Below are 72,089 nucleotides of genomic sequence, written 5' to 3' on the forward strand. Positions count from 1 at the left end.
CATCGTATTATCACATGAATAATATCATCAGTGATGTGATCAGTAATGTCAAATGAGATGTCATCAGTGATGTCATCAGTGATGTCATTTGAGATGTCATCAGTGATGTCATCAGTGATGTCACTGACCATGTCATGAATGATGTAATATGTGACATCATCAGCAGTGGATTGCGGGTGCGCGATGTATAGTTAGTGCAACTAACTATATATGCGAATTTCAATGGTTTTGTGTGAGTAAAATAAGGTTTTGTAAATGCTAATTCCTAACTATATATGGTCTATAAACTATGTTTTTTTCAGTGAATATATATATACATATATATATATATGTCTGTATATACAAGCAATCAAGTGCAAAAAACGGAGGGTGCCCAGATTAGCTGGTGCTTGCGGCAAGGCAGAACAAGGCCTTGAATATATGTTATCCACCAAAGATATCACACAGCACTCTCCAAAGTGTTGTTTTCTTATTTGTTTACTAAGCCATCCTTACTCCACCTATGCTTTTAGACTGAACTGAACATAGGCACACAACAAATTAATATGATTAATAAATTTGACATTAATTCAAAGACAGTGACAACATTGTTATTTAATCACAACGTGTAAGGTACATGTTACCGCGAATAAATGCAAACAATATTGGATAAAATGAGTGCCCCAGAAGGAGAAGGGAGGGAAGTGGTGATGGGGAAGTGTAGGATATTTAGGGCAGTGACATGGCAATGGTCGAAGAGACCTTAATGAACAATCAAGTACATCTGATTTATAAACACCAATAGATACATTCACACATAAATCATGTACATCATGCTCCCAATGGAATAACAATCAATGATATATAGGGAAGGAAGCTGATCTATAGACTAAGAGATATCTGTCTATAGGATATATATATATATATATATATATATATATATATATATATATATATATATATATATATATATATATATATATAGATATATATATATATATAGATAGATAGATATAGATATAGATATAGATAGATAGATATAGATATAGATATAGATAGATAGATAGATAGATATTTATATATATATAGATAGATAGATATATTCAAATAGGATTATCCCTCTTGGCAAACAACCATCCGGCACTTCGAAAGATACTGGTCACTCGGTAAATGTATTCACTTGGCAAAATTACATTTACTTGTTTCAGCAGTCTCGCGCTGCCTTGTATATATATATATATATATATATATATATATATATATATATATATATATATATACTGAGAAAAAAAACAAAGGTTTCAGGGACGTTCTAGCAAGTATTTTTAAAACCTCTGACATTCACTGAAAAAAGCAAAGCATATAGGGGCATTATAGTTAGGTTCGGATTTTACACACAAAACCATAGAAATGTAGCAGTTATAGTTACCTGAGCTAACTATAACTTATGCCCCCCCCTGCAATGAACTGCTTACAACCTCCTATATTACATTACTCGTGACATGGTCAATGACATCACTGATTATAACTTTGTTTTATTCAGTGAATTCTACATTGTTAATGCTATTTCCTAAATAAAATATACATGTAACCTTTTTTTGTGAATTTCACCTTTTTAATGTATAAATTCTACACACTAATATACATTTCTACAAGTTTTCTAAATATATTTTATTCACATATTCCTTCTTATTTTATATTGGTAAACAAAAATGTAAAAAATTAAGGTAGGTTATGTAGTCTTTCTATAAATGCAGTGCCCCGAGTTTTTTTCTTCATTTTAGAGATACATTAATCCATTCCCAACCAAAAGCACACATTCCATACTAGAACAAGACATTGATTTAATACAAACATATGCTATTGCAATTTCTATAGGTGTATAACTGCCTGTGTGTCAGTGTGCGAGTGGATGTGTGTGTGACTGTGTTGCTCTGTTGGAAACTGTATGGGTGTGTGAGTGGGTGTGTGAATAGATGTGTGAGTGGATGTGTGTATGAAGTGGGTGAAGGAGTGGCTTTGTGGGTGTTTGAGTGGGTGTGTCGGTGGCTATGTGGGTATGTCAGTGGTTTTGTGGGTCTGTGAGTGGGTGTCTGAGTGGGTATGTGAGTGAATGCATGGGTGGGTGAGAAACTGTGTGGGTTCCTTGAGTGGGTGTGTGAATGATTTTGTGGGTCTATGAGTGGGTGTGTGAGTGGCTGGATGGGCCTGTGAATAGGTGTATGAATGGTTATGTGGGTCTGTGAGTGGGTGTGTTTGAGGCTGTTTTGGAGTGTGAATAGCTGTGTGGGTATGTAAATGAGTATGTGGGTAGGTGTTAGAGTGGCTGTGTGGGTCAGTGAGTGGGTGCCTGGGTGGTTTTGTAGGCATGGTAGTTGGTGTGTGATATGCTGTATGGTGTGTATGAGTGGGTGTGTGAGTGGTTGTGCAGATGTATAAGTGGGTGTGTGAGTGTATGACTGGGTGTTTGAGTGTCTGTTTGAGTGTGTGACTGGGTATATGACTGGCTGTGTGAATCTGTGAATAGGTGTGTGAGTGGTGCTATGGGTCTGTAAGTGGGTGTGTGATGGGCTATATGAGTGTGTGAGTGGTTGTTTGCAAGTGTAAGTAGGTTTGTGAGAGTGTGTGTGTGTGAGTGGCTGTGTGGGTCTGTGAGTGTTTGGCTGAGTGGTTTTGTGGGTCTGTGAGTGGATCTGAGAGTGGTTATAGGGGTGTGTGAGTGCTTGTGTGGATATGTAGGTGGGTGGATGAGTGTGTGAGTGGGTATGTCAGTAGCTGTGTGGGTCTGTGAGTGGATATGTGAGTAGAAGATGTTGTATCGGGTTCCCAAGGCCTACATGTTCCGAAGATAACCCACATACATTGGAAGAACTGTTGGCACGGAAACTGTAAAAGTCAAAGAACAAGTTTATTAAGACCCCATGGGGTGGTGGTACACTCATACAGCACCCTTCGGTAATGCAAGAGGTATCACACCGACATCGGTGTGACCCCCTCTTTTTTATACAATTCTACAGGTAATATAACGAACACGCGGCACAAAGTTACAGAACATTATGTACATATAAGGGCATGTTTTGGAATACTGCCAGCTAATTGGAGGGTTTCAAACCCACTGGTCAGTTTGCGGCACATTCCTAAGGAGTGACTGGTCAGTGTGAACTGCGCATGTGTGAGCTTGACCAATACTAAAAATAGCCTGTTGCTGGGCAGACTCGAGTGGTCAGTGGAACGGACAAAGGACTAAAGGGCACGCTGGCCACGAGGCCGCTCATGATCTAAGATGGCCGCCACTACATACAAAATGGCGTTTCTATGTATAGCTAATTTAAGCGGGAAACGTGTAGCAAAGCTAAGCGCTAACCCAGCCATCGTCAAAATACGACAGACGACCCTTTTAGCGTTTAGCTGAAGCTACCTCATAGTGGACATAGTCAGGGTGTTCATCTTCTATATCAATTAGCATTATTTGTGTTACTTCTTTATGAAGCATCATTTTGTCATGAGCAAGAGCTCGTCTCGATGGTACACAGACTGATAAGCACACAGAACATAAAGCTGGGCCACATTGGATACATAAGCACACAAAGAACAGAATCCCCACAATGATACATAGAATCGTTAACAGTTTCCATCCCCAGGTGGTGAGTATTGACCAGAACCATCCTGGCAGAGTCCAGGTACCATTATCCGGATGTATTTCAGCAGCTATCTTATGTAGCTTAGTGATAGCATCATATACAGATGGTGAATTGTCAGGTATATAGACACAACAGCTACTTCCGATGATTCTACATGCCCCCCACGGTCAGCTAACACTACATCTAGAACCATCCGCTTCTGAAGCGCAACAATTCTAGAAATCTGTACTTCTTCAGTGATATTTCCAAGTGCTATTGCAGTATCATTAGCCACAGCCTCAACAACACGTGTTAGTCGTCGGATCTTTCGACTGTTCAAAGCTGCCCCAACGAAGGAGAACAGACCCAAATTAAAGTCCACATACTGCTGCAAAGTAGTGTCCGTTTGATCTATATCATCCAAAACAACAGAGCGTTTGTCACGGTTTAAAACAAAGTCATGATATAAAATGTAGTTATTGTGATACATTGGTGGGGCATTGAATACAGGAGGTAATACAAAAGACACGTAGCAAGTGCCTGACCATCCCAAAGGAAGCTGGTGATAACCCTTCGTTCCACAGATGAAGTAAGTATTTCGGGATGTCACAAACGATATGCCAGTAGGACTATCAAACGTGAGTGTGGTGTTGCATTCACTTTTCCCAACAGAAATTACACCTTTATTACGTATACATAGGTCTGCTTTAGTAGCAATAACATTAATGACATGTGCAGTCGATACATTGACATTTCGTTGGTTGCTGTAAATTCGTGAAGCAGACACATTATCAGGGCGGTATTCCTCCCATTCAAATCGAGTACCCTCAGCTTGTGGATACCCATCCCGGTCATGATGACACAATTTATTCAAACGAAAAAGCACTCCCCCTTTCGTAGGCCATCTCAAAGTAAAGAGGAGAGTGTAAAATGCATTGCAGGATCCATTATGCGAAAACGGGAGAGGAATGAGTGGAGTACCCCCTTTCTTCTGATGCCCGGGCAACATCCCACACACCCAACAATTAGAGGTATTGGTCATATTGTGCGTATGGTGTAGGATCTGAATAAAGCTATTGTTCAGATAAGTCTGTCGGTGCCGTTCTTCGTGGTAAGGCAGGGTGAAATGAAAATGTTCAGATGGAGCCGGGGTAGTCGGCAGCAAATGTTCGCGTGCAGGTACCACAAGTTCAACTACCCAGGCTATTACAGCAATCACCACAATAGTCAAGACAAAGAGAATGGCACCCAAGAGTCGCTTATTTCGTGATGCTGATGATGCCATAGTTCAGAAAAGTTTTTGCAGAGTCTCAAATAGTTCGAATTGGTCACAAAGTCTCAAATACACATGCGTGTATACCTAAAAAAGAAAAATATGGTGCTGAACTCCGAGGCAGCCGTTGTTTTCTTCTCCGGGCCAAGACGGGTGTCGCTACACTGGCAGAACTGATCCCCCCCCCCTTGGAATTCCCGGTTTCCGTTTCACAAACCTGGAGCGGTAACCAACCAGTCATAATAAAAAAAAACAAAAAGAAACTCTTCTTTATCGTGGCCGTAGATTATAACGCTCTCGTCCAGAAGCAGTGTGGTCCGGGAAGGCTCCCTCAACTTCGGCCGACGTCACAGCTGGGCTCTTCTCTTTTTCCAAAATCTCTTTGTAATCGGTCAACACAACAGGATTTGCCAGATCAGGAGAAACACGACGGCAGTGGGTTGAATGTATCCACCGCTTCCTGTTGGTCACTCGTACAGCTGTCCGAGTGGCGAGAAGGACTTGCTCAGGGCCACGCCACCTCGGTTCCAAGCTATTCGTCCTCTCAAACGACCGAATCATCACAAAATCCCCAGGACGAAGATCATGGCCCTCTCCAGTAGAGTTATCAGGGAGCGCTTCTCGAACCTGTTGATGAATAGAAAGCAAATCATTTGTTAATCGTGCCAAATAGTCGTTCATCATTACACAAGGCACATCATGTATCAATCGCGGCTTAGGCACCCCCCAAATATTCATCGGCCTTCCGAACACCACTTCATATGGTGTGAGGCCCGTTCGAGAATGGGGTATTGATCTGAGGGAGAGTAATGCTAGCGGTAAGGCATCCGGCCATTTTAATGACGTGGACGCCACGATCTTGGCCAGTTTTAATTTCAACGTGGCATTGTACCGCTCAACAAGACCTGCCGCCTGAGGGTGGAACACAGCATGGAACTTCTGCTGAATCCCTAACCCCTTCAACACATATTCAACAATTTTCCCGACAAAATGAGGCCCATTGTCGCTCCACAGATATTTGCAAATTCCAAATCGAGGGAAGTACTCCTTGAGCAGAACCTTAGCTGTTGTCAAAGCAGTATTGTCTTTCGTGGGGAAAGCCTCAACCCATTTGCTAAAAGCACATACCACCACTAAAACATACTTCAGGTTATTACAACGCTCAAGCTGGATATAATCCATTTGGAGTACCTCGAATGGTGCAGAAGGTGGAACAAACCCTCCTTTCGGAGTATGGGTCCCCTTTCCAGGGTTGTGCTGCAAGCATATCAGACAGGTCTGCACTACTCTCTTAGCAGTATTGGCAATCTCGGGATGCTCCCAAACTCGTGTCAGCAGTCGAGTGATTGCAAGAGCCCCCACGTGTGCCAACCCATGTGCCATTTGGACCATCACCTGCAAGTAAGCTGCAGGCAATTTCCATTTCTCCATGTCTTTGCTTCTCCAACACCCTTCATCGTCTAGCGCCCCATCTACTGCCCATGCCGCAAGTTCAGCTTCAGTAGCTGATTTCTGAATATCTAATATCTCAGCTCTAGCATCATTCCATCGTTCAGCTTGAGACTTTGTCACGTACATGGGGGAGTCAGTTCGAAACATAGCCGTTTGTCTTGCTATACTATCCGCAAAGGCATTTCCCTGACCCACTTTATCAATGATCTTCTTGTGGGCACTACATTTTATGATCGCTACCTTCTTCGGACAAAGCAACGCATTTAGGAGATCACGCACCAGTTCTCCGTGCATAATGTGTTCTCCATGAGAAGTCAGAAACCCACGTTCTCTCCAGAGTAGCCCAAAGTCATGCGCTACTCCGAAGGCATACCGGCTGTCTGTGTATATGTTCACACATAAACCAGCGCTCAATTCGCAGGCTCTTGTTAAGGCTATGAGCTCTGCTGCCTGAGCCGATTTCTGTGGTATTCTAGCTGTTTCCACCACTGTCTTAAGTGTCGTAATCGCATAAGCTGCAGAAGTCGTGCCATCTGGCAGCCTCAAACACGATCCATCAACCCACAGTTCCCCATCCACATCTGGAAGTGGCATATCCTGTAAGTCAATACGACCCTTTGTCTGTTCCTCGGTCAGGAAAACACAGTCGTGATGTTTTTCTTCCTGACCCTCCTCGGCCGGATAGGGCAATAAAGTGGCAGGGTTCAAAGTAGCACATCTTTTCAGTGTAATATGTGGCGCCAACAGTGTAAGCTCATATCCTGTTAAACGTGCGCTCGTGAGATATTGGGTTTTCGTTTGGTTTAGCAGGGCATCTACTGCGTGAGGAACTAACACCAACAGTTTATGTGATAACACTATTCCCTCACTCTGCCGTATGGCTACTGCTGTAGCTGCTACCGCTCGGAAACACCCAGGCAATCCTTGCGCTACAGGATCAAGAATGGCAGAGAAATACGCACATGGTCTCTGCTTGTCCCCATGTACTTGCACTAACACTGACAACGCGCACCCATCATTCTCGTGCACGTACAATGTAAAACGTTTCGTATAGTCTGGTGTGCCTAACACGGGTGCAGAACAAAGGGCCTGTCTCAGCTGTTCAAAAGCGTTCTGACATTCATCTGTCCATTCAAGGGGCATTGGTGTGGCTTTGGACAGTAACGCTAGCAAGGGCTTTATAATGTGTGAAAACCCCATGATCCATTGTCTACAAAAGGACGTCAACCCTATGAAGGCACGTACATCTCTCTGTGTGCGGGGGACTGGTGTGTCTAATATTGCTTGGATTCGATCTGATGTCAATGCACGCCCCTCCTTAGACAAAAGATGACGAGGTAGGTCACCTTGGGTCTACAATATTGAAGCTTTTTCTTGGAAACCTTATGATTGTTCTGTGCCAGAAAAGAAAGCAACGCAATCGTACCTTCTTCATATTGTGCATAAGAGTCAGCAGCAAGCAGGAGGTCATCCACATATTGGATAAGGACAACCCCCGACTGCAACACAAAAGAGTCAAGCTGTCTTTTCAAAGCCTGGCTGTAGATACTCGGGCTCTCAGTGTACCCTTGAGGAACACGACAAAATCTATACGATTTATTATTTAACGTAAAGCCAAATAGGTATCTACTATCGGGATGGACAGGAATAGAAAAGAAAGCATTCTTCAAATCGATTACGCTAAAGGTCGTAGCCGTTGGTGGTACCATCGTAAGCAAGGTTGTAATATCAGACACCACCGGGTATTGGGGAACGACAATTTTGTTGATCTCTCTCAGGTCAATAATAAACCGATAAATTTTGTCGTCAGTATCTCTCTTCAGAATCGGCAGAATAGGACTATTACAAACATTGTAAGAAACCTCTTCTACCACCCCAGCCGCAATCAGATCTTGGACAATGTGTGTCAGGGCAATTTCTCCTTCCTTCGAAATCTTGTACTGTGGCACACGTGGCAGAGAAGCCCCTTCCTTAACAGTAATGTGAATAGGTGGAATAAGCATCTCTCCCACATCCGTGTCTGAGGTCGCCCATAACGTGTGCGGGAGAGAGGCCAAAGCTGAAATATCTTGTATAGTATAGAACCTATTTGGGTCAGGATAGTTGTCATTGAGAATGACACGCACTCCCTCCGGAGCGCACCGTATCGTTGCTCGAAAATATTTAAGCAAATCAATGCCCAGGATATTATCTGGGGTGTAGGGTGATAACAAAAATTGGCCAAAACTAAAAAATTTGTCTAGACAAAGCGCTAGGGGTTTGGACAATGGGCTAGGGGAGGGTGTGCCATCAAACCCTACACATGTAATCATTTCGCCAGACAGGGGAGCCCTCGGAACCAACCTTTTAGACAAAGCGCTACGGGTAGCTCCGGTGTCAACTAGGAATTGATCAGTAGAACCCAAAATACCCGCTGTTACATATGGACCCTCCTGATCTACAGGCACTTCAATTGGTTCCGCACCCCATCCTACGCAGTCCTATGCATGTACATAATCCTGGTGTTCCACATTCTCACTTTCCGATATCTGATATTTGTTTCGTCTATCGAAAGTGTTTCGTTCATCCTGGCCACGGCCCCTGCCCTCAACCCTTCCACGATCACTTCCGCCACCTCTTGCTCCCGTATAACCTCCTCTCGACCTACCACCTCCTCGACCACGCTGACTACGCTGATCACGAAGTACCGGACAATCATCAGCCCAATGCCCAAACTCCTTACAGTAGGCACACTGATCCTCCGCTATATCCGTACGACCATACGACGTAGTACCTCCACCTCGTCTTCCTCTATCGCTCCCTCTATACTGAGTCCCACGGACCTGTGCCAACATCACCTTCGTCTTCAATTCTTTCGCTTTCTTATCAACACTTTCTTTAGCCTCTATCTCCTGCCGCTCATAATACTGAGCCATCGTTAACAAAGACGCAGGGGTCACCGTGGCCCAGGAACTTTCACTCGATTTCAATCGTTTTGCAATCTCCGGTAGGAGATTAGCCACATACTTATCTACGAACAAATGCCGGCCCGTATCGTCTGTTAAAGATTGACCACTGTAATCATGGAATGCCTCCTCAAAGCGTGTTAAGAAATCTGAAACCGTTTCATCGGGCTTTTGTTTGCACGAAGTTAACATAGTCCAATCGATCTTTTTAGAAGGAACAAGCGTTTTTAATTTAACCAAGATAGCCGCCGGAAGGTCTAAAATCAACTGACAAGGCTTACATGCCGGTTCCCTATCTAAATCGGCAGCATTTATTTCTTTCCATGTTCCCCCCAATATTGTTTCATCATTATTTTTACGAATTTGCCTCCACATATCAGGTGGAAGAATTACCCCAAAAAACAAATCTATATCAACAAGAGTCATCACACAAGACGAGATAGCCCCTTCCACCCCTTCATAGAATGCCGCTGGATTTTTCCGAAGATCAGGTAGAGAATTTTTCAATGCCATAACATCTGCTCTATTCCAGGGCGTGTACACCCAATTGTATACAAAATACCCCTTCGCATCCTTAGACAATTTATCCTCATCTGTACCTTGCCCTTTAGGAGGGACATACAAAGGTGCGGCTTCACGCATAGGCATAACATGCAATGCAGAACTCTTATCTGAACCCCGGAGAGAACACTCCTTAATCTGCTCGCTATTCTTCGACTCGGACTCCTTTTGCCTCCTTTTTCGCTCCTCCCGCAAACTGGTTGTTTCATCCCGCAGCTGGATCAGTTGCTTGAAAAGGTCGTCAACATCTGAAAGAGCAAATAAACCTTTATCCAAATTCTCACGATGTACTGACACAGATTTAGGTTCTAACGTGTCTGAAAGGTCACGATACGCGGCAACAACTTCATCCGCCAGAGTAGACAAGAAATACATTAACTCAAGATCCGACCACTTACTCCTCTCCGCAATCACCTCATCCTGAGAAACACATTTGTTATTCACTTTACGAGCCCAACTACGTAAATGTGCGGACCTCTCCGTAGTAAACCTGAGAGCAGATATACCCTTCTTTTCCGACTTATCCTGCCCATCATCACCCGAATCTTCAGCTGGAGCCGTCGGCGAAACATACGGTGGCGGTGACCGATCTAGCAACGAAAAATCATCAATTTCATTATTAAGGACAGGATAAAGCGGTCGACGAATAGGGAATTGACCCGTTGTTTGCAATTTACGTTCCCGTTCCTCCCTCTCTCTTTTCTCCTGAGCCTCTTTTTCCTCAAGCTGTAAAGCCTTATCCCGAGCAGCCTTGCGCTGCTCTTTATCCGCCAAGGCAACTTCACGTTTCATTCGCTCATGCACCGCTTTCTCCCACATTCGCACACAATCGAACATGTTTTGTCTAGACCTGCGTTGAAACAGACATTGCTCCACAAACTGTACTTTTTGCAAATCGAACGACCCATGTAGTGGCCATTGCAATTCAGGGTCCGACTTGGTATACTTGTGCCAGAGTTTACTGTACATTATAGGGGGAAGGCCATGTTTAATGTACATTTCGCGATTTGGTGTTCCCTCTGGGGGAGCCGGCTGTGATTCCGCTAACCTAATTGTGGTACCATTTCCAAGACAGCACATCCCTCGAAGCGTGCTAAAAACAGGCATGTTCAAAGAGTATCACGAAAGCGTGACACCGTATAAAAAGGCACTTACAGTACTTCACACAAATGTGCCGCTCAGAGGAAAAAAACAAAGTTAGAGAAACATCTCTACATGCCTGCCTATGTGAAGTGCACTACACATATAGATTCAAAGTTCACAAATTCACAAATTCACAAGTTCACAAATGTTAGCTAACTCAAATCAAAGTCATAGGTCACAAAATTTCGGCAAGCGTCCGAGGACTACCTCACCGATCACAAATCATAGAACTCCAGTAAGCGTCCGCAGACTACCTTACCGATCACAAATCTTACCCAAAATCTCAAAGGTTCAGATTCCAACTGCCAAGGTCTTTTAATCGAATCAGCCAAACGGCACTTTATCCAGTAACACAGACGATCGAAACTCAGTCGGAGACCGGCGCCACCTGGAAGGTCAGATCGGAAGGAAAGGAAAAACACTGTGGGAGCCAAGACTCGGGTCACTTAGTGGCAGCGCGCGTCCATGGCGAGTGTCCAAACCTTCGTCACGACCTCTCCTTCGGGCATCCGAGTCGCCGATGAGTCCCTTCGTGGTCGCCAATTTGTTGTATCGGGTTCCCAAGGCCTACATGTTCCGAAGATAACCCACACACATTGGAAGAACTGTTGGCACGGAAACTGTAAAAGTCAAAGAACAAGTTTATTAAGACCCCATGGGGTGGTGGTACACTCATACAGCACCCTTCGGTAATGCAAGAGGTATCACACCGAACATCGGTGTGACCCCCTCTTTTATACAATTCTACAGGTAATAAAACGAACACGCGGCACAAAGTTACAGAACATTATGTACATATAAGGGCATGTTTTGGAATACTGCCAGCTAATTGGAGGGTTTCAAACCCACTGGTCAGTTTGCGGCACATTCCTAAGGAGTGACTGGTCAGTGTGAACTGCGCATGTGTGAGCTTGACCAATACTAAAAATAGCCTGTTGCTGGGCAGACTCGAGTGGTCAGTGGAACGGACAAAGGACTAAAGGGCACGCTGGCCACGAGGCCGCTCATGATCTAAGATGGCCGCCACTACATACAAAATGGCGTTTCTATGTATAGCTAATTTAAGCGGGAAACGTGTAGCAAAGCTAAGCGCTAACCCAGCCATCGTCAAAATACGACAAAGAGACTGGATTGAGGCTTCAGTCTCTTAAAAGGCAAGGGTTTGAATCGGGCCACTGTCACCAAAATGTAGGACGGTGAGTTATTAGTCGGTGCAAGTAGGTACTTATTGCTAGTAATAATACCACAATCACTAATAAGTTCCAGTGAAGTCTCAATAATTTAATCCTTGGTAGCTTGGCAGATGAGCAGTCAGGCCTAACTCAGAAGACAGGTGTGTATTTAATATCACCAATGAAGTAAATAAGTAAAAGGCACAACAGAATAAAAATCCAATACCAATTTATAAAAATGGAAGATATTTTTATCTTTAAAATGACTTTAAAGAATAAACTGCAGTATAGCGTCAAAAAGCATAATGCACCGACAGTGGCTAGCTAGGCAAACTGTACTGGGTAACATCCAAAAGTTCAATCCAACTGTGTAGGAGCGTGGGTTGGATGCAGTTCCAGGTTAGTTCTGCTGAAGTTTTACCTCCAGAATACCATGAGTCCTGTTCTTAAGAATACTAAAAACAGGAACGTTACCAGATAGCTGGAAAGGGGCTATTATTAGACCCATACACAAAAAAGGTGACGTAAACTCCCCTAAAAACTATTGCCTGATAAATATTTTAGACATTGGGGAAAAAGTCTTCTCTAAAATCATTCTGGGTCTATTAAAAGATTGGGCTGAAGATAATGATATAGTACCCCCTGAACAGGGGTTTTTTAAAGAAGGTCATTCAACAGTGGATCATTGCTTTGCCCTCTGGGCGGTAGCGCGGAAGTCTATAGAGCAAAGGGGTAATCTGTTTTGCTGTTTTGTAGACTTCCGCGCAGCATTCGATCTTGTAAGCAGGGAACAGCTATGGTCTACCTTGAAAGGCTATAAGTTACACGCAGACCTGTTAGCCCTTATCCAGGCCTTGCATACAGACAACTGGGCCAAGGTAGTCCTGGACGAGGATGGTGACTTATCTGGTAAGATCCAGATTGGAAATGGCCTGAGGCAGGGGTGCGTATTAGCCCCGTTGCTATTCTCCTTGTTTATAGCGGATCTACCTCGGAATATAAAAGAGGTTAGAGGGGCCAGCCCAAAGCTAGGGGGTAACCATATATCCTGTCTGCTCTATGCAGATGATCTGGTGATCATGGACCAGACGGAGATAGGCTTGCAGAGGAAACTAGATATGTTCCATAAATACTGCTTAAATAAGAAACTGGTAGTAAATATGGAAAAGACCAAAATCCTATGTTTCGGCAAAAGTAAGACCCGTTTCTCCTGGTATCTAGGTACGGAACAACTTGAGAAGGTAACGGAATATAGATATCTGGGAGTATGGTTCACGAGTAAGTTGAAATGGACCACCCATCAGGAAGCGTTAAAAATTAGGGCAACAGCCTCTATAAAGGGCTTAAAAAGGTTTAATAGCTTCTACGGAGACTTGTCAGATGGGCCGGCTATAAAGGCCTACCTGGCAATGGTCCCCGCGCAATTCCTATATGGATCAGAGGTTCTCCTCCTTAGTGGGAAAAAAGGTTGGGACAAAGAGGAGGGTATGATCCTAAAAAGCTTGTTCTCGTTGCCGAAATCAGCAATGGTACAAGCAGCAAGATTGGAGATAGGAGTTACTTCCTGGGCAATTACATCTAGGATGGCACTAATACGTTTCTGGCAGTGTCTGGAGACAGGGGAACCTCCCAGAAAAATATCACAGTGGTGTAGAGAGGAACTTGCCTCCAGCGAGTTATCGTGGGCTAAAGAAACAAGACTCTCACTAAAGGAAGCTTATGGGAAGCTAGGAATAGAACTAGATACCCAGTTAGGACACACCAATATAGGCAAAAAAGAACTACAGTCATTGGGAGCGGATGTGTCCTGCATATGCGATCAAGAGTATCTCCGGCAAAAAATATCGGTGTCCCACATGATCCAAGTATGGATTTCAGAAGTCCACTCCCACCCTTACTTGGATAGGTTGCCAAACCAGCACTTAAGAAGAGAGGTTTTAAAACTGAGAATGGGCATAAACCCCTGTTATGTAAATACCAGGGTTAAAAATCACATGATAAATAGTAATGGCAATTGCACATGTACGTTAGGTACCTCCTGTGATATTATTCATATTTTATTAGACTGTAGGATGACCCTTGATATACGTAAGGAGATTTTAGGCCTGCTATTCAAAACTTATAGGATTATGAATAGAAAGCAAGCTGTAGATCTCCTGGTGGGGATGGTAAACCTGGATATAGCCTGCGCTTTGGGGAAATACATGAGCCGAGTCAGGAGGTTTCTCCAGAGTACAGAGGTATAGGCGTATGGTAACGAAATTGCACTTTAATATATGTATTATGTTTGGAAGGCCTGGTCACATATGTTTTCTCATGTTCACCCTTGTGATTTTAACATCCTAGGAGGATACTGTTTAAATAACAAAGCTATTGGGGTTTCCTCCCGGAAAGGACTGAATTGCAATTTTATATATTTTGTTTTTATAAAGTTTTATTAATGTATTGTGTATACTTTTATGGTTGTAACAAACCCAAATACAGTTTTAATGACTGACTGACTGAGTGGGTGTGTGAGTGGCTGGATGGGCCTGTGAATAGGTGTATGAATGGTTATGTGGGTCTGTGAGTGGGTGTGTTTGAGGCTGTTTTGGAGTGTGAATAGCTGTGTGGGTATGTAAATGAGTATGTGGGTAGGTGTTAGAGTGGCTGTGTGGGTCAGTGAGTGGGTGCCTGGGTGGTTTTGTAGGCATGGTAATTGGTGTGTGATATGCTGTATGGTGTGTATGAGTAGGTGTGTGAGTGGTTGTGCAGATGTATAAGTGGGTGTGTGAGTGTATGACTGGGTGTTTGAGTGTCTGTTTGAGTGTGTGACTGGGTATATGACTGGCTGTGGGAATCTGTGAATAGGTGTGTGAGTGGTGCTATGGGTCTGTAAGTGGGTGTGTGATGGGCTATATGAGTGTGTGAGTGGTTGTTTGCAAGTGTAAGTAGGTTTGTGAGAGTGTGTGTGTGTGAGTGGCTGTGTGGGTCTGTGAGTGTTTGGCTGAGTGGTTTTGTGGGTCTGTGAGTGGATCTGAGAGTGGCTGTAGGGGTGTGTGAGTGCTTGTGTGGATATGTAGGCGGGTGGATGAGTGTGTGAGTGGGTATGTCAGTAGCTGTGTGGGTCTGTGAGTGGATATGTGAGTGGAAGAGACTGGATTGAGGCTTCAGTCTCTTAAAAGGCAAGGGTTTGAATCGGGCCACTGTCACCAAAATGTAGGAAGGTGAGTTATTAGTCGGTGCAAGTAGGTACTTATTGCTAGTAATAATACCACAATCACTAATAAGTTCTAGTGAAGTCTCAATAATTTAATCCTTGGTAGCTTGGCAGATGAGCAGTCAGGCCTAACTCAGAAGACAGGTGTGTATTTAATATCACCAATGAAGTAAATAAGTAAAAGGCACAACAGAATAAAAATCCAATACCAATTTATAAAAATGGAAGATATTTTTATCTTTAAAATGACTTTAAAGAATAAACTGCAGTATAGCGTCAAAAAGCATAATGCACCAACAGTGGCTAGCTAGGCAAACTGTACTGGGTAACATCCAAAAGTTCAATCCAACTGTGTAGGAGCGTGGGTTGGATGCAGTTCCAGGTTAGTTCTGCTGAAGTTTTACCTCCAGAATACCATGAGTCCTGTATGCGGGGCAGACTTTTGCAGGGGGCAAGGAGAGGGTCACTTGTGGTTGTTCGCAAGGTGCAAACAGCCACTGGGCATCATGGAGGGTTGAAACCTTGCGGTCTAGAAGAGACAAACTTATGCCACTTGTGCCGATCCTTTATGTGACAGTCACGATTCTGGACTGAATGGGCCCAGTCACGTTAGCAAAGAGCCCAATAGCTTGAATTTAAAGGCTCTGAAAGTACTCCATGACCCGAGAGGTGCCTTTTGGAGGTCAGGAACTTGTTAAAGATGTGTCCAGAAGCTGGAGTTCTGTTAGTTTGTGGTTCTTTTGGGGTTGACAGTGTCCTCTAGCACTGGCCAAGGGTGCAGAATCTCTGGATTGCAACTTCAGACCTAGGACTTAATCTCTCACAATGCACCTGTGCAGTCCAGGAAAATCCATGTTTAGCTAGTCAGAAGTAGTAGCCCTTTATTTGGTTTGTTGTAGGTGACTTATTCCAGCACCTATTTATCTGTTGCTGCTTAGGTAGTCCACTTCTTATGCTTTAAGACAGGTACAGTCCTTTCTTGTGTGGAGCCTTGAGAGTGCAGGTGAATCAGTCCTTCTGAGTGCGGTCCAAAGGTCCAGCAGGACAGTCCTTCTTCTCCAGATGTTTCAGGCAGGGGTCTGAGGAGCTCCTGCAGATCTCCCATATTAATTCCCCATTCTGGGTTGGCAAGAGGGTTGGCACCCCAACCAATGGCTTTCAAGTTGCCACCCTCTGTTACGACCATTTCCTGGGATTTGAGGCATATTTTTTTACCCCAGAATGCACAGTACTCCAAAAATCAAAATGGAAAACGTTCTCCTTGGAGTGCAGGTGTGGCTAACCCAACCCACAGGTGTGGCTAAATTTTCTCTACACTCCTGTTCCAGACCCTCTCATAATCTTATTAGGGGGGGCTTCCATCTGGTTTGGGTACTAGGAATTGGGGGTTGGCCTGGGTGCTGTGACATCTTTGCTTCTACATTTGAAGTCCATTTTATCTCCCATGCCCTCTTTCTGTCCCCGGCATCTCCAGGAAGTAAATCTCCTCCCACCAAATGGCTGCATTGTTTTAGTCCCAGGCCTCTTCACATCTACTCAGGCAGCAGCTTGGCTCGGGCTGCCAGAGAATTGCCATACGTAAGAGGCTAGTATGGGGCTGTTTTAGGCAACTTTTGGATATTAAGTCCTAACACTACTTCCCTGCATCGTTATGATAAATCTGACCTAGCCAAAAAGTTGGATTTATGGTAAGTTGCTAACTAATAACAATCAAAGTTTAGAGTGTATTAAAGTTGAATAATGCCTTCTCAAGTTGACCCATGGAGCTAGCGGCATAGAACGGGGGAAATGACTGTCTTTTTTCCCCACCAGGTCATATAAAAAATGTTTTATAATGTCCCTGCTTTCTATACAGGGCACCCTACCCTTAGGGCACATAGGGCAGACCTTGGAGATGCCTTATATGTAATACAAAGATAGTTTTGAACTTTGGAGGTAGTTTAAATTCCAAAGTCAATTTCGGACACAGCTTTATTTTAAAACCAGCCTGCAAGGCAGGGCTGGCATTAAAATGACTCCAGACACAGCAGTGCACATGTAAGTGTATTAAGTTCACTGGGGTCTCTAAACCTACATGCCCTACCATATACTAAGGACACACAGTTAGATTGTCTTGGGAAATTATAACTTCATCAATTGCCAAATACATTTTAAGGACAGAGCACTGGCCCTGGCCCTGGTTAGCAGTGTCCAGGGTACTTTCAGAATCAGTAACCACCAGTATCAGTCAAACAGCAGGGATCATCATGGCAAAAATGAGGACTTTGTACACCCCGCAGATAAAAGATGATGGACAACCAACCAACACCCTGATTGTCATCATCATCTAAGAGGAAACACCTGGAAAGTACATCTGCATGGGCAGTCCCAGGTCTGTGTTCCACTGTAAAGTCCTTAGCCTGTAGGGAAATGGACCAGGTCACCAATTTGGATTCTCTACCCCAACTGCATGAGCCACGTGAAAGGTCTGTGGTTAGTTTGAACACAGAAGTGAGCACCAAACAGGTATAGTCTCAGCTTCTTCAGGGACCAGACCACAGCAAAAGATTCCCTCTCAATGGTATGCCATCTTTGCTCTCTAGGAAATAGTCACCTGCTAATGAAGGCAACTGGTTGATCCTGGCCCTCTTCATTCACTTGTGTCAACACTTCCCCAATATCTTTTTCTCAAGCATCCATCTGTACCACAAACTACGTAGTGTAGTTAGGGGCCAATGAGACTGGTGCTGAACACAATGTCTCCCTCAGAGTGCCAAAGGCCTTCTAATACTCTGGTGTCAAAACAACCTATTTGGGTTGTTTATTAGAAGTGAGTTTTGACAGGAGAGCCACAATTATCCCAAAGTTCTGTACAAACCACCTTTAGTACCCAGTCAGGCCAAGAAAGGCCCTATCCTGTGTCTGGGTTTTAGGACCCTCCAAATCCAGGGTGGCCTAGATCTTGAGCTGGAGAGGTTGTACCTGACCTCTACTAACAAGGTGGCCCAGGTACCCCACTGAACTCTGCCCTATATGGCATTTGCTTGACTTGATAGCCAGGACCGCTTGCTGCAGGATCTGAAGCACTTCCTTCAGGTGGACTAAGTGCTCCACCCATGTGGACATAAATACAGCTATATCATCAAGATAAGCTGTAGTGAAAGATTCCAACCTAGGCAGGACTCTCTTCACCAACCTTTGGACTGTTTCAGGGGAAATTCTTCAAGCCAAAGAGCATCACTTTGAACTAGAGCTGACCCTCTGGAGTGGAAAATGCTGACCTCCCCTTTGCTCCTGAGGTCAGATCAAATGTACTCAGGTACTTTGTAGGCCCCAACCTGTCAATAAACTCATTAGCTCTAGGTATGGGGTGAATGTCAGTTTTGGTGACTGCATTCAAACCTCTGTAGTTCACCAAAAACCTCAATTCCTTCTTCCGGTTTGGGGATTACGCATAGGCATCAGTACCACTGGAATTGCCCATGGTAGGCTGTCACCAGTGTCAACATCATGGACACACCAAGTGGTGATCCTAGGGGTCAGAGAGAACAGCCCAGCAAATTTCTCCAACACTTTTTTGCAAACTTTCTGCTGCTGGTTTGTCAACCTGGGAGAGAGTACAACTCCCTCCACTGACCCATCTTATACATTGGTGGAGAGGAGGTCTGGCAGAGGCTAACTCTCCTCCTCCCTTCCTTCATCTGTGACCATCAGCATTGTCATGTCTGCCCTGTCTTGGTTGAGTTTCAGTTTGTTAACACGGTGTACCCTGTGGGGACTCCTGGGAGTGCCAGGGTCCACCAAGCAGGGGACCACACTATTTTTCTCCAAAATTGGACATGTCCCAGTCCATTTGTCCGGGAGGGCTCTGGGAGCCACCTGCTTTAATGACTACACCAGCTGTTCTGGATGGTACTGAGGCACAGTAGCCTTCTGGTCATACCAGAGCTTCCTGTGCTCTTGGCTGGTCTCGAGGTTAGTGCTTGCTCCACTCATGTACTCTGCCATGCTGGACCACAGGCCTAGCACATAGTCCAGCACATTCTGTTGTGGTCCCTTGACAGACTTCTCCCAGCCTACTGTCACCAAACACAATAGCCTTCTTACATGATGGTCGAGCAGTAACTCAAGGGGGCTAAAACATACCCAGTTTGGTGGCCCATCTCTGTAAGCAAACACCAAGCAGGTAAGGAGAACATCCCATCTCCTCCTGAGCTTGTCAGATAATCCCATAGCAATGCCCTTCAGGGTCTTATTAAATCTTTCCACCAGACCATTTGTCCGGGGATGATATGGGGTGGTGAACTTGTAGGTAACACCTAATTCTTCCCATATTGCCTTCAGATAGGTGGACATAATGTTAGTCCTCCAGTCTGAGACAACCTCCTTTAGAACGCCCACTATGGTGAAGATACCAAGTAGGGCTCCCGCTACTGTGGGAGCTATGACCATTATGAGGGTTATTGCCTCTGCATATCTGGTGGCATGGTCCACTACCAATAAGATATATATGTTACCTCAGGCAGTTGTTGGGTCTAGGGAACCAAAGAATAAGGCAATCACCACCCACTCAAAGGTAGTGTCATCCACTGGCACTGGTGTCAATGGAGCCTTTGGCTTGCACCCTGTATTTGCTCTGTCTTGACAGGTGACACATGAGCTGCAGAATGCCTTCACTTTGACAGACATTCTGGGCAAAAATAAATGGTTGACCAACCAATTCCAGGTCTTGGTGTGACCCGAATGTCCTGCCAATGGAATGTCATGGCCCAAGGTGAGGTGGAACGCTCTATACTTCTGTGGGACCACCACTATCCTGGTTGCCCCTGGATTGGAATCCCTGGCCTCAGAATAGAGGACTTAACCCTCCTAGTAGACCCTATGGATTCCACTGATATCACCCTTTTCTTGCCTGGAGGCAGTGTGCCTCAAGCCCTGAATAGCAGGACAATATATTTGCACCTGGCACAGCTCCTCTTTGTGCGTCCACCAGCTTCTTACAATACTGCCATGTTGGACAGATCTTGCAGGGGTGGAGTCCATACCTCAATTGCCAGATCCTCCCCCTCAGGATTGGATTCCTCTTGGACCTTTTGACCTATGTGGGATGACTCACTAGACCATTTGCCCTGTGTCTTGTTTCTTTAGGCTTTACCCACTGCTCCAGGTGCCCAGCACTCCCCTGAGGTGCAGTCTGCGACCTAGTCACAGCACATACCCATTCATGGGGTCCATCATCTAAGCATAGACCTTCAACTCCACCCCTGACAATTCAGAAGGTTCAAGATCATTTCCCAGAACACACTCTACCTTCTTAGGGCCATTCACACCTACCCATTCCAAGCTCACCACTGTCATGGGATGGAGCTTAGCTCTGCTGTCTGCATAGGTAAGCTGATGGAATATACCAGGTAAGATTTGTCTGGGGAAACCAGTTTGTCCACCATCATGGTAACACTGGCTCCTGTATACCTCAGAGTTTCAACCTCAGTCCTGTTGATTTTAGGCATCTGCCTATACTTCCCAATGCTTTGAGGTAAGGCTACCAGGGTTCCAACGTCCACCCCATCCACAGAAACTAAGTTCATATCTGTATACACCTTCCTCATCTTGGACGACCTTTCACCCCCACACCTACACTAGGAATCCCCTGGGACTGCCCATCAGTGGGGGCTTCTTTGAGTAGACTGCATCTCCCCTCGTGTGTCCTGGCTGCAAGCAGTCATTACACTTCCCTGGCTTGGAAGTGTCAAAGAACTTCCCTGGAAACTGCTTCCCTTTGAAAGTGGAATGGCACAGTGAACCCTCTCTGACTTCCCCGGGGCATTCCCACCTTTTTAGGTTGAGCCTAGCGTTGCAGCGCATGCGCTCCTTGCTTTGCTAGGCATGCAGGTTTGAGTATGACGTGGAAGCTCCATGTAAGCTCCTCCCACTCTCCGCCTATCTTTTTTATTGGCTTAGGTCCTAAATGCTGCTTTCCCATTGGTTTTAGGCTTGTTAGTCCCTCCTCCTGATGGCCATGTCATCATTTATATCCTTCCATGGCTACTGGCCCCTTTACTTTTAACACTATTTTGTTCCTCTTCCTCCCCCTCCCGTCCCCTCCCACAGTCCGTGACTTCTCTGCCCGCCACCACCCCCCTGCACTCCCGTTCGTGCCTGTTTGCTCGCCCGTACTCCCCTTTGCAATGCAATAGTTCTTGCGTAAATGCGAGTCCTTTTGCATTGCAAATGCTTGTTTAAAGTAGTTTGTGCTTGTTACATTGTCCGGCAGCACTCTGCAGGAGTACAGAGCTGACACAGGATGGTAGAGTGTCTGTGCGGAAGCATGCACAGTCAGACTTCAGCTCACGGGTTGAAACTGGTATTGCGTTAATCAACCCTAGACTAACCCGCGTAGTATGCGTAGTGGGGCTACGCGAAGCTACGCAAAGTGGCCAAGAAACCATGCACATTGGTATCCAAGATGGCGGCGACGGCAGTGCGAACGAGCAGAGGGAGCCCCGGGACGCAGCGGACAAGGTAAGTGCCTTTTATTTACTTTTATTTCTGAATTTACAAAAATTAGGTATGTAGGGGAGGGCAGGAGGGAGGCGGGTGAGAGGCAACTTCGTTACGCCCACAGAGTGGGCGTAGTGTTGCCTGCTACACCTACTTTGCAAAGGGCGAAGTAGGCAACACTACGCCCACTCCGTGGGCGTAGCGTCCTTTGCCCAGGGTTACCCTAGACCATTTTGTGGCCCCCACTTATCCAGTACGAATCTCCGCTTGTGCCCACCGGACTGGGCAAACTCGGCCCACTGCTGGCATTCTTCTTTGTTCCCTGGGGACGCGAACACACAGCTGTGTAGACAATGGCAGGGTGGGGCGTGGCATGCCTCGGTTCACCGCACTCCTGCAAGCTGCCCTGCTCTCTGGAAGCGACAGAGGATCTTGCTGGCCCGGTCGCTCTCGGGTGATCCCGCGCTGCAGCCTCCGATGTACTCCGATACCAGGTGAGAGTCAGCTGTGCTCCAAGGGACTGCCGGTAGGGAAGGCTGGCTGCAGGGCTGGCCTTCCGGCAGCTCCATACTTCACTGTCCTCTCTTCTTCTTCTGAGGCAATGGTTATTAGTCAGGTCAAAAATGGGGCCTGTATCCCCTTTTAGCCTCCTTGACCACTCAGCACCCAATCCCAGCTCGCCCCCCTTTCTGGGGCTTTTCCCTGGTCGCTACCTGCTCCGGTAGGCGTTCCGCAAGGGCCGCTGCTGGGTCTGGCTTTACCCTTCCGGTCCCTGTCTCATCATACTTTTTAGTTCCTGCTATTCCATCGATCTAGAAAACCTAGTTCCTAGAATTATCTGAACTTACTTATGTTGTGCAGTTTGGGCGTTTATTGCCCCTATCATGCAGTAGATGAGAACCAGTGGGAAGCAATATGACTATGAGTATCATGCCACATTATACAGAGTAATTAAGTGCTTGACAACTATAATAATTTCTATAAGTGACTACTAAGGTGAAGTCTGTAAATGGAAAAACTGGTGGGTAGTGGCAATGTACTCCTGAATGAACAAGGGGGTTGACCAGTTGGGTAAAACCAAGGGTGTCCATTTCTTCAATGATACTTGATTGCTTAAATTGGAAATATCACTGTGCCAGCCCCCAGTACTGTGACAAATATGGAACACCTGACTAATGTGCAGTGGCAAAGCTAGAGTGCCTGGGCCATAGTGTGGAAATCATCACCATAGGCCTTTGACTCTGCACCACTTTAGAACCTACCTGACGGATGCTTTTTCTGATTCCTCACCTTCACCTATGTTGCTTAATCTTGTATGTATTATTTCCCCTCTACCTCATGTTTCTCTCACATTTTCTTGCTTCATCTCTAATTTTCTTTTTCTTGTTCTTCTGTCTCTCCTCTCCCTTCTGATACTCACATTTAGGATAGTAGAGTGAAAAGGAAAGGGTAAAATACTACACTACCTCCTCCTGGGTAGCCTGAGTGGGTGTTCATACCATTGGTGTGGGAGTCCTACACATATAGAAGGGTGACTGCAGAGGCTACCTAGTAGTACCTAGCTATGATCAAGAAGGCAAAGGCATATGAGAATGATATGGCTGAAGCACTATTTACAATGTTTTAACCATGTGCCAGATAGCCATGTAATGCTCTCTCACCGCAGCTGCTATTTAACCATTTTCTGGGTGCCATTGATCACAGAACATGCAGCCCACTCGTGGGTGGATACCAATTCTAAGAAGTGAATTAGGCCCAGGCCACTCAAAGTGCCCCCAATTACCCTTCACTCCCCTCAGACAATGTAATGTAGTCTCCAGGCCAGGCTGATTTTCAAACACCTCGATATGAGATTTTTTCAAGGGCTGTCACATTTAGATAACTGTTAGAATTAAGAATCTCCAGAGACCAAGGTAAGGTGGAAGCAGGTCTGTTTATTAACCATCCACTCTCCTCACTGGAGAGTGTCTCAACATTCCATGGCAAGCTTCATGGTAGGGCATACCAACAGGGCCCTAGGGGAAGGGGTGGATGGGACATACCATTTGGGAGATTAATTACAACACATCTCCTTCCCATAGGGTGATACAGAACAGGGAACAGGATTTCCCCCCTTGGGGATAGGGCTGTACCATAGCACCATAAAAAGGAGAAGAATAGAATGCAGAACATTAATCATGCACACTTACGATCTTGTCAAAGCTCCACCATTGGCCATTCTCAAGTTGGACCACATTCTTAAGCACTTTAACAATTTTACAAGGCATGTAATATTTACTTGGGGTAGCTCCCACTTTGATGTTCTTTCTGACTTGTACCCTATCACCTACCTCCCACTTAGAATCCTTCACCCCATGCTTGGTGTCATACCACTGTTTGTACCTATCTTGGTGGAGTTGGACTTTCTCTGCTCTTGCCTCTTGGTCCGCTACTCTGGGCTCATCCCCACTCAGCCAACTTGGATTCAACTTGGTGCAGGGTTCACGCCCACACAGTGCCACAAAGGGTGAGATGCCTGTGACCTCATTTGGGGAGGTGTGATACGCCCACAGGAACCTTCTAAGGGACACCTCTATATCATGCCCGTTGGTTGCTGCCAATTGGATGTGTTCCTTTATGATTCTGTTTGCTCGTTCGACTAACCCATTGGCTTTAGGGCAATATAGGGCAGTGGTCTCATGTTTGATGTTCAACCCCTGGAGAAATGCATGCATCTCTTCCGAGCAAAATTGCACTCCGTTATCTGTTACAAAAGTCACTGGAATGCCCTCTTAAACAAATAGTCTGTTCAAAAACTCAATCACAGTCCTTGTGGTGACGGAGTGGACAAACTTCTGTTTGATCCAATGGGTTATGTAATCAATTAACACCAGCATGAATCTTCTCTTCTCTCCTAGTTCTTGCATAGGCCCGATAATGTCCATGGCCAGCTTGCTCCATGGTTTGGTTGGCACTTCCACTGGAGATAATGGTGCTTTCTGTACTGCTTTAGACTTGTCGCTTTTAGCGCACGCCCCGCAATCCTTGACGGCTTGTTCAGCCATGGCATCCATCCTGGGAAACCAGAAACTGGATCGGACTCTGGCTTTAGTAAGGCTGCGCCCTAGGTGACCTTCATGTGCCAAGTCGATTACCTTCTTCCTGAGGCCTTTGGGAGGAATCACTCTGTGATTACGATAGATTCTGCCTTTTATGAAACTTAGCTCATTTCTCACTTCCCAAAACTCTTCAATGCAAGCTTCGAGTTCACTCTTTTTGCTTGGCCATCCATTTTCCATGTACTTTTTCAGCACATTTATTTCTTTGTCCTCTTTTGTCTCTTTTTCCCATTCCTCTTCCGTGATTGCAGGTGTTTCTGTCATTAGGATAGGACTGTCTAAGGCTTCTTCTTTTTCCTCCATCTCTGGTAATGGTGACCTTGACAGGAAATCCGTGATCTTATTTTCCTTTCCTGGCACATACTCCACTTTGAAATTATAGTGTTCCAGCCCTAAGATCCACCTGCTGATGCGAGGTGTACAATTCTCTAATCCCTTCACGGAAAAGATGAAGGTGAGGGGTTTATGATCGGTTTGGATGGAGAACCTTAAACCCCACAAGAAAAACTTGAAATGTCTGACAGCCCAGAAACAGGCCAGGGCCTCCCTTTCAATGACGGAGTAGTTTCGTTCTGGGTTAGTGAGACTCTGGGATGCAAACGCAATGATTTTCTCCTCTTTACTGTCTTTTTGTATGAGTGTTGCACCCAGGCCCTTGTTAGAAGCGTCTGTGGCTAGGATGGTTTTCTTAGATGCATCAAATGTTCCTAATGCTGGGGAGGGTACCAATTCCTCTTTAAGTGATTTAACCACAGTGTCATGCTCTTTGTTCCATTGGAAATCCTTGTTTTTCTTCATTAATTCCCTCATGGGCTCACATTTGGCCGCAAAATTGTCCACGTATTTTGACATATACTCTAAAAGTCCTAAGAAGGACCTTAGTTCTTCTTTGTTCTTGGGACTAGGTGCTTCCATCACAGCTTGAATTAAAGTGCCCTTCGGTCTGAAACCATCTTCTGTGATCTTGTGGCCTAAGTACTCTACTTCCTTCACTTTTATTTTACATTTTTCCTTCTTCACAGTCAGGCCGGCCTCCATAAGTCTGCTGAACATTTGTCTTGCGACCCCATCGTGTTCTTCCTCGGTTTGCCCGTACACGAGGATGTCGTCCTGGAAACACATGGTGTTCTTTATTCCTTCCAGTATTTTCTGCATCGCTTTCTGGAAAATGGCTGCTGCAGACGCCAGGCCAAAGGGCATCCGTTTGAACATGAATGCTCCTAATGGGGTGATGAACGCCGTGAGGGGCCTTGATTCTGGATGGAGTTCAATTTGGTGATATACCATGGACAGATCGATCACACTGAAGTATTTAGCTGGACCCATGGTGCTCAGCATCTCGTTAATTATAGGCAAGGGATGTCTCTCCACCCATATATTGTCGTTGAGGCTGCGCAAGCCCACACACAGACAAATGCCTTCCCCACTGGCCTTGGCTGCGATGACAATCGGAGCCAACCATTCAGTGCAGGTTACAGGTTGAATTATATCCAACTCCCAAAGTTTTCGAAACTCCTCTTCTAGTGGTACCTTCAACTTGAGGGGTACGGGGCGTAGTCTATGTACAACTGGTCTTGCGTTATGTTTCAACTTGTTTCTGTGTTGGAACATGTGTAGACAACCAAGCTCGTCTCTGAATAGTTGCCCAAATTCATCACAAATGTTTTCACCCCCCTTGGACCTGTCAGTGAGTAAAACCTGCTCAGCACTATTGGGATCTAGGATGATTCCCAGCTCTTTTTGGTGAACCCATCCCAGTAAGTTGGATCCTGATTCCACTACATACACTGGACCAAAAGTCTCCCTGTCTTTAAAGCGTAGATAAACATTCTTCATGCCCACTAACGGTATTTTACCCTTGTTATACCCTGTGGGAGAAATGTCAGGCATTTTTAACTGTTTTACATTACAATTTCTCATGGACACAAAATCACCTTGGTTCAGTAAGGTGTAAGGCGAGCATGAATCTGCATACATTTCTACACATTGGCCATCGAGGAAGACATCACATTTAGGGTAAATTGCATTTACAGTGCCATCAATGTCTTTTACCTGCAAAATTATTTTCTCGCTTCTAGGTTCTATGCACTTTACTTCCCTGGTTGCATTTTTTTCCGAACTCTTACCATCAATTCTTGTGTGTTGTTCACCATCTTTACATACTCTTGCGAAATGCCCTCTCCTATTAAATTTTTTACACGTAACAAACCTGGCAGGGCACTGGTAAAAGGCCGCAAAATGGTTGTTGCTGCCACACCTGTAGCACTTAGGACCCTTCTCCTTTTGATCTCCTCTCACTCGGTAATTTTCTTTTGACCTGACCTTACACACTTCATTAAAATCCTCTTTATCCTTTACAGAGGCTACTTCCTCCCCGTTGGTTTTCATCTCCTTGATACATCTAGCTGTGTGTTCTACATATTTGGCTATTTCAATGGCTTCTCTTAACCCTGGGTTTTTAGCTAGTAACTTTTCTTGAATGCGTGGATTATTGGTACACCTTACAAGTTGATCCCTTATAAGGGAATCAGTTAAGTTACCAAACTTGAATAGCTGTGTTAAACCCCACAATGCAGGAATGAAATGTTGCACGGATTCTTGCTTACCCTGACATCTTTTGAAAAACTTATGGCGCTCCAACACTACATTTATCTTGTCCCCAAAATGTTTTTCTAATTTCTCCATAGTTTGCTCATATACATCTACACCTGTTTCATCCTCACCCTCCTGTTCTAACATTGGAAGAGATTTGTATACTTTTCGCCCTTGCCTACCCAAGTTGTGTAATAGAATGTGTTTTTTCCTTTCTGGCTTGTACTTTTCACCACCCACAGCTATCAAATATGATTCAAATAGCTTCACCCAGTCCTTCCAGCTGATTTCTGGTTCTCCTATTTCATTCAAAAAGGGTGGGGGTTGGCTCATACTAGCTGCTGCCATGGTTGACTATTATCACCAAGAGGAAAAAAACAATCTCCTAGGTGACACCCCAGAAGTAGACAATTGAATAACCAGGAGGACACTATAGGTTTTCACATTAGCAAACAGAATAACTATTGCGACAAAATCTATCATAAGGTAAAATTCCTTGACAAATGTGATAATCCCAAAAGAATTACTGGCTTTTCCCTCCCTATTCAATGTCAAAAGTCAGTATATCACTTATGTAGCTTATAATGTGCCCGCAAAGCAACAGTACCAGGCAGAAGGCAGCATTCCTAGTTTCTAAAGAGTTAATGACTTCACGCAACTACCGGCCCTCAGCTGTTGGTGCGCCGGGGAATGTCCCAAATCCGGCTAGAGAAAGCTCCGAGACGCTGACAGGAATCTTCGTGTGCCCGGCCCCCCGGCTCTCTACAATGCGGCGCAGAGACGACAGGCTGACCAGATCCACACTACAGCGGGCACCGAATCGTGTCCGGTTTCACCCAGTCCATCGACGTTCAGACGCCAGCAACCGCAGGCACTCAGGGACAGAAGGGCCCAGAACGGCGTCACACTGGTAAGACTACAGGCTCTGATGTGACCGCAGGCGTCAACCACTTTGCCGGACAGAAGCGCAGGTAGGCTCAGGTTTTATTTTTCTTACTTCACCAAAAGAACACGAAGCAGAGGACTCGGTCAGCCCTTACACGGGCCAAACCTGACAGGCAGACAAAAGTGCATTTACGATCTTAAATTCCAAGCAGTCACAATTGTGCGATGGCAAACAGGAGGACTTCTAGGACAGTCTTATTCTTCACAAGATCACTACGGGAACGAACCCTTTTACAGCAACCTCACACGCCCAGCCCGATAAGTATTCACAGGGCTAACCGCGCGTCAGTTCCTTACTCCAATCATCCACTGCATACAAAGGTTCACACAGGGACGGATGACAGCTGGGAAATGTCGCACCACAGAGCCTCGCACCACACCACAGAAGTAGGTTGGCTCTCACCTCCCATACACGTACTTCCTGTCACTTTTTCTGACCGCTTCCTCCTTGAATTCAGAGTTCCTATTCATCCAGCATAGATCCCTGGATCGCTGACACTTCCAAGGAGTCCTTTTTTTTTTTAAATCGTTTCTTCCCACACAAGGCTTCCTTTACTTCTTGTGTGTGTGTGGAGAGAGTACTCAAAGGGGAGATGGTTAACTTCTGCCCCCTGCGCAGTCCGTCGCCAGTGTTAGAATTAAGAATCTCTAGAGACCAAGGTAAGGTGAAAGCAGGTCTGTTTATTAACCATCCACTCTCCTCACTGGAGAGTGTCTCAACATTCCATGGCAAGCTTCATGGTAGGGCATACCAACAGGGCCCTAGGGGAAGGGGTGGATGGGACATACCATTTGGGAGATTATTTACAACAATAACGTTCAATGGAGCATAAGAATGTATTTCTGAAAGGAAAGGGGTGCACAGCTTTTCTCACGCTGTCTGTCCCTTGAAGCTGCATGTCACATTGCACCAAAAATGTCTGCTTTGTTAATACTTATAAAGTCCCAAAGGCGAGACCGATTGCATTGCAAATGTGTGTTTCTTTTTCTGATCACCTCTCTGGTTCCTCTTGGTTACCCTGGTACTAACCCACTCATCTGCAGGCTCATTCAGTTCCCTGGGACTAGACAGTTTCAAGTCAGCTAGATACTGGTGTAACTTCTCTGAGGGAAAATTAGCCAATATATGCTCCTTCAGGAACATATTGCACTGTCTCTCATAGTTACTTACCTTGTTACCCTCCATCCAGCCCTATAGTGTCTTCACAGATAGGTCTAAAAAAATCAACCCAGGATTGGGTATTGATTTTCTTGCTTTCCCTAAACTTCATCCTATACTGCTTAGGGTGAGACTAAACCTTATGATTAAGGGCCTGATTTAGATCTTAGCAGAAGGTTTACTATGTCACAAAGGTGACAGATATCCTGACTGCCGAAATATAAATCCCAATATATCCTCTGGGATTTATATTTTGGCGAATGGGATATCCATTTTCTTTGTGACAGAATAACCCAGCCGCTGAGATCTAAATCACAAAAAACACAGTTGATGGACAGAATGCAGAACAATGTCTTACATTCACCCCAGTACAAAGATCTGGGCCTAAATCCATCGTTTTTTTGCACTCCACACCACCCCAGTTCAGACATGGCCATATGCAAATCAGTCTGACCCTGTGCCTCATGGGAACAGTCCAGCCCGAACTACCAAGCCATGTCTTTCCTAGACCGGAATCAAGCATTCAAGGACCGGTTTCTGACTATCAGCCTTCTTCAGCCTGGATAGCTTGACTCCAGTGATGTGGAGAGCCTGGGACTCACGTCTGAGCATACCCAGCCCACTCGAGGTGGAAATTGCAAAAAACACAGTTGATGGACAGAATGCAGAACAATGTCTTACATTCACCCCAGTACAAAGATCTGGGCCTAAATCCATCGTTTTTTTGCACTCCACACCACCCTAGGTCAGACAATGGCTATATGCAAATGAGCTTTGACCCTGTGCCTCATGGGAACAGTCCAGCCCGAACTACCAAGCCATGTCTTTCCTAGACCAGAATCGAGCATCCAAGGACCGGTTTCTGGCTATCAGCCGTCTTCAGCCTGGATAGCTTGACTCCAGTGATGTGGAGAGCCTGGGACTCACGTCTGAGCATACCCAGCCCACTCGGGGTGAAAATTGCAAAAAACACAGTTGATGGACAGAATGCAGAAAAATGTCTTACATTCACCCCAGTACAAACATCTGGGCCTAAATCCATTGTTTGTTTGCATTCCACACCACCCTAGGTCAGACAATGGCTATATGCAAATCAGCTTTGACCCTGTGCCTCATGGGAACAGTCCAGCCCGAACTACCAAGCCATGTCTTTCCTAGACCGGAATCAAGCATCCAAGGACCGGTTCCTGGCTATCAGCCTTCTTCAGCCTGGACAGCTTGACTCCAGTGATGTGGAGAGCCTTGGACTCATGTCTCAGCATACCCAGCCCACTCGGGGTGAAAATTGCAAAAAACACAGTTGATGGACAGAATGCAGAACAATGTCTTACATTCACCCCAGTACAAAGATCTGGGCCTAAATCCATCGTTTTTTTGCACTCCACACCACCCTAGGTCAGACAATGGCTACATGCAAATCAGCTTTGACCCTTCAGATGCTCCGTCCATCACCACCCCCTTTTGTACCTCTTTTGGCCGCCATAAGTGTGGCAGGGTATGCTCAGACGTGAGTCCCTTGCTCACTTTGCCACTGGATTCAAGCAAGCCGGGCTGAAGACGGCTGGAATGCCAGAAACCGGTCCACGGAAGCTTGTTTCGGTCCAGGGAAGACATGGCTTGGCAGTTCGGGCTGGACTGTTCCCATGAGGCACAGGGTCAGACTGATTTGCATATAGCCATGTCTGAACTGGGGTGGCGGAGTGGGCTAAAGAACGGTGATGGATTAAACCCAGATCTTTTGACTGGGTGTGAGTGTTTGATTGATACAGATGCTCCTTCCATCACCACCCCCTTTTGTACCGCTTTTGGCCGCCATAAGTGTGGCAGGGTATGCTCAGACGTGAGTCCCTTGCTCACTTTGCCACTGGATTCAAGCAAACCAGGCTGAAGACGGCTGGAATGCCAGAAACCAGTCCTCGGAAGCTTGTTTCCGGTCCATAGCAGACATGGCTAGGCAGTTCGGGCTGGACTGTTCCCATGAGGCAAAGGGTCAGACTGATTTGCATATAGCCATGTCTGAACTGGGGTGGCGGAGTGGGCTAAAGAATGGTGATGGATTAAACCCAGATCTTTTGACTGGGTGTGAGTGTTTGATTGATTCAGATGCTCCGTCCATCACCACCCCCTTTTGTACCGCTTTTGGCCACCATAAGTGTGGCAGGGTATGCTCAGACGTGAGTCCCTTGCTCACTTTGCCACTGGATTCAAGCAAGCCGGGCTGAAGACAGCTGGATTGCCAGAAACCGGTCTTCGGAAGCTTGTTTCCGGTCCAGGGAAGACATGGCTTGGCAGTTCGGGCTGGACTGTTCCCATGAGGCACAGGGTCCGACTGATTTGCATATAGCCATGTCTGAACTGGGGTGGCGGAGTGGGCTAAAGAACGGTGATGGATTAAACCCAGATCTTTTGACTGGGTGTGAGTGTTTGATTGATTCAGATGCTCCGTCCGTCATCACCCCCTTTTGTACCGAGATCTAAATCAGGCACTAAGCTTTACTTCATGTGAGGGTAGGACTCCCCCTCTAGGGTCAAGAGTATGTCTCTCCCTGCTACTGGAATCAACTACCACAGGATTGAACCCAAGTATTGAGAGCTCACCCTCCTCATCGTAAGGACCGTCTTAAAAGCTCTCAGACACTTATCAATGTCATCACCTGCTTAATACTCTCGGTACAATTCCCTTTGGCAGTCATGGATCCAACCTAACACCCCTAGTAGTGTGTTGGCTCTTATTCGTAACCACCATCTCCCCTTCCTTCATATGCCCACTTCTTTTTGGACAGGGCTAACCTCTAGGCCTTTAGTGCTATGTAGGATAAAGGGGGCCCAAGTTCTCTCTCTCTGATTGAGAGTTCTGCTTCTCCTGTGGTAGATCCTCTCCCCCCATTAGCTCTAGGCAGGCCCTAGTCTCTATATGGGTGGATAGGCATTCTGCTTCCTCATCACTGGGGTTGAAGGAGTATTCCGCCGCCTTTTCTTCTATCTATGGAGCCCCTCCTGTATAATAATAGGCCGGATCAGCTAGGTGGGACTCTGTTAGGTCTCGCTTCCTGGTAGTGGAGGGTGCTGGTTGTTTCCTAGAATTACACAAGCCCCTAAGCTCTGCTACTGTGAGAATGGGTAGGCTGGACAGATTGAGTCGCATGGTATTCTTAGGTTTAGGTCGCACACAAACAACAAATTAAAAATCTAACACTAATTTATAAACATAGAGAGTATGTTTTTCTCTAAAATGGCACTAAAATTACAAACATCAAATGTAGGGTACCAAAGATATTAGTTTTTAAAGAATAAACTGCAGAATGGCACCTAAAAGCATAAAGTGTCAACCATGGCTATCTGATCGAACTGTACAGGATCAAATCTGAAAGTTCCAGACAAATGTAATGCAGCGTGGGTCAGATACAGTTCCAGGTTAGTCCCACTGAAGTTTTATTTCTCAAGAATTGTGCCAAGAATCCTGTTCGTGAGGCAGAAGTCAACTGTGAGCAAGGAGAGCATTGCTGGTGGCGGTCCGTGGGACGCAAAGTGCAGGCCGGGCATCGCAGATGGAAGGGTCGGAGCCTTTTGGTGGTGGATGGTATACACCTGTTACAACGCATTTGTTACAACGCACTACCGTTACAACGCAACTTTTACAACGCATACCATTACAACGCATTGCGCTGGGGGGCGCTCTAGGATAGGGAATAAGTATAATTTACTATCCAACACCTTCCCTAGGGTCCACGGGGACTGGAGTTAGAATAGTAAATTATACTTACCACTATCCAGCACTTCAAAGCGCTATGCGTTGTAATGGTATGCGTTGTAATGGTCGCGTTGTAACGGTAGGTAGTTGTAATAGTATGCGGAGTAACATGGTACATCCGTGGTGGATGGTGCTTACTGTGCGAAGAGAAGAACTTGCGGTGAACCTAGATAGAGGTAAGTATTAGGTTTTATAATTTTCCCCTATCTATTACTACTTAATTAAAGTGGGAATAGGTTGGGAACAATTATATATAATTTCAAATTTTATTTTAATTCACAGAGCACCGCTGTACTTCCAAGGAGGTACTGTAGTATCTTAAAAAATACAAAGAAATAATGTATTTGTAAAATAAATTGTTAAAACACTATAATACACCATGTTTCACAAATATAGTGTACTACAATGTATTTTCTGACTTTTTACATATTTAATTCTCTGTCAATATGTGTACTGTGTACCTCAGAAATATACAGTAAATGAAAAAGGGTAACATTTTTCATTTTTTATTTATTGAGTTTTTTAAACAAACAAATACATCATATCCATACATTTTCCATCATAAAATGTGTTTTCTTGATGTCTTATCTGTACATTGCACCCCTCAGGTTCATCTTTAATAAATGTATCTGTCAAATTAACATCCCATAGCATTAGGAGCTACCCCAGGGAGATATGGGCGGGTGACCAGTTGAGGGCGTCTCCTGACTGTGTGAACCATTGCTTGTTTCCTTTAATAGGATCTGACTATACATGTGGCAACTAATATGCCCGTTTTTTTTATCATATCTTTTTTTTATTTGAAAGGCATGACATATGAAAAAAACAAGTTACACGTACATTGGCAATATTGTTACGCTGCCAGTGATACCTGAGAAATAGTGATCACGAAACAATAATTACAGTCCCCAATTAAACGTATTCAGATCTCGATCTTGGAGGTTCACATATCTCTACCCTGTGAATGTTCCATTGCCCTCAAACTTGCGTCCATCTGTTCGGGCACCACCTGGCTTCGTATATGGCCATTTATTTTGTCACCATCAGCCAAAAAAGGGTACACTTACTGAGAGAAAAAAGGCTAGTGGGGTGTTGAATAATTTTTTTAACAATATATAGAAAAATATCAATGTATTTCCCCACCTAATAATGCTTTAATAAGGTGGTAATAGGTAGGGGATAATACTAAACCCTACCACTCAACTATAATTAAGGCCCTAACCCAAAACGCAAGTAAAGATTATTTAAAAATATGCCCGCCTTTTAATTTTGTAAAGGAAGAGATTGGCCAATCATATACTGCCTGGTCATTGGCGAGCATGTACTCAGGTATACTGCAAAGTAACCACTGTACACCATGGCACAATAAATAACTAAGGGCGAGATGTATCAAGAAACTGTGTTACCCTTGTATCATGCATGGTCTTGCATGGACACAATGTAATACTTAAGTCACATTTGCAAAGCAACACAAGGCCACCATGTTTGTCCCTGCATTGCTTAGTAAATCTGGAGAAACTCAAGACAGTGCAAACACTGTCTTGCATTGATATGCACACCATATTATACATTCCTCATAAATCTATTGTACAGCTTTATGCCATTTAACTTTATGCCACTCTACTCTATGACACTGCACTGCATGCCACTCAATTTTCATGCTATTCTAGTGTACCCCACTCCTTTCTATCCTATACCACTGTATGCAATTCCACTGTAAGCTACTCCACTGTACTCCATTCCACCTTAACAACACTTCAATTTGCACCACTCCGCTTTGTGCCAGTCCAGTCTATGCTGTTCCACTGTATGCAACTAGAGTGTACACCACTCCACTGTTTGCTATTCCACTGTACCCCACTCCACTGTACCCCACTTCACTCTATGCTAATTATCTCTACACCACTGTACTCTATGAAATTTCACTGTATGTCACCCACTCTATGCCACTCAACTGTACTCTAATACACTGTACACCAATCCACTCTACATTTTCCACTGTATGCAACTGAACTCTATGTCATGCCAGTCTATGACATTCCTCTCTACCCCACTCCTATGTATGCCACTCCTGTGTATGCCACTAAGCTGTACACCCCTTCACCTATGCTATTGCACTCCATGACACTCAACTTTATTGCACTGTATGCCAGGCCACTGAAAGCCACTCCACTCTACACTTTTCCACTGTATTCCACTCCACTATAAGCTACTCCACACTATGAGACTCCACTGCAGGCTATTCTACTCTACCCCACTCCAATGTATGGCACTCCATTCTAGGCAAATGCACTGTATGCCACTGCAGGGCCATTTCACTATATGCTACTCCACTCTACTTTCTTCCACGCTATGCCATTGCACTGTACACAATGTCACTCTATACTATTGCACTGTTAGCCACTCAACACTGCACCAGTCCACTCAACTCTATTCCATTGTATGCCAGTCCACTGTGTGCTACCTCAGTTAACACTACTCCACTCTATGCCACTCCACTATACACAAGTTAACTATATCCCATTGCATTGTACACCACTCCACTAGACCGCTCTCCATTGTACATTAATCCATTGTACGCAACGTCACTCTATGCCACTCAACTATATGCTATTCTACTTTACCCAATTCCACTGTACCACACTCCAGTCTGTGCTTCTCCACTGTCCGCCATGCCACTCTATGCTATTCCACTCTGTGCCACTCCACTGTACAACACTCAACTCTCTGCTATTCCACTGTATGCTGTTCCACTTTACGCTACATCACTGTAAGCCTCTCCAGTTTTCACTACTCCACTCTACATATATTAAACAAAAAAGAGTGATGAACTCAAGAGTTCATTATGCTCCCTTAAATCCTAGTAACAAACAAAGAGAATGGACTTCAAAAGCTCATTAATTAAGTAGCAACATGTTGGTATTGAGTAGTCTCACAGAAGGAAATCTGATTACGTTTTTTAAAGAACCCTCACCCACCATGCTTTATCATCTGGTTCCCTCCAGGCGGGCAAGTGCTGTCCTAGGTGTGCTATGATGCCTTATTACAGCGGAAAGGTTTGTTTTTGGGTGAATTTAGTGACTGCAAACCTCAAAACTACCTCCAGGATACTCAATCAAATCAGAAATATTTTAATGGTGAGTTCATGGAGTAGGATTAAAAAACACAGGTGGATGTGATAGAGGTGACATGATCATGCACATCTAAATGTGGAAAAAAAGGGTCTACATGTTTCAGCCAATCAACTATTACTAAGGAAGCTTTTTTTAGGAATAGTGCTGTTAGGGCTAGAGGCCGGAGTGTATGTGATTGCTGCAGTACTCAAGGGGTGTGTGCACCAAGGAATATTTCTGCTGACATGTCTCACCTGCCGCTGTGGCGGAATAAGAAGAATTCCTTCTTATAGTCAGATGTTCCAAACGCGGGGGAGTGCGTTGTCTCTGTTTTGCGTTTACAGACAGTGTTGTGAATCTCAGGCATTCTTGTAAGTTGCCAGCGCTCACCTTTTTCATGGCATGAGTAGGGGGGTGATGAGTGTGCAGTAATCAAAGACCCATTCCCGGATGTAATTACAAATTCCTAAAAACTCTTACATGCCCCTTTATTTGGGGTGGTAGCACAGCTCTAATGGAGTCTGCGGGTTCGCTACAACCCGTCAACTAGATGATGAGATCAGTTGGCCCAGATAGTTAATTCCATGCTGCACATACTACATCTTTCCCTTGTCTACTTTTGCAGGCCCTCTTGGCAAGTGCAGTGAGGAAAGCTATTGTGTCCTGATGACATCGGTTTTTTAGAGAGGCTGCATATCAAAGTGCTGTCTGCACACTCTATCAGGGTGCTGCTTGACTAGAAATTAGCAAGATCCTTTCTCAGTATTCAGTACTCAGTATTCAGTTGAAGTTCCTGGGGGACTCACAATACCTTTGTGGTAGTCTCCGGGATAGCAGCTGAACTCCTCAAAATGTGAACGTGGTCATGAAGTGTGCTCTTTTCAATAAAATTGTGCAGCAAGTCAAACTGACCAAGAATCTTCACTCTTTCAGTAGATTTATTGTAGTCTTCAAGATACACAAGTATACAGGTATAGAGGGCTAAAGGTGGTAGCTCCTACTGCCTGTGGAGCAATTCCAGAGCCTGGCCCACACATTCCAAAACAAGTACTCCATAGAATACATTGACAAGTATAAAGTAACATTCCAAACATTCTTATGTAAAAGAAGTGCACTTAGAAATGAGGCACAGACACCACAGGTCAGGTATTGACTTTGGGGTGCATCAGGATACAATATCCCATAATCAGGAATTATTTTGATGGCCTCCAAGCAGAAGAACACTTTTTCTTGAGGTTCCAAGTCATGATGTCCCTTCGGACGGAACACAAATTCATTGAGCAACTGTAACTTCTGGTCCAACAGTTCCAGTGCGCTAATGATAACTGTGAGGACAGCATTGGTGAAGGCCCTCCTGTGAGATGGGTGAGGTTTAAGGACATGAGTCTTATTGGGTAAACCCCAGGGATCGAGCAGGTCATTGTCCCCTCCTTTGTCCCCTCCTTTGAGAAATGAATGGTCATGTTTAGTTTGGCCATTAATTCTCTTCCTAGGAGATTAGTCAGGGATGAGGGGTGGTATAACAAGTATGCCTTTACGTGGCTCCCTTCCAAATTCAATTTCAGATGTTTTGTGAAGGGGACCCTCATAACCATACCCGAAAACCCTTGCGTGTCCATATTGGGGCGATCCCTTCTTTTGGTATCTGTGCCAATCAGGAAGCTGTAGGCCATGTTATTCACCAGCACTGTCAAGATGGGGTCCTCCTCCAACTGACGAGTCACTGATAGCATTGGACACATGAGGGTGGGGGTATGTGAGTCATCCACCAGACTCAGGACAGACTCTTGTTGACCCCGTAGTTTATCTACTTCTGGGGCAAAGGAGGGATTGCGACCAAGTCCTGCCTTTGAGTATTCTTCAAACTACTTCTTTAAATCCTACTACTACAATGTGCTTTATCTCTTAAGAACCTCTGGAGCGGCACCCCCATCAGTGTACTGCCTTGAGTGCAATTGCTGCTATAGGTGTTCTAACCAGGGCCGCCTACTCCCAGCTCAGGGATTTTGTGGTAATGACCTGATTCTGACCCAACTTCTTTCTATACTCGCTCTTTCTTTGGCTTGCCATTTCTCCCACTCCATGAGGCATTGATGCATGTAAGGGAAGTTCCTATTAAGATTTTCCCTTTCTGTGTCAAATGCAGTCCTCTGCTATAGACATATCCTCTGACTCAAATGACCCTCCCCAAGGACAGGACCGATCAAATTGGTTCTTCTCCCCAGTACAGTCACAGAACAGGCGTGCAAAGATCTCCCCTTCCTCTCATTACTATCTCCCTCGGGTTCAACTTATGACTATCATGTGCTTGGGTGCTGCAGTATCCACCCTTGTCATCAGTTCCTAGGACACTGGGACTCCCTTCCTAACCTTCTCTAGCCGCTTCACTGTCTACAACTGCCACAAAGCGGCCCGTCATTAGTGTATATTCACCTGAACCAGTGAGAGTGCATTTGCTGCTGGAGTTCTATGTGTCTGATGCAACGGACGGGGGATCGAACTTTTGGATCTTTTCCACCGGACTTGTTTGCACTGGAATTGTCTGAGCATGCTGGTGTGTTGATTTCTCATGCTTTGGCCTAACCATTCATAGTTCAGTGGGAAGGGGGTTAGCTGGCTCCTAATACAGGTGGATTGGAATATCCTAATGCGGAGGTACTGTTATGAGTACTTCCATACCTGCATATGGTCGGGAAGGTGCTTATGCTTTGTTTGCTAACTGTGATATATCTATCCGGGCCTCCTCGAGGATGGCTCATAACTCTAATATTACCTCTCTCCTGTCTTTCTTTTGACATGTGTATTTGGTGTGTATGTGTGTTCTCATATGGTTGATTGAGGTAGTGTAAAAAGTTCCCCCTTTTGGCCAGGGAAATGTGTGTGCCTTCATGTGTGCATGCCATTCTTGGCAAACCCATTACGTGTTTTAGCCTGGGTGGGGAACCTGGTTCACATGTGCTTTAATGGTGACTCCATGGTAAGTCTTTCAGTTTTAGTGGACAAAGTAAACCTTAGCTTTTTTGGGGGGGATTTGTGGTATTAATCTAATCATGGGGAAAATGTATGTGGTATACTCCTTGTACCTATGTTACAATGAGATCAGCGCTACCTACAGAAGCATCAAAAATTCAATATGAACATTTCGTCAACACAAATAACAATATATGTGAAGGGTTGCAACATAGGTTCAAAGTGCAATTGTCAATAAAAACATTATCTGAAAAATGTTATCAAATACAGTGTGTGAGAAATAGCAGTAACCTCATATGACACACTGAATTCATAACAAAAAAACACATTACTTAGGACTATGCCTGGGCAGAGTTCATGGAGTCTGCAAAGTGCCAGAAAAACTCAGTTGTGCTCTGCGGAGTTACGCCAGTCTGTTAAGTCGCCCTGCTTGCACTGACTTTAGCCCTGGGAGTCGTGCCAGAGGGCGCTGTTGCTTTCTGCCACTTGAGTAGACATTTTACTCGAGTGAGAGCTTTCTCAGCAGGAGCTGCAGATTTCTCAATGCGAGTGGCCACAACCTGTTGCGGTCTGCCGCAACCACCTGCTTTGAGAAATCTCACCAGGAGGAGGTCTAGCATGCTACTTGTTCTCATGAGTGCACACTAACTTTTAGTTGGAGAGCCGCTCGAGAGAAAAAACTCTGCACCATGTCACTTCACAGAGTTTTTTGGAACTCTGCACAGAGTGCGGAGTAAGCAAAACTCCACGAACTCGCTACCTAGGACAAAATACAGTTTGCAAAAATACAGTTTGCAAAAATAACAGCATCATAACATCACATATACATTACAGAAATCTCAACAAAAGTGACAGAGAAAAAATGACCTAGTCAAAGGTTTCTTAGCCCGCTCCTAGTGCATGCTATCCTCTGACCAGGGGAAGCTGTATGCAGTACACCGAATTAAGTGAACGTGATAGTTTGCCAATATCGGCTTTGGGACAAAGGTAAGAACAATAGTTCATGGAAAAAGGGAATTACTCGAGAACCACAGGCTCCTCTTGGCCATACACTAGTTACACCTAGTTTCCCAGGTCCAAATTATTTTCTCTAAATGTCCTAATCCAAGCAACCAAAACCTCACACTGCTTTCAGATAACAATGGTGTTAAGAAATCGGTGCCAATTAGACAACCCTTTTAGACTGAAAAATAAGAGTAAGGTGCCAACTCTGCCGAATCAGGATAGCTTTGTCAGAAAAATACCATTCTGTGAGACATAAAGGGCTATACAATAATTATTCACCTTTCCTAGCATGCAGACTATCGAAAAAAGGTGACGTTAACCCTTTCGATGCGGGTGAAGGAACCATTCCGTCATCAGTCATGGTTGAGCTGTGCTGATGACGGAATGGTTCCATCACGACCACACCCAGTTAAGGAATGTTCAGCACAGTGCTGAAATTCCTGCCGCACGGATGTGGATAATGAGATAGCATCCGAGGCCGCCTTACGACTACTCATTTAGGACATATGAAATAGGTAATCTGGCAGATTTTTGTCAGTGGCAGGGAGCTCCGCTTCTCCCTAGTTTTTAATACATCAAATGTTTTACTGAGGTTCTGGTGAAGTTTCTTACCCTATGTGACAGCTGCTTTAATGGACCTCTGCCATACAGATTCAGCAGAATTTCCAATCAAATGCAGTGTTTGATCAGAACTTGATGTTCAAATGTGAATCCATTCGTCTGGGTCTCACTTCTTTGCTAGCAGTTGGGTTCGAGGTACACATCCGCTACTGGCTGGCTGCCAAAATGTTGCATGAACCTGGTCTACCTTGAAAATACAAGTACCAAGAGGCATTTGGCAAAACAGGAACAGTTTGTTTAATTGAAGAGTGTGACTGGGAGATCAGTTAAGGCATAGGGTCTGGCGACTGTCTCAACTTACAATCAATGTGAAATGGGTTTTTATACAATTAATTGAATGTCATATTCAGTTCTCTCAATCCTTTTTTGGTAAGGAATGTGAACCACTGGCTGTGTAGTGGTAAAAGAATGTATCTGATAGGGAATCCAAGTGGGCCTTGACCATGCATGGACACAATGGGGCCAGTGGTTAACGTGTTCAGATGTCCGGCATCGGGAGCGCATGATCACTGCTTGTACTGTGTGTGCTGTGTCCTGATTGTCTATATTTGCCTAACTTTATGTGGTATCTGACTTTATAGTGTTTTGGGAGCTCGCGTACCCATCTAGACATTTGTGCTTTAATGGGGCCAATCTCCCCGGACAATAGTCCGATATGGTGGCTTGGTGGATTAATGAATCCACTTTTTGGGCCTGTGTTTGATCTCATGATCAAAGGTTTAAATTCTGGCAGGTCAACTCAGCCTTTCATCTTTCTGAGGTTGATAAAATGAGTCCCATTGCATCGGGTAACAATAAACATCAATTATTTAGTGCCAAGATGACCATGGGTGAAAGTGTGCTTTACAAATACACATGCTGTGTTATTGTGGTGTCACTGTGCCTATCTGTGGAACTCATCTGGGCATTCCTGTTCATGAGTTTGTCTGCCAGCTACGTGCCACCCCACCTGTGACATGTTGACGTGGAGTTCATAACGGTCAAATTGGTAATAAAGATGTGATTTTGTTTTTAAACATGAATGTGTTGTTGCTCATATTGACATCGATTTTCTCAATATTAACAGCAGGTATAACACAGACGTATTGGCTTTCCCACTGCTTGTCATACTACTGCAAATTGGTGGGCTTCTTCTCACATCAGGCAATAGTACTACTGTAGAAAATGGGTGTGTTGACTTTTCTTACCACTAGCATAACAGAGCCCATATTATACAAAAAATGCAAGTTCTAACATATAGAGGCTAAGGCGACATGGCGCATCGATCCTAACAATTTTTGCTAATCTAAACGACTTTCCCAGCAGCTGCTTACTCGCTTTGGTTTTGCAGTATGGGAAACCATATTTATGGGGTTTTTGCATTTTGAACAAGAATTATATTCTGGAAAAACATATAAAATGTACAACCCAGTTGCTAAGATTTTTGAGAATGGGAAGTCAGTTGCTAACAGCCTGACTCATGAAAATCGGAATCTGCGATTCTCAAATAGCGATTAACTGCGAATCGCAATTGAGAAATCGCAGAACGATATTCATTATGTTTAGCGATAAAAAAATGCGATTCGCACGCGGCCGCAAAAACCGTTTGCGATTATCGAAAATCGCAGAAAAATCGCTAATTTCGGCAACATCCGTCTAGGATTTGCAATATCGCAAATAGCGATATCGCTAATTGCGAGCTCGCAAAAAGCGAGATCGCAAAATCGCAAGATCGGGAAAACGGGAAGTCGCATTTCGAGCACAGTGATGACATCACAACCAGGAAGCAGCCAGTTCCCACCCCAATTCACCACAGTGAAGCACACCTAGAGGCAGCAACAGAGTCAGCTCCTGCAAGGACACCTGCATACTTGGACTACCACTTCCAATTCCACTGCAGCAATGGCTGAGGAGGCAGTACCTGGGCCCAGCAACACCGGGCGCAAGAGAAAACTTAAGTTCTCCGAACAGGAGTTGGAGCACCTAATCGAAGGGGTGGTGGCGAACCACTCCAAACTGTTCGGGAGAGAGTCAAGGAGGGTGCCCGAGCAGGAGAAGCGCAGGATCTGGGTCGGGATAGCGGCCACAGTGAACTCTGTGGGTGTGGCCGACAGGTCACTTGATGAACTAAAGAAAAGGTGGTACGTCCTCTGAGGTCGTACCAAGGAGAAGGTTGCCGAGAGGTTGGGAGAGTCCCTGGCCACTGGAGGGGGAGGACCGACAGTCCCTCCAAACACCCCCATGGAGGATCTTGTCGAAGACACGCTGGAGGCTGAGGCGTGCATTGGAGTCACCCGATTGGACTCATCCCGCCCACCCAAGAGAGCCAAGGTAAGTGGCATGCGACTGCGACCCTGTCCCCTATGAAAGGCCATGACCCTATAGCCTCCCATAATTTTCCAAAGTCATGCCATCGGTGCACATTAGGTAATGCCCTAAAGCATTGTGGGACATGTAGTATGGCCACAATGTACAAGTACCCCAATGCAGCCAGACAGGTCCAAAAGTACGCAATGCCATAGCCAGTCAGGGAATGTCATCCAGCATGCATGTAGCAACTGCACGTGTGACAGATAAATGCAACTAATGAATGTCCACTTCCCCTCACAGGTGGCGCAGACAGCAGCGACAGTGAGAGGCTGCTCATTGATGAGCAAGCACTGGATGACGATGAGGTGCCGTTACCAACACAGCCTCCACCGTCTGGCGCAGCACCAACCCCTGCAGCCCGGCCCAATACAACTGTGCCTCCACCGTCTGCCGCAGCACCAACCCCTGCAGTCCGGCCCACTACAACTGTGCCACCACCGTCTGCCGCAGCACCAACCCCTGCAGCCAGGCCCACTACAACAGTGCCTCCACCGTCTGCGGCAGCACCAACCCCTGCAGCCAGGCCCACTACATCTGTGTCTCCACCGTCTGGTGCACCATCGACGCCTAGCTCAACTCCACCAGCAGCTGGCGCATCCAAATCAGGTCCTGCGACAGCGGTGACACAGCGGCCACCCACTGTGGCTAGCCAGCAGAGCAGGCGTGGCAGGGCTCGCCTGCAGAACAATGCTCCCAGCGCCAGGAGGGGGACGGAACAGTGCTTGCCGAGCATGAGTATCGAACGTAGAATGCTAAGAATTCACCAGCTGCAGGCACGCCGGCAAGGGGCCATACGTTGCAGCTGTATAACATTGGCCGCAATGTGGCAGGTGTGGGGGACAGGATGGACCGCATGACGGCAGCCATGGCAGGTGTGGGGGAGGGGATGGCCCGCATGACGGGAGTCATGGAGGCCAACACAGCTGCTATGATAACCCAATGCAAAACGGCCCGCCGCCGCCACCGGCAGCTACTGACGCGGCTGACGGCTTACACTCGGTCGAACTATGTGATCGGTAATGCCATGTCGCAGCTATCGCGCCGGTCCCTGGCGCAGCAGCAGCAGCTCATTCACTGCTGCGAGGATGTGGCCAGGGTATTAGAGCACCTCACCACTGCCGTAATGGCACTTCATCCCGCTCTACCTGCCACTGCCGGGGGGGACGATGCCAGCGAGGGCACGTCAAGTGTGAGCAGCCACTCTGCCTCACACGTAGGGGCGTTGAGACGTAGCACCAGGGCCATTGCAGGGTCAGGTGCGGTGGCTGAGGAGGAGCCGGAGAGGGGCTTGGGTGCTTCGCGCCGGAGGCGCACCTGACTTACATGTACTTGTACAGGCACAGGCTGAACATAAGCCTGCCCTGTGTATTGGACGCAGCAGTATGGGGAAATACTGTTTGCAATGGAAGGATGGCAACATGCACAATTATTGTGAATCAAACAATAATATTTAATATAGCATCACACATTGGCGTTCTGTCATTATTTCATTTTGCATGCAATTGTGATTTGTTGGGTGAGGGGAGAGGGTGCACTAGAAACTGTTCATTGTGATGTGGTTGCGGCGTCTGTGGCCTTCAGCTGGGTTCTCCCCGCGTGCATGGCGCGCATGTGCAGGTGGCCGGTCGTCCCCTTGCGATTCACTGCCAGAGATGTCGACAGGTATCCGGCGCTTGGTAGCAATGTTGTGTAGTATTGCACACACAGCCACAATGCGGTAGCACACATCAGGGCTGTAGTACATGGCCCCACCTGTCTTGTGAAGTATGCGGAATCTGCTCTTCAGTAGCCCAAAAGTTCTCTCAATGCAATTCCTTGTGCGTATGTTTGATATGTTGTAACGCCTTTGCTGTGGTGTAGCAGGGTTGAGGTATGGGGTGAGGAGGTATTCGCGCAGGGCGTAGCCACTGTCACCTGAATGAGAGGAGCAGAGGGTGAGTGCCTGTGCAGCGCAGCTACTTCATCGCAGTGTGACATTGTGGGCAAAGTGTACTTACCAAGTAGGTGTCCTTCCCCAAAGTCTCCCCTGGCCAGTCGTGTGTGGAGGCCGCTGTGCTGGAATATGAATGAGTCATGTGTACTCCCCGGGTACTGTGCCACTATGTCCGTGATGTATGTCTTAGCATTGCAGACCATCTGGATGTTGAGGGAGTGGTAGGACTTGCGATTGCGGTACATGTACTCCGTTGCAGCTGGTGGGCAGATGTGGATGTGGGTACAGTCAATGCATCCCATCACGTGTGGGAAATGCGCAACATTGTAGAATTGAAGCTTGGTCTCATCCAATTCCTGTTGGCTTGTTGGAAATTTGATGTGGTGGTGTAGCTGGGTCAGCATTGCGTCAAGGAAACTCCCTAGGCAGCGGGACATGGTGGGCTGGGATGTTCCCCCAGCAGCCGCAACTATCCCCTAGAAGCTCCCGGAGGCCAGGAGGTGCAGGCTACACAATACCTGGACATGTGTTGGCACGGCATTGGTCCGCCTTGTTGGGTGCTGCATCAGGGGGTCAAGGTCCTGAATTAGCTTGATGATCATTGCCCCATTCAGGCGGTACTTTGCGTAAATTTGCTCTCTGGTTTGGCCCAGCAGGGTGACCCGCTGGCGGAATATCCTGGCCTGGATTCTGCGTCTTCTCCGTGCTGCTCGCTGTAGCCTTCGCCGCCTGACCACCATGTACATTCCTGGCATTGTGACACTCCTTATGCTGATGCTGCTTCTCCTTAAGTGTGTTTGGTCAGGCCAGCACCAGTTGCTGATTGGCCAACGGTTTTTCCAATTTTTTTTTACTATGGGATTGATGGTTACCACCTGCTTTGGGTTGTCCTTAAATTGCGCCTCGCAAAATGCGATTTTGGGGTTTTTCGCTAATTGCGATTTTTCATGAATCCCGATTGCGAGGAAATTGCGATTTCGCTATTATTTTCGCAGAATACGTGATTTCTCGCTATTTCCGATTCTCAACTGGTCTACTGCCGGGAATCTGCGAATATTTTAGCGATTTCACAATTCTGTGTTAGCGAATTCGCAATGTTCGTGGTGAATACCGATTATGGGAATTGCGCCCGCGATAGCATTTTCGCAGCTATTGCGAGCGCAATTTAGCTTCATGAATCAGGCTGTAAATCTGATATCCAGCGTAACTTTAAATGCGGCATTATTTTACCACCCACACAATGTAACAGGCACTATTCTGGCATTCTATTAAACATTAATGAGGTCATTTGACCTATAATTTTGTGTTAAACAATCACAAACTGAGTTTGCACCTGCTTCCCTGACAAGCTTATCAGTGCACAAACATTAATAGCTCACACAAAAAAAGGTACAGTTCCCATTTATTCGCGTTCCTGTCCATTTCTATACAAAAAGGTGTAACTCATGTGCTAAGATACATCCAAATCTTTTAAAAACTAGGGATGGGCGAAGAATTCCACTCTTTGGCAGAGGTCGCTGAGTTTTGCCCATGCCACGCTCAGTGTGGAGTGCGGAGTTCCACAAAATACCACGATGTGACGTGCAGCAGTGTTTTTTCTCTCTCGTGGCTTGCCAATGTTAATGAGCAAGAAGAATCACATGCTAGACCCCCTCCTGGAGAGATTTCTCAATGCAGGTGGTCGCAGCAGGTCACGACCGCTTGCGTTGAGAAATCTCCCGCTTGTGCTGAGGAAGCTGCTGCTCATGTAGAATATCTACTCCAGCGGCAGAAAGAAGCAGCGCCCTCTGGTGCGACACGTAGTGCCTTTGGCAGTGATTTTACAGCGCGGGACAAACTCCCAGAGCTAAGAATCAGTGTGACCAGCATGACTTACCAGACTCCGCTGCTGGTGGATCTCTGCAGAGCATGGCTCAGCTTTTTTGGTACTTTGCGGAGTTTTCAGGAGCAGAACTCCACAAAGTCCATCCAGGCCTATTAAAGACATAACTTGCACCGGGGTTTCTTTTGCCTGTCACGTGCACCTAGCCGAAAATAGGTAAGTGAATCAGTCTGCCTGTGCCACTGTACGAACGTTTTCTACTAGATTTCTGCTAAGCTTATTACTTTTTTCTTATTCTATGGTATTTATAATAGGGTTTAAAAAACAATAATACCACTATGCAGTAGCCTAATTTCTCTTTTGATAGGGAAACAGGTATGTGGAGAGTTTGTTAAAAAATCTCTGTGGTGAAAATGGTAAGGGGCAGTTCATCAGTCAGTGTAACAACCTGTCCAAAGTTTTTGGGTGGGTCTGGTCAAAAACCCCATGCAGGTCCCCTTTGGGTGTTTCATTATAAGCCTACTAAAGAGACGTTAAGTGAAAATACGAAAATAAGACAGTTTCAGCATCTGCTCAGTGAAAGAGAGTGCCATCTGCCACACAAATAATAAATACTGTAGGCTTCCTTTAGAAATCTATAGGTATAACAAGAGACCAGAGCCCTAACACGCGTCGCACATGGCAAATAATACCTTCCCTGCCCTCGCGCGACTCCTTGAAGAGTAGGAATAGTGTCTGCTGGTGTAAGTCCGCATCCAATATTCGAGAAGTAATGGTAAGCGATGTTCTTAGACCCCTGCAATATTTAAGTCAGCAGCTGATTTTTGGCGTCTGGTCTGCTTGCTTGGCACAGCCTGCAAAGTTGCATCACAAAGGGTTTTTTAGAGTATTCACTTACAACACTTAATTGTGCAATGAGTAAAGTGAATGAATTAAACAAAAAAAGAAGCAGGTAGTCGCTCGTCATATTTGAATCTATGACATCATCAAAGATGGGAGGATACATCAAGCCGAGTTATATAAAAATAAAAGGTCTTTGCTGGGTTTTTATGCATTCCTCATCTGCAGAGCAATGAGCGTCGCACTAAATCTCAGTAATTATTTGGACCTTTTGCTAGTTGCTAGTCATAACTTTGTATATTTGCCCTGAATCAAACATCGTTAAACAAGCTACTCTGAGCAGAGGGAACATCACACAGTGATACTAAACAGGAGTCTGCCATATCTCAGAACAGACATAAATATTTAACTAGAGATGTCTTTAGTTTTATTGCTCACTGTCAACACATCAGTGATGAAAACCACAGTGAAATTGCTAAATGCACATCTGGGAACACACTGACAAATTACATTCTAAATTCCATCTATGTTTTACAAGCGCATCACTTTTGTTTGCTAATTTTATTCTTGAATATAACAAATGGTTCTTGATATTGCAGGTAAAAGAAACCAACTGCTGTTCCTTACCTTACTTGGCTTCTGAAAACTCGTTTATTCAAATGTGCTTTCACATGCCTCTTGCTAGTGCAATCAAATTGTTAATTAAAAACGAGGCAATAAAATAGTAGGTCTGGAATAATTAAAATGCACTGTTTTAGAATAGGTCTTTAAATTTAGCATAGTTAATATTTCCTCTATTAGGTCTAGCACATCTGTGTACTAAGATTCAATTTATGTATTTCTTAGATTTTACAATAGTGTGCAGTACTCCGATACAGTACGGCTTGAGTCACGCCTAAAAACTTTTTTTGTAAATTTTAAAAAAAACGTGCTAAATTCTGCCAGTGGTGAACAGAATGTGCTCAACAATTTAAGTTGAACCAATATTTTTGAAAGCAGAATGTCTTTATACGAAGGCACCAGTCCATAGAGGACTTTGAGAGACTCTGTTTAAAAACTTTGGTGCACAAATAAATCAGAGAGGGCCCAGTAGTTGGCAGAATTTGTCTATTTGTGAATTTGTCTATTTGCAAAATACATTAATAGTATATGGCGAATTTAGCAATATGAGAATTATCGCCATTCCAAGTAGTTCCTCACTAGCAACATAGGTGAGGCATAGGATGCTTGTTTCCAGTCCAGGGAGGACCTGGTTTGGCAGTTCGGGCTGGACTGTTCCCATTGGGCTCAGGGTCAAGACTGATTTGCATATGGCTGGGTCCAAACTGGAATGGCATGGTGAGCAAAAAAACAATGGATTTAGACTCAGATCTCTGTACTGGGGTGAATGTATGACATTGTTCTGCATTCTGTCCAACAATTCTTCTTTTTGCAATTGTCACCACGAGTGGGACGGGTATGCCCAGATGTGGGTCCCGTGCTCTCCATGCCACTGGTATCAAGCTATCCTGGCTGATGAGGGCTGAAAGCCCGAAACCAGTCCTAGGATGCTTGTTTCCAGTCCAGGGAGGACCTGGCCTGGCAGTTCGGGCTAGACTGTTCCCATTCGGCTCAGGGTCAAGACTAATTTGCAAATGGCGGGGTCCAAACTGAAATGGCATGGTGAGCAAAAAAACGATGTATTTAGGCCCGGTCTCTATACTGGGGTGAATGTATGACATTGTTCTGCATCCTGTCCATCAATTGTTCTTTTTAGATTTGTCAGCCCTAGTGGGACAGGTATGCACAGACGTGGGTCCCGTGCTCTCCATGCCACTGGTGTCAAGCTATCCTGACTGATGAGGGCTGAAAGCCTGAAACCAGTCCTAGAATGCTTTTTTCTGGTCCAGGGAGGGCCTGGTCTGGCAGTTCGGGCTGGACTGTTCCCTTTGGGCTCAGGATTAAGACTGATTTGCATATGGCTGGGTCCAAACTGGAATGGCATGGTGAGCAAAAAAACGATGGATTTAGGCCCATATCTCTGCACTGGGGTGAATGTATGAAATTGCTCTGCATTCTGTCCATCAATTGTTCTTCTTGCATTTGTCACCCCTATTATGACGAGTATGCCCAGATGTGGGTCCCGTGCTCTCCATGCCACTGGTGTCAAGCTTAAGCATGGGCGAAATTTGCAAATTTGAGGTTTGCAAATTTGCGTATTTGCGAATTCGCAATCCGCAAAACCTGCGAACTCTCGCGAATTTGCAGATTTTTAATTTTTTTGTGTTCGCAAGGGTTTCTGCCAGTTCGCAAGGGTTTTGTACCAGTTCGCAATTGCCGGCTCGCAACGGTCGCGACTATGTTGTTTCTACGTCTAGTTCATCATCACAGGTTCACAGCACCCTCTGTTTCACCACTACCACCCTCTGGTTCACCCATGCCACCCTCTGGTACATCACTGCCACCCTCTGGTTCATCACTGTTGATGATGGGGGGGGGAAAGCAAGCACACCTGCCCTGCTTCAACTGACATGAATTAATTTGGGGTTGATTAATGTGTCACTGAATTTAAACTTCCAGTCTGGCACCTGCTTCCTTATCTGTAATTTGCTTTCTGTTGCAGTGCAATTTTTTTTCACAGGACCTTTGTGGCCTACTTGTAGCTATTCTATGAGCCTGCTGTGAGGGTCAGAGCAGGGTCATAGAATAGTTGCAAGTAGGCAACTGAACTCCGGAGGGGCCCCTGAGGAAGCACTACAAGGAACGGTTACTAATGATGAGTTTGAACTTTTGCACCTGCTGAGTGCTTTCAGTTTTGCAAAACTCGTTTTTCTGCAATTTTGCGGGATTCGCGGGGCGCGAATTTGCGCGAGATCGAAATCGGAAGCTGCGAATTCGTGCGAATATGCGATTTATTTTTTTGCGGCGTGTTAGTTCGCAAGGTTTCGTGCGTTTTAGAGAGCCGCTTGTAGCGCAACGGCACAAAGTTACCCTCACGGTCGTTCACGGGCGCGGCCATCTTGTTTGCATGACGTATTTCCTTTTCTGGGCGCGATGTGTAATCTCTCAAAGTGTGCAGCTTGCTAGTACAAGTTTGCGTGTGATCGCGAGGGAAATCTTGCAGCCGAAAATAAATATGTCACGATACGACATGCAGATAAAGGTGTCGCCCTCATAATCATGGATACAGATTTCTACAACAAAAATGTCCGTGAACACATCAACAATGCCCACACATACATGGAATTGACAGGGGATCCTACGAAAGAATATGTAAAGATCTTAACTACTGTCATCAACAAAGCAATCGACACAGGAACCATAGGTAACAAGGAAAAGGAATAGCTCATCAAACAGAATCCATCAATACCTTACATCTATATGATTCCAAAAATACATAAACATCCCACCATCCCCCCGTTCCGTCCTATCATTTCTACTGTCAACTCAATCCATGATCCTGTTGGGAAATTTATCGATAAACACCTTCAACCACTTGTGCAAAAAATTCCAACCTACATAAAGGATACCACCCACTTTTTGAACATATTGGAAGATCACAAAACATCATTCACAACCAACATGATCTTAACCAGCATTGACGTAAAAGCACTATATACCTCAATCCCACATGATTTGGGGCTGACAGCCTTGGAAAACATTCTAATGAACAGTGACAAGGAGGAAGACCTCAAATTGTTAATCATGGAATTAATGCATTTCACATTATTCCATAGTTATTTCCAGTGGGAGGATCAATTTTTTGCACAGTGCACGGGTACATCCATGGGAAATTGTGCGGCTCCATCGTACGCCAATATTTTCATGCACTACTTCGAGACCCAGCATATACTATCCAAACAAATATGGCATGATCACCTAATACTGTACAAACGATACATTGACGATATTTTCATTCTTTGGAACGGATCTATTACCCAATTACTATCAGCCCTCCATGATCTTAATAACATCAATGAACGTATCCAATACACGCATAACTTCAGTGAAAGTCAAATATCATTCCTAGACGTGCTGGTTATGAAGGAACTTGACAAGCTACACACAACGGTATTTCAAAAACCCACAGACAGGAACAATTTATTGCACCATCAGAGCTTTCATCAACCTTCGTTGAAAAATCATCTTCCTTTTTCTCAACTAATTCGAGGTAAACAAATCGCCTCCTCTGAAGAAATGTATGAACAACAAAAAGAAAACAACATCAAGAGATTTAAAGATCGTGGATATCCAGAAACCACATTGAAACAGGCCGTAGACAGTATACAAGCCATGAATAGACAACAACTACTATCACCAGCAGGCACAAAAGATGAACGGAGATCAGTGTTTGTCTCCAAATATTCCACAAGGAGCCAAAACATCAAACGGATTATACTAAAACATTGGCCATTACTAGCTCTTGAAGAAGATTTCCATGGAATTTTCACCCTCAATCCACGGTTTGCATATGAAAGAACCACAAATCTCAAAGAATTGTTGAAACAAAAATCAACCTCATCCACAAAAATATACAAAGGTACCCTACCATGCCACAATTGTGGGAATTCCAACTTAATTATCAAAGAGAATGAAATCACCCATCCATCAAGTGGAATTAAAATCAAGTTACAAGTCAATGGTACCTGTGACAGCACAAATCTGATTTACATGTTGAAATGCCCATGTGGACTTCCGTATGTTGGCAAAACCTCAAGAAAAATTAAAACTCGTCTGACAGAACATAAAAGCAACATCAGCTTAAAATCAGCCAAATCAACAGTTGCAGTACATTTCAATGAACATCAGCACAATCCAAGTCAACTAAGATACTGCATACTGGAGTTGGTACCTGTATTGCCAGGAAGAGACAATGATCAACATCTTTTGAGAAGAGAACTTTATTGGATACACAGGCTATCATCAACCACGCCAAGAGGATTGAATGAACGGCTTGAATTTAGCTGTTATTTATAACATTATCACCTACTGAACTGAAATTAATCATGGAACATTTTGTATATTTTTTATATACATTCTTTACTTTTATATCAGTGACTTCACATGAACACAGTAATGCTCATGTTTGTACACATTATGTATATACCCATTGATATTCTTTATTCTCATTATTCACTCGTCACTTATTGTTCACCTGGTCAGAACAGATAACGTTTTACTATATCTTACACAATAGCGATAACATGTGACCATCATTTAGCCTATCACCGCTCAGGTAACATTTCGCCGAGTCACACGGTCCTGCAGACCAATTGGAATGGTCAATAACGCGTCGTAACTATCGAGCAATCTCGTCAGTCATTTATTACAAATGACAATATTTTTAGTTACGCCATGCATATACAAACCGCGTATTTCCCATACCATCGCGTATGCACGTGATCACAATCCAGCTAATCCGGGTTCAGTTTACAATCGCCGAATCACATGATCCTGTACATCCATTTAGAGCCCAGTAAACAGCGTTCGAACATCACCGGGAAATTCAATCATCGGAGCACTGAGCACCGAAAGACATTTGACATTCATTTCGCGGTAAGCCACCCTCTTTTATTTGGACATATCGTGTCCTATTCTATATGATAGTAAGTAGATTATATTATTGGGACGCTCATATGTCAACTCCGATTCTTTAACGACAGGTTCAGTTCACATCCGTGAACCCGCCACAGACCCTACCTCGTAATCATGTCAGATTGGTAATACTGTATGTACTGCATGCAACGCACTTTTCAGATTTCTCACATTTAAATTTTGAGCACACTCCTTCACCAGACCCGTCACGTACTGTGTGCACATTAGAACTGTCACCTTTCATACTACTATTTATGTACATTCTGTTCACGTAATCGGTCAACTTTGACCTACACTGTAATACCCCATTCACCTTTGTGCATGTTGACACACGTATTATACCTGATCAACAGAATATTTATGTTCCTGTACCATATGTACCTTGAATCAGAAAATAAATAAACACTGTACTTGGTCACTTTCAGATATCACACGGCCCCTGAGGAAGGGCAATGCCCGAAATGCATTGGGCCACCGGGCCACTGGCATGAACATTATGGAATTGTTAATGTGATTAATTTGCAACTATAATGAATTTAAAATAAAGAAGAATATACTCAACCATAAAAGAAGAGGACTTCGAACAAATTAAGGAATTTTGCTTTGAGTGCCCTGAAGGGACACTGTTCTCGAGGGAAACAGTGCTACTACACATAGATAGGTTGCAACAGTCTGAGGAGCAGATTTACAAGCCCCTTGTGCCACTTTTGCCTCACTTTTAACATGGGAAAAGAGACGCAAAAGTGGTGCAAGGAGCTTGTAAATCTGCCCCTGAGTGAACAAGAAAAGACACTCACCTCGGGACTCTGGGAGTCATTGGGGTGAAACAGTCTGGGTAAGCAGTAATGAGAACTCACCGCTATGCAATGAGAGTGCATGGGGTATAGTACTTTGGAAGAAAAACATTGCACAAACAAAGACATAAAGCTAAAATATACTTGTGCAGTTGTATGTGCTATGCTATTACTAACTCTATACTATCTTTCAGATCACTAAACTGGAGGGTGCACTATGAACCGGCCCGTGCTTGAACACACAACGAAGGCAAAACGGTGAGCTACAAAGATTTTCTCCAGTACTATCTGCTCCATCTATTACTTTCTCTCTCTCACAGTTTTAATGTCATTTATTCTCTTTTTCTCTCTCTCACTCTCTCTCACATTGTTTCTCTTTCTCTTTTAAAGTTATGAACGCTGCTGTCCACTCTACCGATACAAAAACAAAGGCTGTATTTAATACAGTCTGCAGTGTAGAACTAAAGCTTAGTTCAAGTTGTGAACTCCACAGTGATTACACACGGTAAGCAGAGCGGCCTAGATACATAATGCCTCTGAATAAATACGTTCCAAATAAAGATTATTGTCCTGCAGAATGACGTGATCTCTCACCCAATTCTGTCTCATCTCTGAATCATTTTAAAGACCTGTTGGTCCATAGTGTAAATCTGACACAGTAGGCACTTCCGTACAGAGACCTCTTCAATGTGGGCTATAAGAGGGCTGGAATGTATCGGGCACACTACAGACATGCAAATTAACAAATATTGCCAAGTGTTACCTTAATTTGTGATCGTTGACCTCATTTAGTCACATTGATCTAATTTTAAACACCTATTTTTATTTTTGTTTTGCAGATTACCTACCCTCCTTGCATTGGAGTCCATCAAAGATTTCGTTTATTATAGTGTTATGTTAAAGTTATGTTTCTAGTTATTTATTATGTTGTTATTTTTAAGTTACGTTTCTAGTTATTTATTGTTTTAATAAATGTTAATTTTAAAAAGTATAAGTCTTCTTTTTCTGATGTTTCACTATTATTTAGTGTGATAATCATATGCTTACAAAACAATTAAAAAATAAAATAGAAATGATGTTTATAACTAGAAGTATAATACTGAGGCTAACTCTCCACCAGCTCTTTACCAACGTCTGTACCTGAGATTAACGGTTCCTATGGAAACATTTTAAAACTCCAGCACAATAACTGCTTGGATTAGCAACATTGTGAGGTGAACTTGTAACCCATGTCCTCACTTAAGTATTCCATGAACAGTTACTATGGTAACAGGCAGTACCATAAAGTTTGGAGGTAGGGTTGAAAGGTACTGGCTGTTTGAGAACATTCTAGACTGAAAAGTAGGGTGTATGTTTCTGTTTTTTAAAAGCATGTTTCTTATTGGTTAACAAAAACTGTTTGAAAGGAACATTACATAGGGTAAGGTGATATTTTCAAAAGTCAAGCACACTTGCTGTTTGGATTAGCAACATTGTGGGATGAACTTGTGACCTGTATGCTCACTTAAGTATTCCATGACCAGTTACTATGGTAACAGGCTGTAAGCAGTTTGGAGGTAGGGTTGAAAGGTACTGGCTGTACAGTAACCGTTATATTTGCACAGGATCCTCTACATGACAGAAAGGAAACCAAACTAAGACAGAACACTGTGTAGCAGATTTACAGCCCCTTGCACCACTTTCCCGACACTTTTCCCATGTTAAAAGTTTTGCAATATTGACGCAAGGAACTTGTAAATCTGCCACATCGCATATTAAACATGCTTAAGTCTACTTCAGAACAGATGTTAGGATCCAACATAAACCACAATTATCGGTCCTCAAATCCAGGGCCGCCTTGTAAATACAACGCTATTGTCATACCTCCCTCTTCCTTTTTGTATCCTCATAGAAACACCTACCTTCCCACTGACAACACCTACATTGCAACTCATTGGAGATACGAGGCAAGCTGGCTGCTGATATGCATTAATGCATCTTAGCGTCGCCTAGTAAATAGGGCAATATAATTTTCACTGCATTTGTGGCTTTTTTTTTAATTGCGGCTAAATAGCACTTGTTAATATGCCCCAAGTTTCCTTTTTTTAATTTTTATTTATTCATTGGCAAATTCAGACAGGCAAAACAAGTACTCAAAAATAAACAATGCAGATAAGTACGATATGCATGGGGTATAACGTAGGAACATGTCATATGTTGAAGTGAATAACCAATATAATACCTAAAGAATATAGAACATCCGTGAATTAAAGATATATTAATGGATTAAAAGTAAAAGCAACCCATAGCATATACTTTTTAAACATAGCGAACATCATTATAATGCGAAGTCAAACGCACAGTAGATCAAATAGTTAATAAGGAAAAAAAGGTAAATAGGACGGGAAGCCAAAAGAAACACAGTATCAAAATACATAATTAAATATCCAACACTTGGTTTCCACTTTCAATATTATACCACCTAGTAATAGGCTCCCACAACTGTTTCCCTATTGCCCTCATTTTCCTACCTCTTGTGGCATAAATTGCGATTTCTTGTTTATAGATGGCAATAAAACGACTAACCCACATATGAAAGGTAGGGGGCTCTGCATCTTTCCATCTAGCTGCCAAAATTATTTGAAGCACGGCATATCCCAGAAAAAGTACCGCCTGTTCTTCGCTGTTGTGATCCAAGGAATCATCATGGCCTAATAGGAGCAATGTTATAGAGTCTCTTATTCGATGCCCAAAGATTTGGGCCCAGTATTCCAGCATCATAGCTTTGACTGTTGCCAATGCAGGGCATTCAGAAAACATATGCAAGAGATTTGCAAGTGGCTGATTACATCTAGGACAGTTCTCATCAGTCCCGAGCCCCCAAGCAAACAATTTGGCTGGCGTATAGTATAGGGTATAAATGGTTCTGTAATATTGGGCCTTTAAATTAGAGGCTATGAAATACTTTGCTGAGAGAGTTAGTGAGAGATCTATATCTACATTGGGGTTAACTAATTTCGAGGCCCAGGATTGTTCCAGGCGTTCAAGGTCGTCAGGGACGTTGGCCATAAACATCTGATATAGGACCCCGATTCTTGTGGAGTTTTTCCCTATAATATCCAGTAATGGTATATTATCTAGTAGAATTTTTGGTATAGTATTACAGATGCTGGATGAGATTTGATAGAATTTTAGAAAATCACGAGCGGGAATGTTGTATCTTTCTTGGAAAGACTCAAAAGATAATGGGATACTGTTACCAAAAAAATCGCCTATTGTTCTAATGCCTAGGAGCTCCCACCTCTGAAATCTAATATCGTTAAGAATAGGGGAGAAAATTTTGCATTGCCATAGTGGTGTATATTTCGTAAATGTAGGAATATCCAGATGTTTACAAATAGCTTTCCATACTACTCGTGCGTCTAAAACTGTCTTTAATTTAATTTTTTTGTAGTATGATGGTTCTACCTGTCTTAAAAACAGTCCCTTATATTTCTCACCTAAGCTAAGCTCATATATTGATGGAATATATGGAGCTATAGAGGTTAAAACTCCAGGTTTAGCAGTCAGAAGAGGGTCCATATGTTGTACTAGTGTTGCCCAAAGATATAATCTTAAATTCGGTAGAGCTAAGCCACCTCTATCTTGAGGGAGCGCCAGCAGGGGAAGGGCCCGTCTTATTTTACCATAGCTCCACATAAACTTTGCAATAAGGGAATCTATAGTCTTAATAAAGTGTTCTCCAGGCAGTAGAGGGATTGCTCTAAAAAAATATAAAACCCGTGGGAATATGTTCATTTTAACATAATTGGCCCTGCCTATTATCAAAAGGTGCAAGCTGTCTATCCTTCTAAAATCACTTTTGATTTTATCAATGAGGGGAGAATAATTTAATTCGCTAATCTTGCTTACCTCCGCAGAGAGGCATACTCCTAGATATGTAGCCTGTTTAACCCTAAGTATACTTTCATACTGGGTGTTATTAGTGGCTAATACCGCCGTTTTGTCTCTATTCAAAGAGTACCCTGAATACAACCCAAATGCCTGAGTGATTGTCTCAATTTCAGAAATTGCTTCAGACGGATTGGTGGTTATAACAGCGACATCGTCAGCGTATGCCATTACTTTAGTGGAGAAAGACCCAGTAATAACTGGTTGAGTTGCGGGTGAGGTTAATAACTTCTGAATAAGGGGACCGATATATAGGGCGAATAAGACCGGGAAACATGGGCAGCCCTGCCTTGTGCCTCTTTTAACCTTGATAAACTCCGACTCATCACCAGCCATAGAGATTTTGGCCGTGGGGTTGATGTAAATGGCTTTAATGGCTTTAATAAAGTTGTTTCCAAAATTCTTACTTTTCAAGATATTTCAAAGAAACTGCCATGATACTCAATCGAATGCCTTTTCGGCATCGAGGAGGATCATCGACATCTCACACCCGTGGCGCCCATGATGTCAAACAGGGTTATGGCTCTCCGAGTATGGTCTGTAGTACCCTTGCCGGGGATAAAGCCATGTTGCCACGGGGACACAAGATGTTCGACGACCCCGCTCAGTCGGTTTGCAAGTATTTTAGCATATAGTTTTGAGTCGGAGTTAATCAGGGATATGGGCCTATATGAAGAAGGAAGGTGAGGTGGTTTGCCCTTTTTATGAAAAATTATTATATTTGTTTCCTTCCATGACTCTGGAGGAGTTGTGTGGTATTGCACTCCAAGAAACAAATCAAGCAAGAAAGGGGTTATTTGATTACCAAGGATTTTATATAGATCCAATGGGATTTTATCCGGACCCGCCGCTTTACCATTGGCCAACTCGGCTAAAGCAATCTCCACTTCAGTAAGCGTAATTTCTCTATCCAGATTAGCCTTAGTCTCATCATCAATAGCTTTATGTAAAGCCTGATCTGGAAGCCAATTATTTAAGAATGTTGTTATTTCGTTATTAGGATGTGAGATATCGCTGCCATAGAGTTGTTGATGATACTTTTGGAATACTTTAACAATCTCTTTAGGAGTGGTATGCTCATTACCCTCAAATTCGATCTTCTTAATACTGCCCAGTGATTAATTTTTGTCGAGTACGTAATGCTAACTGCTTCCCCACGTTTTCTCCTGATTCATACAGTCTAGCCTTATTAGCCTGATAAGTTTCGGCAGCTTTTTGAATGAGCATACTATTGATCTCATTATTTAGGATCATTATTTTGTTTAAAGTTTTCCCAGGATCTAAGGTAGAATCTACTTGCCCTCTTTGAGCCTGATTTATTTGGGAGGCATGATGAGTCTCGAGATTAGAGAGTTCTTGCATCAGTTGTATATTAGTATGCTTTTCCTTCTTTCGTTTATTAGCTACAAATGAAATAGTTTCTCCCCTCAATGCTGCTTTAAAACAGTCCCATACTATTAAACGGGATGCACTAAACTGGTTACAATAAAAAAAAGACTGGGCCCACGATTTAATATAGGTTATATATTCCTGATTAACCAGTAACCTCCTGTCAAAAGTCCATTGGGTCATTGGTTTAACCAAACTGGCAGTATCGAAGATGAAGGTCAGCGCATTATGGTCGGATATTGTTTTCGGGGATTTAGTTATTTCTATAATGTCCCCCTCCTCTATAGATGACATAATATAATCGATTCGGACGTACTTATTGTGGGGGAAAGAAAAGTAAGTAAAACCATCTGCATTTGGCCCCCGGAGTAACCCCCAGACGTCCACTAGATTATGACTTTTCATCATCCGACCTAGTGCGCTGTATACCTTCGGTTTACGCCCTTTATAATTTAAAGATAGGTGATTCCCTACGGGCAGCCTTATATCAATATTAAAATCCCCGCAAAGAATCAGAGAGCCAGACCAAGAGGCCAGTTCAATTTCGAGCTCCCGAAAAATATCAGGATCGTCTAGATTTGAGCCATAAATTGCACAGATAGTAATACCCAGCTGTAGCTGAATTATGACCCGTCTACCATGTTTGTCGGCCAATTTACGAATTGGGGAGCCTATTATAGGTTTAGCTAAGATGGCTACCCCTCTGGTTTTGGATGTTTGGGATGTAGTTACCATTAGGTTATAACCAGGTAATTTGAGTAAGTCTCTGTCTGTATATGCTATATGTGTCTCTTGAAGGCATATTATGTCAACTGGGTTTTGACGTGTTAATTGAAATAACTGGGCCCTTTTATTTTTATGATTAAGGCCTGCCACATTCCACGTGCATAAACTTATTCTCCCCATTTACTAGCATGAGAATCTAGCCCAGGTTTAATGTATTGGAACCGAAAACCACCAATATTCTTGAAATGCATAATACAGTTTTGCTTTTTACAATTTTGTTTTTTGTTTTGACTATATTGCTTCACATCATACCATGATCTTTGTGTGCATCTTAACTTGCGACTGAATTTGCCAATTCTTTTTGCATTTCCCCCCCCCTTACCCCCCTTACCCACCATACCCCTCCTTGAGCCCCTCCCCAAGCCCCTCCCCAAGCCCCTCCCTCCACACACCACCCTTTGAGGCATATAGACTCTAGCTAGAGTCTGTAGTGATGGAGAGACACCCCTGCGCCACGCCATATTATTACTTCCATGTTCACCTAATAACACATGTGCGGACTATCGGAGAGGTATAAAGCAGGAGACAGATAAATCTAGAATAGAATAATCAATTTAGGACCCTATGGTGCCCACTGAGCCGAAAAGAGAACCCATAAGTGCTAAACAATAAATCATTGGAGCAGTGATAGAAACAACATATTCATATTCTAGGTGACTATCAGAAAAATAGGAGTTAGTATCAAGCTTAGGATTTCATAATTCTATTAAATGTACTTATTCCTCCTATGTCATTAGGCATATCCCACCGTCCGGGGGTTATATAGTAATCATAATAATCACTGTGATTAGAGTTCTTGATGAAAAGTACTATTATTTCATACTTAAGTCAGGCTATCTAAAAAGGCCTTCGCTTTGATTTCAGAGGTAAAAATTTTTACCTGACCATTATACAGAACTTTGAGTGTGGCAGGGTTATTCAGATAAACCTTGGCCTTTTTGTCCAGAAAGGGTTTAATTAACTGTCGGAGCCGCCATCTCCGCTCCACAGTTGTGTGACAAAAATCCGGCCTAACAAAGTATGAAATGTCGCCTCGAGACCGATGAGCATCAGGCCTCGCTTTCTCTGCAATAGCTTGACGTAACAGAAAGTTGCCGAAATAGACCAGTATTGCCCTAGGATATTTGCTTTGCGAGTTAATAGCCCGTAATGTAGCCGGGGTTCTGTGGACACGCTGAACTTCTAGCTCCCAATTCCATGAGGATAACTCGGGAAATGTATCTTTAAAGAGTTGAATCACAAAAACGCATATGTTGTCTCCTTCACTTTTCTCCGGAACCCCCAGTATTCGGAGGTTGTTGCGGCGCATGCGATTTTCCATCTCCTCGAGCTTCCACCTTACATCAGTCAGTTCTGCGTCAAGGCATCAACCTGTTCTTTCACCACAGTTGCTTCAGCCTCGTTAACCACTATCCGATCTTCCATATCAGCCATTCTTGCGTTGGAGGCCGCCACAGTTTTGGAGAGCTTACGTACCACGACTTGTACTTTTTGTAGAGCTTGCTGAGCCTTCCGGCCATCTTTGGAGGTTTGTTCCCTGTGGGATGCGATCGCCTGCAGCACCGTGTCCATTACCGCAGTTAAGGTAGTGTTTTGCTCCTTCAAGAAAGAGGGCCCCTGAGAGCTGAAGGTTGTTGCAGGAGCACAATCCTGGTGAGGACCTGCTGCGCCGTGATGGCTTCTTTTTTTTTAATCACTGTATGCCTTCCCATTGTGGTTTCGCCCAATAGTTCATCCGCATCACTATCCTGTGTGCTGGTGCTGGAACCTGTGTGCAGATCGGATAGGGGATCTAAATCGGAATCTAAATCATGGTGCCATCCTAGGTCCTCGCGGCCTTCAGAAATAGTATAGAATTCTAATGGTTCCAAGTCCGTTTCAGAAGCGATCCCGGCTCCACCAATATAGTCTGGCATAAGCGCTATTGACCCCTCTTCATTTTCCTTCTCCACTAGTGTGGTTGATGCAGGAGTGCCTTGTGCCTGAACCAGTGTTTACTATTTATTAGTCTAGGCGGATGTCCACTGCGGGCATGTAGGATAGAATTGCCCGCAGTGGGCTTGCGGTAAAGTTTCGTACAAAGTTTATTTTCAATTACAGTGACCTCCAAATCTAGAAAGTTCACAGAACACTCACTGATTTCCACTGTAAATTCTAGGTTGTAATCATTCTGATTTAGAGCTTTTACATACTCAGCAGCACTCTCCTTCGTCCCTCTCCAGATGACGAAGAGATCGTCAATATATCTGTGCCATGTAACAATCTTCTCTGTCCATGGACCTTTGTCCGCTGTCCAGGCCACCCGCTCCTCCCACCAGCCCACGCATAAATTCGCGTAGCTGGGGGCGAAGCAGGTTCCCATCGCAGTTCCTGACACTTGTTTGAAATATTGACTCTCGAATATGAAAATATTATTATGCAGACAGAATCATAAAAACTCTATCAGCATTCCATTGTGCTCTGATTATTTAGCTTCTCTATTTCTCAAAAAAAACTTTACTGCCTCTATACCATGCTGATGTAATATACAGGTGTATAGACTTGTGACATCCATAGCAATCATTAGATCTCCTTCTCTCCAAACAATCTTCTCCAATTTGCCCAAAAAGTATTTTGTGTCTTTAGAGTATGACTTCAATTTGACCACAAAATCTGACAAGAAATAATCAATATACACTGAAACATGTTCCAACAGACTCCCTTGAGACAAGACAATCGGTCTCCCTGGGGGACATAGAGCATTCTTATGCACCTTGGGGAGGTGGTAGAAACAGGGCGTGACAGGGTTAAGCTTCCTTAAATATAAATATTCTTCTGTCTCCAACATTCCCTTCTCATACCATTTTTTCAACATCTCATGACATTCCCCAATGCTCTTCGTGTACACATCCCTTTTAACTTTTATGTAGGACTCTTCGTTATTCAATTGCCTTAATGCTTCTTTATTATATGCTACAAGTGTCTGCAAAACAATGTTTCCTCCTTTGTCTGAGGGTTTCACAATTATCAAAGGGTCATTACTCAAGTCATCCACTGCCTTATATTGATTTTAGTGAAGTGTCCATCCTTTCTCAAAGTGTTTTCACAGTCACGCATTAGAACCAGATCTTGTATGACATTGTCTACAAACGTGTCTATAATATCGTTTGGCATTTGTGGGACAAAGGTGGATACTTGCCTGAATGTGGTTGATGCACTTTTCTGTTCTATTCCTGAGAGTTGAGCCGAACTCCCTGTAGCCTCCGATTCATTACGTAGATCTTCTAGGACCTGTATCACTGGCAGATCCCGTTCCACTAGGATATACGTTCTTTCCTCGGTTCCCTTTCTGGAATGCCCTGTTTCTTTTTTGGGGCGTAATTTAAAGGATTTATGCAACTTCAGTTTTCTGGCAAACTTGAATAAGTCAATACGTGTCTGTGTGTACTCCAGTTTTTCTTAGGACAAAACGATAATCCTAATTGCAGTACACTTTCTTCAGTTTTGGTCATGACACGTGGGGTCAAATTGATAATGGAGAGGTTGTCCGGGATAGGTTCATTCAGCATCTCCTGTTGAACTTTTTCTTGCTCCTGGTAACCATTGGAGAGCCTATTCCTTTTGCTCCTACGGCCCCCTCTCCTTGTTTTCCGCCGTCTTTCTGCTGATGTTCCGGGGGCTTTCCCCTCGTGTTGAGCTGCCATGACTGTCGAATTATTTGAAATTCGTCCTGAAAAAACCCTGGTTTAGTTCCTGTGCTGCTCCCCGGTCAGGTATCATCATCCGATTGCTCTGGTGTAGTCACCTCTGATTCCGAGGATTCGGGTTGCTCATTAGGTTTCTGAGCTGCCTTTGATTGCAACATCTGTTTTGGGGCATCGTACTTTTTAGCGAACGTCAGGATTCTGCCCGATGCATAATCGCGTTCGTCTCTCTCAAACTTTTCTTGCTTCCGGGCTCGAATTTTTCCTTTGTAGGCTTTGAGGCTCTTCCTCATAGCTACTCGAAGGTTATCTTGCCTCTCCTTATCCGCATCCGTACCGATCTCCAATTCAAGATCTTCAATGGTTTTCCGTACCTTCGTATGGTCACTCCATGCGAATTCAATCAAAATCAGTAACATCCCCTTACACGAGTGCGGCGTATGTTTCGACTATTTTGAAGGAGCAAAGGGTCGGGATTCTCGTAGGCCGGGACTGCATATATCCTGAGGCCCCTTGGATGATGATACCCGCCCAGGGAGCAGCACAGGAACTAAAACAGGGTTTTTTCAGGACTACTTTCAAATAATTTGACAGTCATGGCAGCACAACACGAGGGGAAAGCCCCCGGAACATCAGCAGAAAGACGGAGGAAAACAAGGAGAGGGGGCCGTAGGAGCAAAAGGAATAGGCTCTCCAATGCTTACCAGGAGCAAGAAAAAGTTCAACAGGAGACGCTGAACTAACCTATCCCGGACAACCTCACCATTATCAATTTGACCCCACGTGTCTTGACCAAAACTGAAGAAAGTGTACTGCAATTAGGATTATCGTTTTGTCCTAAGAAAAAGCTGGAGTACACGCAGACACATATTGACTTGTTCAAGTTTGCCAGAAAACTGAAGTTGCATAAATTCTTTAAATTACGCCCCAAAAAAGAAACAGGGCATTCCAGAAAGGGAACCGAGGAAAGAACGGATATCCTATTGGAACGGGATCTGCCAGCAATACAGGTCCTAGAAGATCTACGTAATGAATCGGAGGGTACAGGGAGTTTGGCGGAACTCTCAGGAATAGAACAGAAAAGTACATTGACCACATTCAGGCCAGTATCCACCTTTGTCCCACAAATGCCAAACGATACTATAGAAACGTTTGTAGACAATGTCATGCAAGATCTGGTTCTACTGCGTGACTGTGAAAACACTTTGAGAAAGGATGGCAACTTCACTAAAGAACAATACAAGGCATTGGATGACTTGAGTAATGACCCTTTGATAATTGTGAAACCCTCAGACAAAGGAGTAAACATTGTTTTGCAGACACTTGTAGCATATAATAAAGAAGCATTAAGGCAATTGAATAACGAAGAGTCCTACATAAAAGTTAAAAGGGATGTGTACACGAAGAGCATTGGGGAATGTCATGAGATGTTGAAAAAATGGTATGAGAAGGGAATGTTGGAGACAGAAGAATATTTATATTTGAGGATGCTCAACCCTGTCACGCCCTGTTTCTACCACCTCCCCATGGTGCATAAGAATGCTCTATGTCCCCCAGGGAGACCGATTGTCTCGTCTCAAGGGAGTCTGTTGGAACATGTTTCAGTATATATTGATTATTTCTTGTCAGATGTTGTGGTCAAATTGAGGTCATACACTAAAGACACAAAAGACTTTTTGGGCAAATTGGAGAAGGTTGTTTGGAGAGAAGGAGATCTAATGATTGCTATGGATGTCACAAGCCTAGACACCTGTATATTACATCAGCATGGTATAGAGGCAGTAAAGTTTTTTTTGAGAAATAGAGAAGTTAAATACTCAGAGCACAATGGAATGCTGATAGAGTTTTTAGGATTATGTCTGCATAATAATATTTGCATATTCGAGAGTCAATATTTCAAACAAGTGTCAGGGACTGCAATGGGAACCTGCTTCACCCCCAGCTACGCAAATTTATTTGTGGGCTGGTGGGAGGAGCAGGTGGCCTGGGCAGCGGACAAAGGTCCATGGACAGAGAAGATTGTTACATGGCACAGTTATATTGATGATCTCTTCGTCATCTGGAGAGGGATGAAGGAGAGTGCTGCTGAGTATGTAAAAGCTATAAATCAGAATGATTACAACCTAGAATTTACAGTAGAAATCAGTGAGTGTTCTGTGAACTTTCTAGATTTGGAGGTCACTGTAATTGAAAATAAACTTTGTACAAAACTTTACCGCAAGCCCACTGCGGGCAATTCTATCCTACATGCCCGCAGTGGACATCCGCCTAGACTAATAAATAGTATTCCTTATGGAGAGCTGCTCCGCATAAAAAGAAACAACACAAGGAAAATAGATTTTGAGAAATATGCAGGCGAGAGCATGGGAAAATTCCGCAGGCGGGGATACAGTACACAGACTTTGGAAGGAGCTAAGACGAGAGTTGATTCCATAGCCACAGAGAAGCTTCTTGAAGTGGGCACCAAATGAAACGCAGAGGAGGACAAAATAAAGAGTTTTCGGATGATTACCACCTTCTCGAAGGATGCCACGAAGCTTAGATCTATGTTCAGCAGACACTGGAATCTATTGCAAATGGATCCAGTTATCGGAATGGATATTCCGAAAAGACCCCTAATAACTTTCCGGAGAGCCAGGCCCCTCAGGGATAGCCTCACTTACAGCTATATTGGGAAGAAGGCATTGAAGAGTTTTGAGAAAGATCTGAAGGGATTTCATCCCTGTAAAAAATGTAAGATGTGTGCTGGGAGTAATAAAGTCTCTACATTTCAAGTGCCTGGAATGAGGCAGCCCAGAGTATTAACAACATTTTTGACCTGTACCACCCCATATACAGTGTACTGCTTGCAGTGCCCGTGCGGGTTGAAATAAGTGGGAAGTACCATTCACCAGGACAAAATTAGGGTATTGGAACATGCTAGATCCATAAATAATGGAGATTTGACATATCCCGTTGCACGCCATTGTAAAGAACTACATAAAGGAGATAGAAATCTGTTGACATACTTTTGTCTAGACCATGTACCCCAGAATCCAAGGGGGGGGAGACAGACTAATGACCCTTAGGAGGCTGGAGTCCAGGTACATTATCGATCTTAATACAAAGACACCTGGTGGACTGAATTCACATGAGGAACTGGCTGTACATTTAGGGGATAATTGATGTAGATCGATACTGGAATCATGATATGTGGATGTAACTGTGGATGAGGGATGATTGTATTGTTTGATCCTTTTTATGGTTGGACCTTTGCTGTTTGATCTTAGGTGGTTGAATGCAATACTGTGGACATTATGGACATCAACACACAATTGCTCATCTGTGAGCGTTATCGAAATGTGAGCATTTTAAGTATTAAGCCCATCGGTGGGCATTACATGTGTGATACTAGCGATGCATTCATGAGTATTGAATAGTGAGCTCATTTATGGGCATTATCTGCTTATGATGATGTAATAAGTGCCTACATCGTATAACGCCATGGCGCTTTTAAGGCAATTGTTATGTGTTATAATACTGTGTACCATTTAAAGATGGCGGCCGCGGTGATGGCGTTGTTATCCTATGACCATGTCCATGAAGTACAATGTGTAAACATAAAAAGCGGCCGTTTCGGCGTCACCATGTTACCATCAACGAAGGCGAATGCCGAAACGCGTCTGGACACCGTGAGCTTGAAAATAAAATCTTAAAGCTCGCCACTGTGAGGGCTGGTCTTTTGTGGTGTAAACTACGAGGTTTGGAGCAGTCATATATATATATATATATATATATATATATATATATATATATATATATATATTCTCCAGGTTGCACCAAAATCGGATCACTTCCAGACGGGTGCCCTCCGTGGTGATGCGCCACGCAATATTACTGCTCCTCACTCTCTCCTTTATCAAAAAGAGTTCAGGCACTCACGGGAATAATTTTTCGTGTCATTTTATTCACAACAGCAGACAAACGCGTTTCGATATGCCTTCTTCAGTGTCTACTTTCGGCATTGCTAGATGCCATTTTTTACCTTGGTGCATTGTAAACATAGAAAGCGGCTTCCATGACACAGTGAATATATTTTCAAAAAAACATCATTTCAAGACTTAATTTCATCTATTTACAATGATACATTATTTTTCTCAGTTATAAATTCGTAATACACTTAATACAATTATTTTTAGCAACTTAGCGTAACGTCAGTGAGCTGAAGTCGCATAATCCGGCTTTCCAAACCATTTATCAGTCATAACGCGATATCGCGAGACCTCTAAACATACCCTTACATGATTTAGTTGTGTATTGGCAGATCTCACTGTGTCACATTTACAACATCATGCCATGTATTGGCTGTTTTACCTTCACTAATTGTCTAAATTCTACTCTATCTAGGGACAACTCGGATTCCTGATGTTTTCAATCTATTTCCTTTTTTCCCCAAGTGTACTGCCAGCTCCTCGCTTCTATTCTGTCCCTGTGGTGCTTTTGTCTCAAGATCAATAATATATCGAGACTCTAATCTCCGCAGCTTCCATATCTGATCACCACCTCTCAAATCTACAGGTACATGATCTAAGGCAAAATATTGCAAAAGATCTCTGTTGCTGTTATGTTTTATGGCGAAGTGTCTGGCCACTGGGTAATTGAAGTCTTTGTTTACAATTGCACACTGGTGCTCTTAAATCCTGATTTTTACATTATGTACAATGCTGCCCACATATCTTAGCCTGCATGGGCATGTGAGACAGTTGACAACATGTGTGGTGTGACGTGAGAAATTTAGTAATTTTCTTCCTTTCTTTAAGACCTGGTATCGCATAGGATGTTACCCTCTTACTTTTTGCACACGCCTTGCATTTCCCATAGGGATAAAAACCTTGCATATCTCTGATCATCCCTATTCTCTCTGGAGTTTTTTGCAAATGGCTGTGTACAAGTCTGTCCCACATTGATCCAGCTTTTCTAAAACTGATTAAGGGGAGATTCTAGGGATATCCTTCCCAATACTAGTGTCAGTTTTCACCTTTAGAAAAAGTAAAATCAGGCTGACGGAGACGTTCCTATGTGCCCAAAACAAGATGCATGTTGGGACTTGCAGTTATTGGAAATGAACTGCGCGAATGCGCTCCAATACAATTCGGTCAGGTGTGCTTCCGCTACTGGGAAGGAGTGAGCACATTTAAAAATGAGACAGCTGATGAAAACCCCAGGCATTAGTGGCATTTGAAGAAGGCTCATTGCCAAAATGCGTTATGCCACTGTGTTATTAAACAGTTTTATTGGAGTCCCTCTGTGTCCCCTTGCCTACTTTCAGATGAGCATATTGAGTGATATATATAACTTTTTAACTCAGTAACCAGCATGGATGGCACTGTGCTAATCCTATGCTACTCAGAGAGAGCTCTCTGCTTCTTTTCTGTATATATATATATATATATATATATATATATATATATATATATATATATATATATATATATATATATATATATATATATATATATATAAGCAGTGACTACTCAGGAGTCAGGTAGGATATATTGGGGTGAATACCTTTTTGCACATGTTGTAAATATATGAAATATTTTGATAAGCAACCTTTTCCAATCATTATGTGCAGAGAAAATACCAATGTAGCTGTCCGTTTTGTTTTAAGCTTTTGTCATAAACTTGCCGGATATCGAATGTGTATTTATACAGGAATTTTTATGCACTTGCACTTAATTGCCATACCTTGCCCCCTTGTTTGCACATGTATAGAAATTGTGTTTACAATTGTGTTGTTAATTTGATTAATTAAGTTACAACCAATCAGTGAGGACGTTGTTACTGCACTAGCACTTTAAATTCACGCAACTTTTTCCGGTGCGCCATGTGACCAAGCCCTCTGTGTAGGGCGAAACGTTATCCTGGCGTGGTGTGCGATAAAATAAAAAAACTCACCTGCACTCTGGGTCTTCCGTGTCCTTGTTGAAGTTGGCTGATTATTGATAGCTGGCGCAGCAGCAGGAGCACAAGTGGCGATATATATATATATATATATATATATATATATATATATATATATATATATATATACATATACAGCAACTGCAGTCTTCTACAACGCCGCCACCCAGCTAGCAGGGACAGGAAAGACCACGCAAGTCCAAACGTATTGTCGGCAAAAATTTATTAAAAGAGAGTTACCAAATCTGACGCGTTTCGGGCATTCGCCCTTGCTCACAGATCGTCAGGTAAATTACCAAACACCCTTTATATATGTTTTTTACACGATTTTTTTCTAATTGCATTTTTTTCCCACAGTAGCTACACCATGTGATGAAATAGAAAGCAAAGACACACTACAAACTGAAGACATATATAGTCTGTTTTCCAAACAACCAAAAACAATCAAAAACCTCATGGATGTATGGAATGGAATAGGTGCAGATATCATATTTAGAAGTTGTGATTGAGTCTAATTAATTTACAATCCAATGTTAGTGGACTGTAAAGTATTCATAAAGTTCTATTGAGTACAAATGAAAATATGTGGTTATATAGGCATAAATGCTCAAGCCGATCAAACTACTGTTCATGAAAACACAGCTCAAAAATGTGCAACATTCGCTTTGTACATACTAGTGCAAATTACGCAAATAAAGTGCAAATATATACTGTGCAAATAGTGCAAGAGGATTTGTGCAAAGTTGCATGGATATAAAATCAATTTCATGATAAAATGTTGTTGATAATTCAATATGGATTAACATGATAAAAGCAAGCAGTAATAAAAGCCTTACAAAATTCATGACAGTAGTTTAAAAAATATTTCTGCATTAATGCAATGACGGCTACCAACATATTGACAGCCCTGATTGAGTGTATAAATCAAAGGAACTCAAACCTCAAGATAAATGCAATCCTAGAAACCCACACAATGAGTGATATTGTAAATTTGAGGAAAACACAACCAATTATAATGTCATAGTGTCTATGTCCAATGAAAAGGTGGGGAAAATAATATAAAACCTATTCCCAAAGGAAAAGAGAAAAACCATATGTATAAAAATACATCAAAAAGTGTGAAGTTAAGGCAAAATTCATAAAATTTCATGGGTTAGAGAGGCAGACCAGGACGGAATATTGCAACTAAGATGAGAAGCATGGAAGAATATCATGGTTATAAAAATACATGTAAATCTTCTGTGGTATTCAATCCGTTTGGAAATCTGCTGTCTAGTTCCAAAATAAACTGTGATTCTAAACTCCTAAGCATTTTTTCTCTGTCACCGTGGTTTTGGGACCTTATGCGATGACATAGTATTCCAGGCATTGTAAGTTGTTGTTATGGATAGCTTTGAAATGCCTGGCCACTGGATATGTGCCATCATTATTAACGATGGCACGTAAATGCTGGAGAATCCTGGCATGCACCTGTAGCTTAGTGCTGCCCACATATCTAAGACCACAGGTGCATGTCAGGATGTAGACAGCAAAATCAGTCTTACAGTTATATGAGCCCTTGATGTTTGTCATAACTGGACTGAATGGAGTTGCATACTGAGAGGTCTTTTTCCCAAATTTACAAGCTCTGCAAGTAGAGCAATGTTTGAATCCCGGCCGGGATTTCAACCAATCTTTCTTTTTCTCAAGCTCAGGGAATTCATGACTGATTTGAGTTTTAAGGTAGGGTCCCCTCCGATAAGTGACAATGGGACTATCTGGAAGCCTGGGTGCCAGAACAAGATCAGTTTTCAAAACAGGCCATCTCTGTTTCATGATCGATTTAATCTGTCTGGCCTGTTTGCTGTAGCTGGTAATCAGCCTAGGGGCTTGTTCCTCCGTGCTGCTTTCCGCTACTGAAGAACTGTTGTGCGTGGAAGTTAACAATGACTCACGAGTTCTGGCATATTTTTTTGAATGGCTGTTATC

The sequence above is a fragment of the Lissotriton vulgaris genome, chromosome 2_1, assembly GCF_964263255.1.
Source record: "Lissotriton vulgaris chromosome 2_1, aLisVul1.2, whole genome shotgun sequence".
NCBI lineage: Eukaryota > Metazoa > Chordata > Amphibia > Caudata > Salamandridae > Lissotriton > Lissotriton vulgaris.